This window comes from Camellia sinensis, chromosome 15 (genome assembly GCF_055761805.1).
Source record: "Camellia sinensis isolate YWXY chromosome 15, ASM5576180v1, whole genome shotgun sequence".
NCBI classification, from domain to species: domain Eukaryota; kingdom Viridiplantae; phylum Streptophyta; class Magnoliopsida; order Ericales; family Theaceae; genus Camellia; species Camellia sinensis.
In genome coordinates, this window is record NC_138975.1 from 7,464,573 (window position 1) to 7,525,520 (window position 60,948).

At 39.1% G+C, this 60,948-nt stretch overlaps 1 protein-coding gene and 1 pseudogene across 4 annotated transcripts; one reads left to right on the forward strand and one right to left on the reverse strand.

Moving 5' to 3' along the window:
* Positions 1-32,698: 32,698 nt before the first annotated feature.
* ACA9 (autoinhibited Ca(2+)-ATPase 9) lies at positions 32,699-56,394 on the forward strand. 3 transcript variants are annotated; one of them, XM_028249525.2, is made up of 34 exons: positions 32,699-32,897; positions 33,188-33,408; positions 36,384-36,500; positions 36,588-36,627; positions 37,770-37,885; positions 37,973-38,104; positions 38,211-38,300; positions 39,028-39,097; positions 39,793-39,863; positions 39,955-40,038; positions 40,175-40,252; positions 40,332-40,403; positions 40,999-41,082; positions 41,172-41,254; positions 41,337-41,445; positions 41,526-41,581; positions 41,701-41,743; positions 41,845-41,928; positions 42,085-42,222; positions 47,665-47,730; positions 47,813-47,911; positions 49,137-49,247; positions 49,472-49,639; positions 50,211-50,270; positions 51,160-51,324; positions 51,415-51,531; positions 52,847-52,945; positions 53,993-54,130; positions 54,271-54,371; positions 54,760-54,805; positions 54,920-55,054; positions 55,254-55,361; positions 55,445-55,536; positions 56,012-56,394. In XM_028249525.2, exons 2-34 carry the CDS (start codon positions 33,214-33,216, stop codon positions 56,142-56,144), a joined length of 3,300 nt encoding a protein of 1,099 aa, XP_028105326.2. In that variant the 5' UTR covers positions 32,699-32,897; positions 33,188-33,213; the 3' UTR covers positions 56,145-56,394. The 3 variants fall into 3 exon arrangements, with proteins under 3 accessions (XP_028105326.2, XP_082766449.1, XP_082766450.1); XM_082910323.1 differs by having other exon boundaries at positions 32,706-32,897; positions 33,214-33,408; XM_082910324.1 differs by lacking the exons at positions 32,699-32,897; positions 33,188-33,408 and adding an exon at positions 34,047-34,156.
* Positions 56,395-59,350: 2,956 nt separating this feature from the next.
* Positions 59,351-60,034, reverse strand: LOC145813918 (vesicle-associated membrane protein 721 pseudogene; annotated as a pseudogene). The gene has a single exon (XR_014357345.1). The product of XR_014357345.1 is annotated as a vesicle-associated membrane protein 721 pseudogene (transcript).
* Between the last annotated feature and the right edge of the window lie 914 nt (positions 60,035-60,948).

Sequence of the window (60,948 nt, forward strand, 5' to 3'; positions counted from 1 at the left end):
ACGGTGGATATTTCAAGTGTGCTCTCTGGTTCCTATTTGATGTCAGCAATAATGAGGCTGAATATGAGGCATTGATTGTAGGTCTTCGCCTCGCCAAAGACATTGGTGTCAGCCATATCCAAGTGTTCAGCGATTCTCGGCTCATCGTCGGACAAATCACGGGGGAATTCGATGCCAAGGAAGATTCCATCCGGGCTTATAGGGATATTGCACTCCCCCTCGCTCGCCTCTTCAATAATTTTCACATCAAGCACATCCCTTGAGCGGAAAACTCCAAGGCAGATGAAATGGCTCAGTTGGCTTCGGCAAACTAGTCAGACCTCAGCCACGGTGTCCGCCTTGAGTACCTGGCCCACCCTGCCATTTCCCCAAACCAGCAGCAAGTCTACTTCCTCCAAAATGAACCTATCCACTGGGCGTCCGACATCTTTCTATTTTTGACAATAGGGGAACTGCCATATGACAAACAGCAGGCCGCCAAAGTCAGGGCCCAGTCGTCCAATTACATTCTTGTCGATGGTCTTTTGTACAAAAGGGGCTTTTCACGCCCATACCTAAGATGCCTTAATCCTGCTCAAGCGACCTACGTGATGAGAGAAGTTTATGAGGATATATGTGGCAATCATTCGGGTGGCAGGTCCCTAGCCCACAAAATACTTCGCACTGGTTATTTCTGGCCTACTCTTAATCAAGATGCGACAGACTTCGTGCTCAAATGTGATAAGTGCCAACGTTTTGCCAACATCCCCCATGCTCCTCCCACAGAATTGATCACACTCTGCAGCCCTTACCCATTCGCCAAATGAGGGATCGACTTGATTGGCCCGTTGCTCACTGGCCGGGGGCAAACCAAATTCGCCATTGTCGCCATCGATTACTTCACTAAATGGGTGGAAGCAAAACCCCTTGCCATAATTACCGAGCAGAACACAACCAGATTCATTTGGCAGTCGATCGTTTGCAGATTTGGCATCCCTCAAGCCATCGTCTCCGACAACGGTAAACAATTTAACAATGCCAAGTTCGGGAAATTTTGTGCCGAGCTTCAAATCTAGCCATGTTTCTCCTCCCCAGGCCATCCCCAAGCCAATGGCCAAGTTGAGGTCACCAACCGTTCTCTTCTGAAGATCATCAAAACTAAGCTGGAAGCTGCTAAGGGACTTTGGGCTGAGGAATTACCAAATGTACTTTGGGCCTACTGCACTACTGCCTAAACTCCCACTAGGGAGACCCCCTTTCGCTTAACATACGGCGCTGAGGCAGTCATCCCAGTAGAAATCGGTCTGCCCACCCTAAGGGTTCTACATCCCAATCCAGAACTAATTGAAGACCTGCATCGGGCAGACCTTGACCTAATTGAAGAGCTCCGAGAAACCACTGCAGTCAGACGCGCCTCATACCGACAGAAAATGAGAGCTCACTACAACCGCAGAGTCCGACTAAGGGAGTTCACCGTGGGGGACCTTGTTTTGCGCGAAGTAACCCTCGCCATCAAGAATCTGGCTGAGGATAAGCTGGCACCCAAATGGGAATGACCTTACGTTGCTAAAGCCAGACCTCGTCCGGGCACTTACTGACTTCAGGGCATGGAGGGCCGAGATCTCCTCCACCCATAGAACGCCGAGCACTTGAAGCGTTACTTTCAATAATTTTCCATTCTTGTACTGATCAGATATTGTATTTTCTTCTTGGCTATTTACACACTTGAATGTACTTGTTCTTCTCTCACATAATGTAAATTTATGATCACATGGGCTACACTTTAATGACAACAAACTTATATCTCAGTTATCTGTGTGGTATTCCAATAACGCTTTGATCGCAACCTCAACCAGACTGAGCATGCAAAGCCTCAGCTAGACTGAGTGACTCAAAGCCTCAGCCAGACTGAGCATGAAGAGCTCGGCCAGACCAAGTTATTTAAAGCCTCAGCCAGACTGAGCATGAAGAGCTCGGCCAGACCGAGTTACTTAAAGCCTCAGCCAGACAGAGCATGAAGAGCTCGGCCAGATCAAGGTATTTAAAGCCTCAGCCAGACTGAGCATGAAGAGCTCGGCCAGACCGAGCTACTTAAAACCTCAGCCAGACTGAGCATGCACAGCCTCAGCCAGACTGAGCATGCAAAGCTTCAGCCAGACTGAGTGACTTAAAGCCTCAGCCAGACTGAGCATGAAAAGTCCGGCCAGACCGAGTTACTTAAAGCCTCAGCCAGACTGAGCATGAAGAGCTCGGCCAGACCGAGTTATTTAAAGCCTCAACCAGACTGAGTTACTTAAAGCTACTAAATTACTTGAAGAATCAGTTAATCGAGCTTAACCTAAACTGAACACGAATGAAGAGCTCGGTCAAGGCCATTCGTGCCAACTTCATGGTTGCGGCATAGTGGCCATACTTAGTCAAATTCCAGGTCCATGCTTTTACACCTCTCAACACTCTTTACATTTTTGGCTTTCATTTCCCAACTTAATTTTTCATTTATCAACACCCTTACAACATGATTTACAACTTCATTTTTGGGTGTGATTTGAAACTTCACATTTTTGACATTCTTACATGCTTCATTTACAAGATAAATTGTCTTCTTACTTATCAACTTTTACAAGTCAGCCTCTTTCCTTACAAGTCAAGCCTAATTTGAATAAACCATTCTCGTTCATTTCAGACTCACAAACATAAAGACAACAGTGTGACAAACACAACCTCATAATTTTATTCATTCACAAACTTATACACAAGTTTATTACAGCAATTCAAAAAAAAAAAAAAAAAAAACAACAACAACAACAACAACAAAAAGAAAAACAACCAAAACTCTAAGTACAAATTTTCTCCATACCACTCACTCCTCTTCACTTAAGGTGATATCTTCTTCTTCAACGCCCTCGTCCAGGGGGGTCTGGGCCACATCGTCTTCATCAATCTTTACACTGCTGAGGTCCAAGTCTGGGAATAGCCCTTCTGCTTTCCGCTTAAACAACTTTCAGCCACAGTCCCAGTACTCAGCCATCTCGTGTTTGTAGAAGTCTGACCGTTAGAAGCTCTGGATTACTTCTTCTTCACTTCTACTCCCAGCGGTCGCCCCCGATGGACCAGCCCCCCCAGACACCTCCCTTGCCAAGCTACTGGCGACCGCAGCATCGATCGCCATCTGGAAGTCAGCAGATAGCTTGAACTGCTCTACTGCAGCGACGCACAAGTCGGGGTATGCTGCCCTCTTAGAGGTTGCCTTGGTCTTATCTTTCCCTAACTCCTTCTCAAGTGTTGCATTTTCTGCCGCAGCCTTAGCGCGTTCGTTCGCAAGATCTCGCTCTAACCCAGCGATCTTCAGGTCTGCTTCTTCATTCTCTTTGATCCACTGGGCGTGCAGATCTTCATTGTTGATCATGGCCTCTTTAAAATGCTCGTTGGCGACCATGTAGGCATTTTGAGCATCTTCCAGCTTCTTCTGCTCACCAGCCAGCTGGAACTCGAGCAACACCACCTTGCAACGTTCGTTCTCCAGCTCCACCTGGGCCTCGCACAGCTCAACATGGGCACGATCGACAACATTGCCTTGTACGATCGCCAAATCCTTCATCTTCTGAGCCTCCTCCAACCCCCTGGCATACGCACTTCGCGCAGCCTTCCTCCAACCTGCGCACTCTTTCTTAAAACTTTCAAGTTGAGCCTTCGCCTCCTCCAACTTTGCCTTCACAGGTTTCACTTCACCCTTTGTAGCCGCCGCCTTTCTCAGCAGAGCCCCTGCCAAGGTGGTCGCCTCCATTTGGGCAGAGCACAGCCCCCTTAGCAGCTCAACCTCATTGAACCTGGCCGCAGAGCGTACGACCGCTTCGTCCACTACCCCCAAAAGGCGATCTGCGGCCTCCCTGGCTGGGTCTTCTTCTCCCTCCAGTAGCCCAGACACTGCGCGAGCGTGGTAGATAGCAGTCGTCAGCCTGACCCCCCTTGGCTGCTGCTCTACCCCCCTTCAGGACCAGCTAACCCACTCTCCACTTGCATCTTGGGCGTGGCACTCCTGTGCTCTTCTTCTTCTTGGTCCCCCTGACCTTTCTCCTCCTGCACCTCTGGGGCAACCACCTTTTCTGGGGTAGCCCCCACTCCCTCCTCCCCTGCCTTCTCCGCCACAGGGGTGTCCTCACCACCCACCCTTGCCTTCTTCGATCCAGGCGCATCTGTAGCCCCCTCAGGGGCAACCTTCCTCTTCTTCTTCTTCTTCAAAGCCTCTCTCTCCTTGTTTGCCTTTTCCTTCACCAGACAACTGGGGGCGGTCGTGGCTCAAAACTGCCCAAGTCCTTTTCCTCCAACTGCTTGGGGCGCGGTCGGATTCGCTCCCTTGCGATCGGCTTCAGAGCAGGCCCCAGTTGGGTCTCCTTGTACTTGTCCGCTCGGGCGAACAATCTCTTATCCTCCTCCTCCTGTGCCTTCCTCTGCACCTCTAGCTCCTCACTTGTTGAGTCCTCCCCCAACGGTTGTTGTCCCAATTTCAGGGCGAACAACGTTGAAGGCAGGACCAGCTCATCCCACCTTTGCCCTTTCTCTTCCCTCCATTCCCTCGCTTTCTTCACTCGGTCTTCGGCCTCAACACCCAACTCAAGCTCAACTGATTTGGTAGGGACCTTCCATTTTGTACGCACCACAACTCCACCATTCTCTGATACAAAGAACCATCTCGGTCTCCACCCCTTCACCGACGATGGAAGACCTGCCACCAGACCTCTCCCCATCGCCGCTTGCAACGTCACCCAGGTCTCCTGTTGACCGGAGGCCTTATAACATGAGAAGAACTCCTCCACTGTCATCGCCGCCCCTCCGGTCGCTTACGACCAAGCACTCGCGCACGCCATCACTATCTTCCAGGCGTTCGGCATCAGTTGCCCTGGCGCCGCTTCCAGCTTTTTCAGCACTTCCACCACTACTTGGGGTAGAGGCAGCCTCAACCCTCCTCGCAATGCTTCTTCGTAGAGGCTAAATTCGCCTGGCCGAACATCTGATGCCCTTTCCATGGTTGTGGGCAATCTTAGCCCTATCTCTGAGGGTATTTGGTACTTTTTCCTTATTCCCTCCAACTCCTCTGCTATCAGTACGGATTTATCCGGTTTGGTGTGCCAATGGTTTGGCTCCTCCTGACTGATAGGCCTCGCGGCCGAGATTATTGTCCTGGGGCGAGCCCGCACCGCTTGACTCGCTCCCTCCCCCTCCCTACACTCCGTACGGTATTGTTCTGCTAAGTCAACCACGTCATCGTCGCCTAAGGGATTAACCCTTGCGGTGGTTGCTTCCTCTTGTGCCATCTCTCTTGTATGTCTGCGAATCGCTTCGGATGCGGGCGCAAGAAAATTCAAAAAGTGTTGCAGGGGTGTATCGTCGGCAACGAAGGAGTTTACACTTGGGATATTTTGGTTGTTTGCGAAGAGATACGTGAAATGGATAATCCCAAAAGCCCAAGGTTTGCCCGTATTCCAAGGGTCCCTATTAAATTTCGCCAGTTTGAAAATTTTTCAAAAATCTGCCAAAACTGTCTTTTCAAACACCCTATAATGACCTATCGTTTCACTTATTGCCCAACGCCTAACCTCCCCCACTACGAGATTATGCCACGTGTACGATCACTATCCAACGCCACTTTCACCTCCCCTGTCTATTCCACTTCACTTCCACACGTACCATGCCGCCTCTCGAGCCCCGCACTGTTCAGCCACCTCTCGCGGTCGACCCTCCTCTTGGTCGGTCCCTCCACTCAGCCACCTTTCGCGGTCGGCCCTCCTCTTGGTCGATCCCTCCACTCGGCCACCTCTCGCGGTCGACCCTCCTCTTGGTCGGTCCCTTCACTCGGCCACCCTTCGCGGTCGGCCCTTCTCATGGTCAGCCACCCCTCTCAGTAGGCCTTCACCCTGCCGGTCTCTCACAACCCTCATTTTTTTCATTATTCCCTTCGTTGGACTAAAGCTGCACTTGGGAATGGGGAACTACTGATATGGGTAAGCCCATATAGATTACAGCCCACCATTTAGGGCCCAATACACATCTCAAATACTAGAGCCCAGCACTGTTGAAGCCCCATGCAACAATAAGAACTAATGACATCAAGACACATGGCAAGAAAAGGGCAAGCCACATCAGCAGACAAAGATCTGCAAAGTTATTGCCACGGCACATCGCCATTAATGAGGCTCCCTTACAGCATTTATTGCGATAACCCTTCTCCGTCGGGACGGCATGCTCTTACCTTGAACAAGGGAAGCTATAGCATAGACTTTCGGCCAAGATGACAGGCCGAAAGGGACAACGAAATGATTACCAGAGGATATAAGCAGACGTTGAAGACAAGAAGAAGGTTAAACTTTTCTATCTCTAATCTATCTCTGCAATCCACTTCTTTTTCTAACTTGCTCGTCAGAGGGTTCGCTGGGGGACTCCCCGTTCCCCGTTGAACTCTTGTGCAGGTTCTCTGGTGGGTTTGATCACTTGGATACCGGTTGGAGAAGCGTAAATCAGTCCTACCCGTCCAAATCTCTTGTAGTATCATCAAACTATAAATTTTATTCATATCTAAAACAATAACTTCAATATTTACAATGAATCCTATTATTATATATGAAATTATGTATAAATCTTTTATTTATATATGCTTTTTTAACCACGTGTTTGTTAAAAGATCGGGGTTAGAAGATCTTTCGTCTTATTTATAAATCTATTATTATATAAACGTCCAGGTAGATCGGGCTTGGGTGGGATTGATACTATGCAATAAAAGATGAAAAATGTTTAAGAGTACTAAAAGTAGAATTCTAATGAGAGTGTGGTAGTGGGTTCCACTTATAAATAATTTGATATATGTGTCTTGATTTTTTTTTTTTTTTTTTTTTTTATGCTACATCATTAGAGTTATTGTTAGAGTCCCAAATTTAGAGTTATGAATCATTGCTCATAAAAGATTTTATGTGTGCTCAAGCTTGGCTTGACTCTAACATCGGGCATCTATATCTGTTCAAAATTCAATTTAAAAAACAATTATAAATTTCAAATCCATTTATTGAACTATATGTTAATTATTTTTTAAATATTTCACAATTAAATTCAATCACACATTATATATTTTAAATCAATATATTGATATCATTATAAATTGAATTTGAATGATTTTATAAATAAATTGAAGAATTTTTAAAATAAATTCAATCACATATCATTATAAGTGTGAATTTCAATAAAATCAATAAAGATAAAATTTATATACCAACAAAAATATATATTTTAATATATCGTAAATAAATAAAGGGTAAATTACACTGACACTTCCTGAGATTTCTATTTAATACAGATCCCCCTCATGGTTGAAAAATTATATTTACCTCTGTCAGATTAAAATGACATATTTGTCTCTTAGTCTTTATATATATATATAAAATAATAAAGTAATGCTGATATTTTGTTCATACCATTTTAAGAAAAATAACAATCATCTTCTTTGGTTTAACTCATAAAAAAAATTGATTTTTTTAATTATTTTTTAAAAATATTTTAAGCATTTTTTATTTTTTAGATACACTCAATCTAGATATACTTAAGAAGTATATATTTTATGATTTTTAAATTCACCAAATAGTTTTTTTTTAAAAAAAATCAATAATATTGTAATAAATGTGAATGACAGTGTTTGGTAATACTGTAATAAATATGGGTGAACAGACAAGAAAAAAAATGATGATAAAAATAAAAATGAAAAATTATGTTCATATATAAAAATTTGTACAAAAAATATCATAAAAATGTTGTGATAGTGATATTGTTGTAAATATAAATCATGTTTATGGGTGTTTTGTTTTTAAAGTAAAAAATCACCATTAAATTATATCATTGTGTTTTAAAATTTTATATAAATTTTATGTTTGTATATCATTATTCAATAAGAATATGTTCAAGTATAATTTAATAAAATTTATGTTTGTATATCATCATTTGTACGGGGAGCAAATATTCCGGCAAGCCCGTACTCCTTTCTTCCGAGCTCCATCTTTGCCCGATCACCTGCGAGCCAATAAGGGTGAGCTACCCGGCGGTGTGTGGCCGGAAAAACCCTCCGACGATCAAGTTAGCACACACCTTAGGATAGAGAGAGAGAGAAGAGTGTTTGAATGTAAGAATTCCTTACCCAAGTGTTCGTCTGTCCGCGTATGGGGGGCGCAGACATGCTTATATACCCTCTGCGCCCCATATCCACTCCCAGTCATCTCCTAACACGTGGCTCCGCTATCCCATCTATCAGCATAAACCTTGCTGAACACCACCTAACCCAACTGCCAGCCCACTCTACTGGGAGCTCGGCAGCCGGGCTGCAGCTTCTCGGCTGCTAACAGCTATACTGCACTTCAAGACCAAGTGCTTCCAATAACTGAGCTTCGTTTCAGCCGTGCTCGACCGCATTCCGGCGACGCCGAGCACGGGATTGGTCATTCCGGTCAACCAAAGGCCTACCTGCCGAGCTTCAGGCACGAATCTTCACGCCGAGCTATGGGTGCGCGCCTTCCGACCGAGCAACGCACGAACCATGAAGCCCTTCTAGGTCGCGGACGTCTCAGCCGAGCTCTCACTTGACCGGCCTTCATACCAAAGAGCCCAAGTAGCTCGGCTCCGCAGGCCCTTTGCCATTACTGAGCAAAACCACGGCACAATCCTGAAGCCAAATACCTTGGCCCAATCTTGTTTGGCCGAAACTAGATCATAAATCTCCCTCTCAATTGCCCCTTAATTCCGTCCGTGCTAGCGTGACTGGGATTACATTACAAGGTCCGCTCGGCGACTTCCCTCTTGGCGAGCAAGATCAGCTCGACCATGAAACTCCAAAGAAGGCGAGCAAGGTCCGCTCCACCACATCCTTCTTGGTGGACAAGATCAGCTCGGCCAAGGAACTCCAAAGAAGAGGAGCAACGTCCGCCCCGCGACTTCCTTCTTGGCGGACAAGATCAGCTCGGCCAAGGAACACCAAAGAAGGCGAGCTAGGTCCACTCCGCGACTTCCTTCTTGGCGGACAAGATCAGCTCGGCCAAGGAACTCCAAAGAAGGGGAGCAAGGTCCGCTCCGCGACTTCCTTCTTGGCGGACAAGATTAGCTCGGCCAAGGAACTCCAAAGAAGGCGAGCTAGGTCCGCTCCGCGACTTCCTACTTGGCGGACAAGATCAGCTCGACCAAGGAACTCCAAAGAAGGGGAGCAAGGTCAGCTCCGCCACTTCCTTCTTGGCGGACAAGATCAGCTCGGCTAAGGAACTCCAAAGAAGGGGAGCTAGGTCCGCTCCGCGACTTCCTTCTTGGCGGACAAGATCAGCTCGGCCAAGGAACTCCAAAGAAGGGGAGCTAGGTCCGCTCCGCGACTTCCTTCTTGGCGGACAAGATCAGCTCGGCCAAGGAACTCCAAAGAAGGCGAGCAAGGTCCGCTCCGCGACTTCCATCTTGGCGGACAAGATCAGCTCGGCCAAGGAACTCCTTCTTGGCGGACAAGATCAGCTCGGCCAAGGAACTCCAAAGAAAGGAAGCAAGGTCCGCTCCGCGACTTCCTTCTTGGCAGACAAGATCAGCTCGGCCAAGGAACTCCAAAGAAGGCGAGCTAGGTCCGCTCCGCGACTTCCTTCTTGGCGGACAAGATCAGCTCGGCCAAGGAACTCCAAAGAAGGGGAGCAAGGTCCGCTCCGCGACTTCCTTCTTGGCGAACAAGATCAGCTCGTCCAAGGAACTCCAAAGAAGGGGAGCAAGGTCCGCTCCGCGACTTCCTTCTTGGCGGACAAGATCAGCTCGGGCAAGGAACTCCAAAGAAGGGGAGCTAGGTCCGCTCCGCGACTTCCTTCTTGGCAGACAAGATCAGCTCGGCCAAGGAACTCCAAAGAAGGGGAGCAAGGTCCGCTCCGCGACTTCCTCCTTGGCAGACAAGATCAGCTCGGCCAAGGAACTCCAAAGAAGGCGAGCTAGGTCCGCTCCGCGACTTCCTTCTTGGCGGACAAGATCAGCTCGGCCAAGGAACTCCAAAGAAGGGGAGCAAGGTCCGCTCGTCGAATTCCTTCTTGGCGGACAAGATCAGCTCGGCCAAGGAACTCCAAAGAAGGCGAGCTAGGTCCGCTCCGCGACTTCCTTCTTGGCGGACAAGATCAGCTCGGCCAAGGAACTCCAAAGAAGGGGAGCAAGGTCCGCTCCGAGACTTCCTCCTTGGCGGACAAGATCAGCTCGGCCAAGGAACTCCAAAGAAGGCAAGCTAGGTCCGCTCCGCGACTTCCTTCTTGGCGGACAAGATCAGCTCGGCCAAGGAACTCCAAAGAAGGGGAGCAAGGTCCGCTCTTCGACTTCCTTCTTGGCGGACAAGATTAGCTCGGCCAAGGAACTCCAAAGAAGGCAAGCTAGGTCCGCTCCGCGACTTCCTTCTTGGCGGACAAGATCAGCTCGGCCAAGGAACTCCAAAGAAGGGGAGCAAGGTCCGCTCCGCCACTTCCTTCTTGGCGGACAAAATCAGCTCGGCCAAGAAACTCCAAAGAAGGGGAGCTAAGTCGGCTCCGCGACTTCCTTCTTGGCGGACAAGATCAGCTCGGGCAAGGAACTCCAAAGAAGAGGAGTTAGGTCCGCTCCGCGACTTCCTTCTTAGCGGACAAGATCAGCTCGGCCAAGGAACTCCAAAGAAATGAAGCAAGGTCCGCTCCGCGACTTCCTTCTTGGCGGACAAGATTAGCTCGGCCAAGGAACTCCAAAGAAGGCGAGCTAGGTCCGCTCCGCGACTTCCTTCTTGGCGGACAAGATCAGCTCGGCCAAGGAACTCCAAAGAAGGGGAGCAAGGTCCGCTCCGCGACTTCCTTCTTGGCGAACAAGATCAGCTCGTCCAAGGAACTCCAAAGAAGGGGAGCAAGGTCCGCTCCGCGACTTCCTTCTTGGCGGACAAGATCAGCTCGGGCAAGGAACTCCAAAGAAGGGGAGCTAGGTCCGCTCCGCGACTTCCTTCTTGGCGGACAAGATCAGCTCGGCCAAGGAACTCCAAAGAAGGCGAGCTAGGTCCGCTCCGCGACTTCCTTCTTGGCGGACAAGATCAGCTCGGCCAAGGAACTCCAAAGAAGGGGAGCAAGGTCCGCTCCGCGACTTCCTCCTTGGCAGACAAGATCAGCTCGGCCAAGGAACTCCAAAGAAGGCGAGCTAGGTCCGCTCCGCGACTTCCTTCTTGGCAGACAAGATCAGCTCGGCCAAGGAACTCCAAAGAAGGGGAGCAAGGTCCGCTCTTCGAATTCCTTCTTGGCGGACAAGATCAGCTCGGCCAAGGAACTCCAAAGAAGGCGAGCTAGGTCCGCTCCGCGACTTCCTTCTTGGCGGACAAGATCAGCTCGGCCAAGGAACTCCAAAGAAGGGGAGCAAGGTCCGCTCCGCCACTTCCTTCTTGGTGGACAAGATCAGCTCGGCCAAGAAACTCCAAAGAAGAGGAGCTAGGTCCGCTCCGCGACTTCCTTCTTGGCGGACAAGATCAGCTCGGGCAAGGAACTCCAAAGAAGGGGAGCTAGGTCCGCTCCGCGACTTCCTTCTTGGCGGACAAGATCAGCTTGGCCAAGGAACTCCAAAGAAGGCGAGCAAGGTCCGCTTCGCGACTTCCTTCTTTCTTGGCGAGCAACATTAGCTCGGCTAAAACTTCGGAGTTAAACAAATCATCAACTCGCCAGCCAGAGTAAAACATCTCGGCTGGAACCTCGCAGTTGAGCAAATCATCAACTCTTCAGCCGGAGTAAATCATCTCGGCTGGACCCTCGGAGTTGAGCAAATCATCAACCCGTCAGCCAGAGTAAAACATCTCGGCTGGAACCTCGCAGTTGAACAAATCATCAACTCGCCAGCCGGAGTAAAACATCTCGGCTGGAACCTCGGAGTTGAACAAATCATCAACTCGCCAGCCGGAGTAAATCATCTTGGCTGGAACCTCGGAGTTGAACAAATCATCAACTCTTCAGACGGAGTAAATCATCTCGGCTGGAACCTTGCAGTTGAGCAAATCATCAACTCTTCAGCCGGAGTAAATCTTCTCGGCTGGACCCTCGGAGTTGAGCAAATCATCAACCCGTCAGCTAGAGTAAAACATCTCGGCTGGAACCTCGCAGTTGAACAAATCATCAACTCGCTAGCCGGAGTAAAACATCTCGGCTGGAACCTCGGAGTTGAACAAATCATCAACTCGCCAGCCGGAGTAAATCATCTTGGCTGGAACCTCGGAGTTGAACAAATCATCAACTCTTTAGCCGAAGTAAATCATCTCGGCTGGAACCTTGCAGTTGAGCAAATCATCAACTCTTCAGCCGGAGTAAATCATCTCGGCTGAAACCTTGCAGTTGAGCAAATCATCAACTCTTCAGCCGGAGTAAATCATCTCGGCTGAAACCTCGTAGTTGAACAAATCAACTCGCCAGCCGGAGTAAATCATCTTGGCTGGAACCTCGGAGTTGAACAAATCATCAACTCTTCAGCCGGAGTAAATCATCTCGGCTAGAACCTTGCAGTTGAGCAAATCATCAACTCTTCAGCCGGAGTAAATCATCTCGGCTGGAACAGGAGAGTAGGCCCCTCATCCACTATTATTTCGGACACAACAAAGCTTTTCAGCAAAAGTAATTCACTTCTATTACATTGACAAAAAGAGTATTTGCATTCAGAAGTGTAGGGGAAACAAGTCCCTCAAAAAATTACATAAGGCCGTATTCCATGGCCGGGGTACGCCTTTGCCATCCAAATCTTCTAAGTGGTATGCCCCCTTGCCCGGTTATCTTGTAAGGCTCTTCCTAGTTTGCCCCTAGCTTGCCTTCACCCGGCACTAGTGCGTTGCCCATGACCTTCCTTAAAACCCAGTCGCCCACTTGCCCGTGGCTATCGAGGTTGTCTCCGCGGTGGACGTCGCTGCATCGTCCTCTACTCAGATGTGCTCATTGATGCGCTGCATTAGGTGCCACATGGATGTCTGCTGGCTCATTGTAAGCGAATCCCTCAGCCTATGTCCGAGCGAGAGACCGCGCTTATATTGGGTGATTGCCAGTTTGACTGGGCAATCTAGGATCTCATTGAAGGTATCCCAGTACCTGGAGTTGTACGCCTTGAGAGTGTCGCTCGGTTCCATCCTGATACTAAGTAAATGATCGACTTCCTTTGGTGTTTTTGTGTTGGTTTTGAAGCGCGTCACAAAGGCTTCGGCCAACTGATGCCACTGTTGTATGCTCCCTTCCGGCAACCTCTCGAACCACTTCAAGCCCAGCTCACCTAAACTTGACGGGAAGATCAGGCACATAAGTCCGTCATTTCGCCTATGTCCGGCCATAACCTGTCGGAAGTGGCTCACATGCATGTAAGGATCGGTTTTTCCGTCGTAGAGTGTGAACTTAGGCTGGTGGAAGCCTGCCGGAAGCGGTGTTGTCTCTATTTCCAGGGAAAAATGAGTGGCACTTAACCTGGCCAAATCTGAATCCACTAGGAGTGGCGCTGCCTGGCGGGGTGGAGGCATTCCGACCTCCTCGCTGGCGTGAACCCCGTAGGATAACCGCTGGAACGCTGGTATCCTCTGGGCTTCGCGCCGGCGAGCCCGCTCCTTCAAGACCGCCGGCAAATCCTCCGAATGAGCGGAGTAAGAGTACCTCGAAGTCGTCACCGGACGCGAGGGCCGGTAGGTGCTGTCTTGCGCGCTAGACTTCTCTGCATGCGCATCGGAATCACCAACCTGGTAACTTCTGGTAATAGATATGGACCGAGTACGTCGCTGACTTTGGCCGCCTGAACGACGGGATGGAGTGCGCTCACTCTGGTCTCCCACTCCAGCTACACCCTTCCCTTTCACATGCCGCTTCAGATCCTCCATCTCCGCCGCCATTCGCCGGATGACAGCGTCATGATCCCTCAACTTATTTTCCAGACACCTGGCGTGTGAATCTCTTATCCGCCGGTGACCGTCTGGACTCCGTGAATGTCCATGACTTCTTCCGCGCTTATCCCGCGCGTCTCCTGACTGGCCTCCGGTGGGCGTCCCCAAGTCCGCCATTGGATGGATGGCGGGAGGGCCTTCTCTCCTTCAGGTGAACTCCGGGGTAGCTCCATCTATGGCAGACAACGGAAACTCATCGTTGTTCGCCATGGACGGCGATCAGATGAACCTGGAAGACAAGGTTTTGTCTGTCAAGCTTCCCACAGACGGCGCCAATTGTACGGGGAGCAAATATTCTGGCAAGCCCGTACTCCTTTCTTCCGAGCTCCATCTTTGCCCGATCACCTGCGAGCCAATAAGGGTGAGCTACCTGGCGGTGTGTGGCCGGAAAAACCCTCCGACGATCAAGTTAGCACACACCTTAGGATAGAGAGAGAGAGAGAGAAGAGTGTTTGAATGTAAGAATTCCTTACCCAAGTGTTCGTCTGTCCGCGTATGGGGGGCGCAGACATGCTTATATACCCTCTGCGCCCCATATCCACTCCCAGTCATCTCCTAACACGTGGCTCCGCTATCCCATCTATCAGCATAAACCTTGCTGAACACCACCTAACCCAATTGCCAGCCCACTCTACTGGGAGCTCGGCAGCCGGGCTGCAGCTTCTCGGCTGCTAACAGCTATACTGCACTTCAAGACCAAGTGCTTCCAATAACCGAGCTTCGTTTCAGCCGTGCTCGACCGCATTCCGGCGACGCCGAGCACGGGATTGGTCATTCCGGTCAACCAAAGGCCTACCTGCCGAGCTTCAGGCACGAATCTTCACGCCGAGCTATGGGTGCGCGCCTTCCGACCGAGCAACGCACGAACCATGAAGCCCTTCTAGGCCGCGGACGTCTCAGCCGAGCTCTCACTTGACCGGCCTTCATACCAAAGAGCCCAAGTAGCTCGGCTCCGCAGGCCCTTTGCCATTACTGAGCAAAACGATGGCACAATCCTGAAGCCAAATACCTTGGCCCAATCTTGTTTGGCCGAAACTAGATCATAAATCTCCCTCTCATCATTCAATAAGAATATGTTTAGGTAAATTTAATGATGGAAAGTTATAAAATGTAATCATGATGATAGAAACAAGAAATTCTAGAAAAATGACAAAATGGTTATTTAAAATTTTTTAAGGTATGACATTAGCATTCTATGAGCAATTTATAGTGAGATTAGAAATCTCAGGGAGGGGAATATAAATTTTTAAACGTAAAGGGGATTTGTTTTAAACATAAATTTTAAGGGTGTTAGTGTAATTTACTCATAAATAAATAAATAATTAATTTAATAGTTGGCCGGGCCAAGCTGGGTTGAAAATATAAATTTCAAACTCAGTCTATTAATATTTCAGACTGAAAAATATTAGTCCAACCTAATCCTATAGACTAAAATAACCTTCATAAATCCTAGAAAAATAAAATTGATCCGGACAAACTGACAACTCAGCGAGTCGATGTCCCCCTTATGTGAGCCTTTACAATTCATTTCCATCTCAACTTTTTACTTGGATAATATAACAATTAATGCTAAAAAATTATTTTGATGGTGTAAACATTAATTTATTTTATTATATTTAAAATAAAATTATTTTGATGGGGTGTTTGGTTATGTATTCTAAATACATTTCTACTAATTGATTTGAGTATGGTGTTTGTTTTGAGTTTTCAAATTATAATTCTACATCCGCTTTGAAAACTCCTTTACAGGCGAAAAAATTTGGCTAACTCAAACGTTTGGTCGGCTGACCCGAATAGTGTTCGATTTTTTTTGCACCTGTTATTTTTATATTATAGATAAAAAATATTTTCAAAATATTTTTTATTTTTATATGAGTTTTTAATAGAATTTTGGGTTGTGTGTTTGGTTATGAATTGTAAATTTTTTAATCATATAACTTTTATAATTTCAAAAACTTAAAAATCCCTCAAAAACTCAATTCAAAACTTATAACTAAACAAAATTTTCACACTCAAATCATAATTTCAAACTTACAAACTCAAAATACAATTTTATTCTTAAATCATATTTAGAAAACTCTACTAAACGCTACCTAGATTTCTTTCATGTTCACATCTTAATATGAGAGAATTTAAGGAGCTCGTAGAGCCCACTACATGTTTCGTATTGATGATCCCAATCATTCATATTTTAAAACTCATTTAATAGAATATTTATGCAAAAATATAAAATGATTAGATATCAGTAGTTATATGTTTAAATTAAATTTGTATTGCAACAAATTAATGATTATTCTAAAATTATATTTGCCTTCAATTTTTTAAAACAAATATGATTAAAATATATAGCTACTAATGTCCAATCATCATATTTTATGCATGAATATTTTACTCAACGAATCTAAAAAAATAAATTGTTCGAATAACTGAAATCAATTTCAAAATGATCTTACTAAACCCAAATAGTTTCTCAAGTTGAGATGACAATTTGAGAGAAGTTAAATTTTTTTTTAAAAGAAATAATCATTATGGCCCTTATATAAAACATATGGAAACAAATAAATTCTAAATTACAACAATGTGCCTGTTTGGCACAGCTTATTTTCAGCTTAAGTCAACTTATAGCTTAAAATAAGTTATCTTTGTGTGTTTTTTGTAACTTAATGGTATAGATTATAGCTTTTTTATAAGCTGATTTTCAGTTTTTTTTTTTTTTTTTTTTGTATGTGTGTGTGGGGGAGGAGCTGCTTTTCCATTTCAGCTTAAACGGAAAACTGAAAATCGAGAGGCAAAATTACTTAAATGCCCCTCACCAATTTCAACTATTACCAAAAACCCAAGTATATAAACTCTCTTTCTCAAAACATTGTTCATTTGCTCACTGGAGAGAGAGAGGCAAAATTACTTAAATGCCCCTCACCAATTTCAACTATTACCAAAAACCCAAGTATATAAACTCTCTTTCTCAAAACATTGTTCATTTGCTCACTGAAGAGAGAGAGAGAGAGAGAGAGAGAGGGAGAAATAGGCAATTTCCGGCATTAGGGCGATTTTCGGCGAACAAACCAAAAATTTCTCTCACGAACCGCTATATATTCTCTCTCTATTCACGATCTCTCTTTTCCCTCTCTCTCTTGCTCGCTCTCTCTCTCACAATCTGCTGCGTTGTCACCTCCTGTCACTACCGCCATCGCGATCGCAATCTGAAACATAACCACTGCCATCTCTCTCTCTCTTTCTCTCTCTCCGACTGCGTTGTTCTCCCGTGTTGTTTGCTACCGTCAGGATCGACCCGTGCTCTCTCTCTCTCTCTTTTTTTGAGATCACGATTACGATCTAAAACCCTAACTACCGCCATCCCCTCATCTCTCTCTCTCTTTCTCGATTTGCGATGTTTGTCGTTGTCGTGATCGCAATCTGCGTTGTTCTCCGGCGTTGAAACCCTAGCCACCGGCGGCGGTTAATAAGTTAATAAATAATATGTAATGAATTAATAAATTAAACAAAATTTTCAAAAAGAAAGAAAAGAAGAAAAAAAAATTAAGAAAAATAAAAAAAAACAACAACAATTTTTATATTGGTATCAATATTAATTGGTATTAGTTATTAATAAATTAATATTGTATATTTTTTGAATGAATTAATTATTAATTGATACTAATTAATAACAATGGTTGATTATTAATATTAATTGATACTAATTAATAATTTTAGTATTAATTGAGACTAATTAAGCCATCAATTGATACTAATTAAGTAATTAATTGATACTAATTAATTTATGATGGAAACAAATTGTTATAGTAATACTTCAATTACATTTTTATCAAATGTAACAACTTTTATATTAATTGATACTAATTAATACTAATTATATTAACTTTTATTAATAAAATAATTTTTTAAAATTAAAACTGAAAAAAATGACAAAAATATCATTTTTATATCATATAAGGGTAAAAATGACAATTATACAGTAAAAAACTATTCTACAACTTATCAACCAAACACTACTCTGTTGTTTAAATTCATAATCCCATAACTGCATCAAACAGGTTAACAGCTTATGTTCACAGCTATAAGGTATAATTTGTGATCACTTTTCCAAAGCTTTACCAAACGGGGCCAATGACAGAGAATTTTAATTTTGAAGGTCAAAAGAGAGCTCTAATGATATGATAAGAGAGAGAAAAAAAAAAACACACAAGCACAAACATCATATCGCATATGAGTCCCACTTCTTATCACATCACTAGTTCTGTAATTAGAACTAGTGATTAGAGTTTGGTAAAATTTACGTTTTTGGTTGAAATTTTTTTAAAAACATAAACTAAAAATATGTTTGTTCAAGCTTAAAATATTTATATTTATTTATTTGTTATTATTTATGACAATGGGATCATACACATTATAACTGAAAAAAAAATAATTATAAAAATTAATTGAAAAAATATTAATTGGGGAAAAAATAATTGAAAAACAAATTATTTGGGGGAAAAAAATTATTAGTCAAATTTTTAAATTTCTGTTTAAAAACCAACGTAAACTCATTTTTTGAGTTTACGTTTTTTCCTTAAATTTATAAATTGAGACAACCATTTATAAACAAAAAAAAATTATTAAACAAGTTTTTATGACAATTTTTATAAATATAAACTGAAAATTGAAAATGAAATAATTACCAGATATTTATTCCAATTTAAGGTTGCTTTAAAAAGTTAGTTAAAAATTAATTTTTAAATTTTTTAAACTTTTTTTAAATACATAAAAAAATATGACTCTAAAAAACAAAAAATTTAAAAAATTGACTGTTAACAAACTTGTCAAAAATAGGCCTTACACCCAAAGTCCGCGTCCATCTAAAAATGAACTGGAATCGCGTGGCTACATAGCATAATAACATGCCGTTGTATAATTTATAAATTATACTATGCCCCTTAATTTTTAACATTTTGTATTTTGACCCTTAATTATCTTGTTTAAACATTTTAATTCCTAATGTTTTTCAATTTGCCCAAACAATTCACGCCAATCCAAAAGTGAACAGACAAAATACCATGTTGGCAGCCAACTAGTGTCTATTAGCATAAAACATTATAATTGAAAAAATAATAATTATAAAAATTAATTGGGAAAAAAAATTGAAAAATAAATTATTTGGGGAAAAAAAATTTATTAGTCAAATTTTTAAATTTTTGTTTAAAAACCAACGTCAACTTAATTTTTTGAGTTTACGTCTTTTCTTTAAATTTATAAATTGAGACAACCATTTATAAATTAAAAAAATTATCAAATAAATTTTAATGATAATTTTTAAAATTTTTATAAATATAAACTGAAAACTAAAAATGAAATAATTACCAGACGTTTATCCCAATTTAAGGTTGCTTTAAAAAGTTAATTTTTTAATTTTTTAAACTTTTTTTAAATACATAAAAAAAATATGACTCTAAAAAACAAAAAATTTAAAAAGTTATTTTTAACTAACTTGTCAAAATAGGACTTACACCAAAGTCCACGTCCATCTAAAAATGAGCTGGAATCGCGTGGCTACATATCATAATATAACATGTCGTTGTATAATTTTAGATAAATTATAGTATGCCCCTTAATTTTTAACATTTTGTATTTTGACTCTTAATTATCTTGTTTAAACATTTTAATTCCTAATGTTTCTAATGTTTTTCAATTTGCCCAAACAATTGACGCCAATCCAAAAGTGAACAGACAAAATACCATGTTGGCAGCCAACTAGTGTCTATTGGCATTGTTGAGGCAATCCCACATCGCCTGTGAGAGACACTTTGTCACGATCCCATTCCGCCCCTAATAGAATGATGCCGTGATGGCCAGTAATCCGAGATTACCGAAGGCCAACTTTAAAAAATTCACACACAATCAGAGTATAAATATATGGGGCTCACAAGTGCGGAAGCAATAATTTACAATACAAGTGGTCTATAAGAGCCGTGCATAAGTCAAATGGAATGGCATACATCTTTACATAACTTTAAAACTTGAATACAAATAAAATGAAGTACAAAAATACATATTACATCTTGATAAAAGGCTTCTCAAGCCGACATGAACAAAATACATAAGCTTCAAGATTGCCGACATCCTCACTGCCGACATAACATGCATACAAAACACACATCTCGGCGAAGCCGACTTCTTGCTTGTTACCTACATATGTACATAGGGAGGGTGAGCTTGGATACTCAGTGAATGGTATAAATAATAAAGGGGTTAGATGAATGATTCCCGAGGTCTTTGTCAAAACAATACATATATCATAGCTTGTTCAAAACATGCGATGAATCTAGTTCATTAACTTGATCTTACAAAACTTACTTACTTACTTACTTTGGATGTTAATAGCATTTACATAATGCAAGGGATAACATACCGGACTTACAAGACCCACGCGGTAAACCGTCAGTGGCAAAACAAGACAAAACAAGGGAGATATCTCAAACAAGATGTGCAGTTGCATTATAGTCCCCTGGCGCTAAGGACTTGTGCCACAAGTGCTTATAGTCTCCTGGCACGTACGGACTTTCAAAACAAGATGTGCAGTTGCATTATAGTCCCCTGGCACTAAGGACTTGTGCCACAAGTGCTTGTAGTCCCCTGGCACATACGGACTTTCAAAACAAGATGTGCAGTTGCATTATAGTCCCCTGGCACTAAGGACTTGTGCCACAAGTGCTTATAGTCCCTTGGCACGTACGGACTTTCCGAGAATGTCCTCAAAACAAGATAATACTTGATATACAAAATAGGGATAATCATTCATGCTTGATAAAATACTTTTCAAAACAAGGTAAAGCAAAGCTTAGCAAAACATTAATAACATAGCTTTATTAAAAATACCACTCACTTAGTTCTTCGGACGTCGGGATCAAGGCAAAGGTCCAAGTCCTACAAACACATGGCAAAGTCTACTGAATGCACTTCTCAAAACAAGTCTTACATGCATGCAAATGATCTCGACAAAACATGCTGGAAGGCAAAACACTGTTTTACATGTCAGGAAGACATGCTGGGTACCAACCAGGTCTTTGCCTAGGTCCCACACCTCCTGGCCGAGGTGTGGTTACCTAGGCTTTGGCGTGCGGCTGCATGCCGAGGTACGCACAAGACAAACTAAAGGTGTAAGTGATCATGCAAGGTAGGCCAAGGTGAGATACGATGCTTGGCCTAAGTGTAAGGTCTAGGTAAGAGTGATATCGGCGACTACACTTAGGGAAGTGAGGTCGGGAGATCTGGGTTTCCACCCGTGAAGAACATGAAGAATATGAATGCTAAAATCATAACTTCTTTATTTACAAAATTTGGGATTTCATGCTATGAGTTCAAAAATATGGACCTGGGTACCCATACTTGAAGATCATGTGAAAACAAACACAAAAACATGGATCTTGGCATGAGTTTTCGGATCAAAACGTGACTTTTCTTGAAGAATACATGAATACTATTTTCTCTTTTTAAAACCGAACTTCAAAGCAATGCGTGGCTTACAAATCATATTCAATCATGCAATGCAATAACATAAACATAAAGAACAACATGAGTAGATTAAGAATCTAACCTTAGAACACGGATCTAACGGTTCGGTCTCTAGGGATCAAGCTTGGAAATCCCCTCTGCCTCAAGAACTCCTCTTCCTCTCCTAGAGCTTCTCTCTCCTCTTCAAAACAAGGATATAACAAATGATAGGTTTTCTCCCTCTGCCGGCTGACTTAACACTCAGCTCGGACACGTGGCAACGGCTGGTTGGTTCTCCTCAAAAAGGTGATAGATTGACAAGACAAGACCATGACAAAGTGTATCTAACAAGCTACCCGATAAGGCACTCCGGAAAGTGATGACATCGGCTAAGGACAAAGCTTCGGCAACTAAGGTGACAATGACCTCGGCTAGGAAGGACAACACTTGACTAAGCTGTGCCACACCTTGTCCTAGATGTGCCACACCTCGGTCTAGGTCATACCACTCCAGGACAAGATCACTTAGGTGCAAAGGTAACATCTCGGCCTAGATAATACACATCTCGGCCTTGGTGATGAACACCTCGGCCTAGATAATGACATCTCGGCCAATATGTTAGGGCGAAAGTGAAGGTCAAACAAAGAGGTTCCAAGATAAATTCTAGACTGAAGATGACCTCGGCTTGGAATGATCTAGGCTTAACATGACCTAGGCTTGGCATGGCAGGAAAAGGACAAAGCATGTAAGCAACACTTAAGCAAACAAGACAAGATTCATGAATGCAAACTTAACATAGCAAAACATAAAAATGCATGCAACACATGACTAGGATATGAATGTGGGTTGTTACACACTTGCAACCAATTTATAAGCGTACTGGCCCCTTCACCTTGTAAGAGGCCTTTTAAAGTCGTGTGGCCGACGGACGTCGTTTCGTCACCCTGTCAGAGCGGACAATATCTTACCGGGGCACGAGAAGCCAATCATGTCAATTTGATGGCCCATGCAGGTCGTCCGGCAAACTCTCCTACTGTTCGCGGCCCAATCCGCTTGGGGGTTATGCTGGGGCAATCCCACATCGCTTGGGAGGGACACTTGCAACCAACTTATAAGTGTACTGACCCCCTCCACCTTGTAAGAGGCCTTTTAAAGCCGTGAGGCCAACAGACGTCGTTTCGCCAGCTCGTCAGAGCGAACAATATCTTACCGGGGCGCGAGAAGCCAGTCACGTCAGACATAACACATTATTTCTATAAATTTAAGCCAAATAAAAAATTTAAATTATCACTTGGCATTCTCTCTTCTCTTTATTTCATATTATAAAATACTATTTATCTATTTTCTTCCACTACTATCTATCTTTGTACCATTTACTTCAACGATCACCATCGTTTCATTTATAGTAAAATATAATAAGTATTATTGGGAATGAAACTTTGATGGTTATAACTCAGTACGAATGGTGAAATGATAAAATAAGGGTTTCAATAGATGTACTATGCTTTTGTCTATTTTGAATTTTGTATTCTTGAATCATTTGTTATAGATTTTGGTTTTGAATTAAGTAAATTTGTATAATAATTTGTTATTATATCACGTGCTGTTAATAAGCTGGCAATGTCACGATTTTTATCCAATTTTAAGTGAACCTTGATTAAAAAAGTAAATTGAAAAATACTAGGAATAGCATAGACAAAAAATGAAAAAATTTGTAAGGGATAAAATGAAAAAAATGTTGGAGAAAAATGGTTGAATAAAAAATTGCCTCATAAATGTGTATATAACTCACACATTTAAGGCTCATCAGTTTTACAAAATTAATTGGGCAGTTTTGCTAGCATTAGTTGCCAACCTTGATGGCTAGAGGCTCCTCCCCTTTCCCCCATGGTGTATAAAAGGAGGCCCTATTCCTTGAAAAGATATATAGAATTTTTCCTTGACATCCATACACTGTCAGTCTACTTCTCCTATAATTTTCTTCCTGAGAGAGAGTGCTGCCGTTGTTCGTTCGCTAAGCTAATCAGAAGGTGCTTCTGTTGTAGCTGGTAAAAACCGTCGTATCCTGAGAAGTAGACGCCGGCGTACCTCCAGCACCCAACGATGAGGCAGCGAATCTATTTTAAGGAGACTATGGTATCACACAGGTTTCGGTTTGCTTCCTTTAACCATTTTATATTTTACCTGTATTTTATTCAGCATGTTATTTTTCCTGGGATTGAAGGTTTGTTTTGTTCATCTCATAATTTTGCGATATGCAATGTGAAATTATGTAATGTGAGTAGTTTTTCCCAACAAGCTTAAAATAGATCCGACGTTTATCATAGAATTAGATTAATAGATTCATAGGTGTGTGTAATAATTTTGCATGCAATTGGCCACTGGTAGTACTAGCTAGTTAATTGGTTTATTAGATGCATGTACACAGGGTTAAGCTTTTGATTTTGTCATTTTGTGTATGCTACTGTTTGGTCTTTCCATGGCATGGAATAGGCCACTGTTATCAATAGGGAAGAAGAGTTCCATTGGTGCAACGTTAATTCACTGTATTTTCTAATTAATTTATTAATTTATGGTGTACCGGTTCATGCCTTGTATTTTTAGATTTACATGCTTCTAGTTCACATGCTTCTAGTTTACAATATAAATTACATGTTCATTCGGGTTTAATTTTTAGTGTAATTTACATTTCTAGCATGTTTATTAGGTAGTAAATTTTCATGTAACTTGTACCTATTAATCTTTAATTTAGGTGTGGAGTTGTAAAGTTTATAACTTGCCTATATTTAAATTCATGTTAATTTCTCTAGAATTATTTACATGTTAATCATGTCATTTGTAATTCTTGCCTAGTAATGTGATTTAAGTATTTAAGAGTTATAAAATGTTTGTAACTTGCCTCAATTAATTACATGTTTAGTGTACCATAAGTTCATATGTAACATTTACCAATTTAAAATATGGATTAATTATATTTAATTTAGATCTGTAACTTATATAGTTAATTACAGGTTTATTATGTAATTAATTTTTTACAGTTTTTGTTTAGTTTAAATTCTAGATGTATAACTTAAGGGTTGGTTTAATCTTTACTTACAGTTATTTATTAGTTTGTTTGCTAGTACCCTTCCTTTCAATCACTATTTTGCCAAAAGCAAAGAACAACTGAGAGAGGTTTTGTTGTATTTTGCTGCTAACTCTTTATTGCAGGAATACCTATGGAAATGGGAAAAATGATTAATTTGAACTAAATATTTGAAGCAATTGTTTGCTTGAGTGTTTATTTGTAGTTATTCACCAATATGTAAAGTACGTTTTATTTGCTTGTAATTATTGTAGTAATTTTGTTGTAATTGCTTATACAGTTTTGAACTTGGTGTGTTTAACCTAATTCATCCATTGAAAAATTTAATTTTTAAAGTTGTTTTCCATGGACTAGGAGTCAACATGCTCTTGAAAGTTTTGTCTAAGGTTAATTGGGTTTTAAGTGAGACCTGTGTGACCCCTCCAGTCTTCTTGGAAACTTTCCTGACCATGTTCGATTCTAGGTTGCGTGGTGAGACTAGTTTTGAATTAAATTTCCAATTGTGGGATTTTCTAGTGTTAAGTTTGATTTCTGGAAATACAGAATAGTAAAAATTCTGCTGTAATTTTTCAGAAATGGCAACTGTCTCTGATGCTGCTACTGCTGCTGCTGCTGCTGCTAATGTTGGTGGGGATCCGAACCCCGGGGCGACTGGCTTGCCAACCCCTGTTGTGACCTCTGTGGTCAATCCTCCTGTTGTTACTTCGGCTGTTCCGGGAGGGCCGCTCAATCATCACGAGCGCCCGGAGAAGTTCACGGGAGTGAATTTCAAGAGATGGTAGCAGAAGATGCTGTTTTATTTGACTACTCTAAGCCTTACGAGGTTTCTGAGTGAAGATGTACCAGCCGTAGAGGAGAATGAGCAAGATAAACAAAAGCTCATGGCTCTGGACGCTTGGAAACAAGCAGACTTCTTATGCCGGAATTACATTCTGAACGGCTTGGCGGATCTGCTTTTCAACGTATTCTATGCCAAGAAATCGGCTAAGGAGTTGTGGGATGCCTTGGACAAAAAGTACAAGACCGAGGATGCTGAGATAAAGAAATTTATCGTCGGCCGGTTCCTGGACTTCAAGATGGTGGACTCTAAAACTGTCCTGAGTCAAGTCCAAGAGTTCCAAGTGATTCTGCACAAGATACATGCAGAAGGGATGGTCCTAAGTGAGTCATTCCAGGCAGCTGCTTTGATTGAGAAGCTACCTAACAGCTGGAAAGACTTTAAGAACTACTTGAAGCACAAACGAAAGGAGATGACAGTAGAAGAGCTCGTTGTCAGGCTCCGGATTGAAGAGGACAACAGGAAGAAAGGAGGGAGTACCTCTACTGTCAAAGCCAACATGGTTGAGCATGGCGAATCCTTGGGGGCGAGGAAAAAACCACCGACAGGCAAAAGCTCAAAGTTGGGGGCTAGAGGAGGAATCTCCAAAAGGCCAGCCTACAAGCCAAATGAGCCTACTTTTAGGTTCGATGGCAAATGCTTCAACTGTGGAAGTGACGGGCATCGGGTAGTTGATTGTCTGAAGAAGAAGCCCTACAGGAAAAACCCTCCCCAACACAAAAATCGGGCACATATGGCTGAAATGGAGGAATTGTCACACGATGTGGACGACATGCATCTGTCAGCCGTCGTGTCAGGAGTGAACATAGTAGGTCAAACCCGAGGGAGTGGTGGGTGGACACTGGGGCCACTCGCCATATTTGTGCAGAGAAGAGAATGTTCACAACTTTCGAACCGGTTTCAAAAGGGGAGAAGCTGTTTATGGGAAACTCTGTAACCTCAGCTGTTGAGGGTAAAGGCAAGGTGATCCTGAAGATGTCTTCAGGAAAAGAACTGACTTTGAACGATGTCCTTTTTGTGCCGGACATTCGTAAGAACCTTGTCTCGGGGTCTCTCCTAAGCAAGCATGGCTTCCGCATGGCGTTTGAATCAAACAAGGTTGTGTTGACCAAGGGCGGGGTCTATGTGGGGAAGGGATATATGTCAGGTGGTACGTTTAAATTGAATGTAATGACACTTATCCCTAAGATTAATAAGAAAGCTTATTCTTCTGCTTATATGCTTGAGTTCCCTAATTTATGGCATGGTAGATTGGGTCATGTAAATTTTGACTCTTTACGTAGATTAATCAAGTTAGATCACATACCATCTTTCAAGATTAATCCACAACACAAGTGTGAAACTTGTGTAGAAGCAAAATTGACAAGGTCTTCTTTTCATTCTATTGAAAGAAGTACCCAGCCTTTGGGTTTAGTGCATAGTGATGTGTGTGACTTGTAGGTTGTACAATCACGTGGTGGCAACAAAGTACTTTATCACTTTTATTGATGATTGCACTAAATACTGTTGTGTGTATTTGCTTAAAAGCAAAGACGAGGCTATTGATAAATTTATTCTTTTTAAGAATGAAGTTGATAATCAATTAAGCCGGAAAATCAAGGCATTGAGAAGTGATCGTGGTGGTGAGTATGAATCCCCGTTTGCCGAGACTTGTGCTCAATTTGGGATTATTCACCAAATCACAACGCCTTATTCGCCTCAGTCAAATGGTGTTGCTGAGCGGAAGAACAGGACGCTGAAAGAGATGATGAATGCAATGTTGATAAGTTCTGGGTTGCCACAGAACTTATGGGGGGAAGCAATTCTCTCCGTGAATTATATTCTTAATAGAATACCACAGAATAAAGTGGACAAGACTCCATATGAGTTGTAGAAAGGTCACAAGTCTTCATATAAATACCTACGAATGTGGAGGTGTCTTGTAAAAGTGGCGGTACCTATACCCAAGCGGGTTAGGATAGGTCCGAAAATCGTGGACTGTATTTTCATTGGTTATGCACAAAATAGTAGTGCATATAGATTTCTTGTGCACAAGTCTGATATTTCAGATATATACAATAATAATATCATGGAATCTAGAAGTGCATCTTTTTTTGAAGATGTATTTCCGTGTCGTCCCCAAGATAGGATTCCGAGTTCCATGAAAGAAATAGATGATCACGAAGACGATCACATAGATGATCACATGGATGATCAAACAGTTGATCAAATAACTGATCAAGTAGATGATCAAGCTGATGAAGTAGATGAGCCAAGAAGAAAAAAAAGGGTTAGAACCACAAAGTCTTTTGGTCCAGACTTCTTGACTTATATGTTAGGGGGAGAACCTCAAACGTTCCATGAAGCTGTGACTTCACCTGAAAGTCCTTTATGGAAAGAAGCAATTAAGAGTGAGATTGACTCCATCTTACAGAACCATAATTGGGAGTTGGTTGATCTACCCCCAGACAGTAAGGCCTTGGGGAGTAAGTGGATTTTTCGAAGAAAGATGAACGCGGATGGGTCAATTGACAAATATAAAGCTCGGCTAGTTATCAAAGGATACAGACAACGAGAAGGCCTGGATTACTTTGATACGTATTCACCTGTGACAAGGATTACATCCATTCGCATGGTGATTGCAATAACAGCTTTACGTGGTTTAGAAATACATCAGATGGATGTAAAGACAGCTTTCTTAAATAGAGATTTAGATGAAGAAATCTACATGGAGCAACCCGAGGGGTTTTCAGCTCCAGGAAAAAGTAAGAAGTCTGTAAGCTTGTAAAGTCATTGTATGGTTTGAAACAAGCTCCCAAACAATGGCATGAGAAGTTTGACAATGCTATGTTCTCAAATGGGTTTCGAATAAATGAGTGTGATAAGTGTGTATATGTTAAAGACACTGACAAAGGTTATGTCATTTTGTGTCTATACCTTGATGACATACTTATTGTTGATAACAATAATGAAATGATTAAAGCTACCAAAAGATTGTTAAACTCTAAGTTTGACATAAAGGATATGGGCCTTGCAAATGTCATTGTGGGTGTTAAGATCACCAGAACATCTGGTAGTATTGTACTTTCTCAAGCTCATTATGTTAATAAGATACTTGAGAAATTTAGAAAGTCAGATACAAGTATGTTTAGGACACCAGTAAACTTAAGTTTATATTTGACCAAGAATAATGGTGAGAGTGTCTTTCAACTAGAATATTCTTGGGTCATTAGGAGTTTGATGTATCTGATGAGTTGTACAAGGCCGGATATCGCCTACGCTGTTAGTAGGCTGAGTAGATACACGAGTAATCCTAATGCTACTCATTGGAAGGGAATTATGCGTGTAACGCCCTCAAAAGAATACATAAAACTCATTACTTTAAACATGTATTGATATACCAGGAATCAACCATTTCTATTCATCGGAGTAATTCTTACGCTGTATTATATGTTAACAACAAAAGCAAATGCCCTATGGGCTTACAGCTTTCCAAGTTAACACTTGGTTACAAAAGAAGAGTACTAACTCAATACATATTAAGTCATTGGCTTAAATTTATATGTAATACATCAAAATAAACAAAAAAAAGAGTCTTCAACTCTCATCATCATCCAAGTTATGTCCTTGGAGGTGGCATACTACCTGTACCTGAAAATAATGTCCCATAAAGAGTGAGCCAACGCCCAGTAGAGATATGCTAAACACAGTATGAGCAATGACTAAGATATTAGCAATTGATAAATGTTTAGTTTCTATAAATCAATTCATAACCCATTTCCATTTCACTTCAGTTTCCATTTCATATCAATTTCACAATTTACATCAACGGCTCAGAACCTAGCCAATCACTTATATGAGACAATGACTCATAATAAACTTTTCCCATTTTTACAATAGATAAACACACTAGTTGTATCAACATCTCAACAGATAAGCACACAAGCTATATCCACATTTCAACAGATATGCATATAAGCTATATCAACACTTCCAATGACAAGCATATGAGCTGTATCAATACTTCCAAAGATAAACATATGAGCTATATCAACACATTATCTGACAAGCATATGAGCTGTATCAGTGGAGTCCATCCCCTATCTCCTCCCAAACAACATCCGGTTTAGAGGTCCATCCCCTATCTTCCCCTAAACCGTAGAGTACATCCCCTATCTCCTCCCACACACACACCATGTATATACACACAGGTCATATACACAATCAGTCAATACATAACGTTAATGTATTCAATCAACCGCCATACTCTATGACATATCCAATTGATTAGTTTTAGTTTGCCTAATCATCATGCATTGTCTACAACAATCAAAACTACCCTCCACCGGTAGCCCAAGCAATTATTTCTAAACAGATAATAAAAACTCCAACAGATAAAATATCAATGTTTTCAAAAGTGAGCGATTAATAAATCTAACTTCACTATTCAACGATATAACGAGTCAATTTCATTATTTCCAACTCAATTCCGTACAACTACCATTTTCTCAAATTAATCATACCAATTAATTTATACAACCAACTAGGGTTTTCTATCCCATTTCCCAATATTGACCCAATGGTCTATATTTCAACAACAAACGACAATAACACCATTTTGAAACCCAAAATACATATTATGAGCCAAAAATCACAAAACCCTCTTTAACACATTTTGAAACCCTAAGTCCCAAAATCAACCATTTAAATAATAAGCTCAAAATTTAGGTTAAAATTCATAAGAGTGAGTAGGAATCCCTACCTCAAAAGTTGACACCCAACGAAGAAGATGATAAAAATGAAATTGCTCCAAATCGCAAGTTTTTCGGATCAAAAGATAGCCCTCGACGATCAACAACTTTTTTGTAAAGGCCCAAGGTGAGGAAACAACTCCAACTAGATCAATACCCAGAGAGAAGGCAAGGTTCTAGAGAGAGAAGCTCTCAAATGGCGTTTTGGAAAAGTAAGAGAGAGAGTGTGAATGTAAAAAGTGATTTTAAAATGCCCAACTGCCAACTGATATATGACATTCCCGCTCGAGCGGAGAATACAACGCTCGAGCGTCAAGAACAAAAATCTGGACACGCTCGAGTGCAAGAAGGCCTGCTCGAGCGCCAAGACACAAGAATAAAGCACATCCGCTCGAGCGTGAAAACCAGTCCGCTCGAGCGTAGATTTCCTCCTCCCAGAACTTAAACCAAAAAGGTACTACCCGCTCGAGCGCCACAGCTCGAGCGCAAATAAACCCGCTTGAGCGTGAAAAACATGCCTGCAGAAGTTCTGCAGAGCACCAAAATACTGGGTGTGTGCAATCTCCGCTCGAGCGCAAGAAGACCCGCTCGAGCGGACCTCCTAAAAAATGGGCAACAAAGAATTGAAACCAAAGCCTAACCAACCTGTAACAACTCTGCCTAATCTAAAACTCAATCAAGTGGAATTAAAGGATGACAACAAGGTATACCACCACCAACATCACGGAACCGAGTTTGGAATACAATAGAACAGTAAAGGGACAACTGGGATCGCTATAATGCGGGTGTTGGGGTATATCCGTTACACCCTGGATTATGGGCTGCATTATACCAGATACCCAGCGGTACTAGAAGGGTATAGTGACGCAAATTGGATATCTGATATAAAAGATTTCAAATTCACTAGTGGTTATGTATTTACCCTCGGAAGGACAACCGTGTCTTGGAAATCTGCCAAGCAAACGTGTATCTCGAGATCAACGATGGAATTTGAGTTTATTGCTTTAGATAAAACAACTAAAGAAGCTAAATGGCTTCGCCAGTTTGTTGAGGATATTCCACGTTGGCCAAAACCTGTGCCAGCTATTAGTATTCATTGCGATAGCCAATCAGTGATTGGTCGGGCACAGAGTAATATGTATAATGGAAAGTCTAGACACATCCGTCGTAGACATAATTCCATACAACAACTACTCTCAAATGGAGTTGTCTCTCTAGACTATGTCAAGTCTAAGGACAACATTGCGGATCCGCTAACCAAAGGGTTAATTCGAGACTCCTAAATACTTAAATCACATTACTAGGCAAGAATTGCAAATGACATGATTAACATGCAAATAATTCTAGAAAAATTAACATGAATTTAAATATAGGCAAGTTATAAACTTTACAACTCCACACCTAAATTAAAGATTAATATGTACAAGTTACATGAAAATTTACTACCAAATAAACATGCTAGAAATGTAAATTACACTAAAAATTAAACCCGAATGAACATGTAATTTATATTGTAAACTAGAAACATGTGAACTAGAAGTATGTAAATCTAGAAATACAAGGCATGAACCGGTACACCATAAATTAATAAATTAATTAAAAAATACAGTGAATTAACGTTGCACCAATGGAACTCTTATTCCCTATTGATAACAGTGGCCTATTCCATGCCATGGGAAGACCAAACAGTAGCACACACAAAATGGCAAAATCAAAAGCTTAACCCTGTATACATGCATCTAATAAACTAATTAACTCGCTAGTACTATCAGTGGCCAATTATATGTAAAATTATTATACACACCTATTAATCTATTAATCTATTAATCTAATTCTATAATAAACGTCAAATTTATTATAAGCAACAAAAAAAATACTTAAACGTAATATTTCAATTGAAATTTACTCAAATTTACGACACATGGCACCATGTGAATTCTTGCGTGACAATCAACGTGATATGTTTTTTGGGTCTACTTTTAGAGGCTTTGTTTGGTTTGCATTTTCATACATTATTTTTTTAAACATATCTTCGTTTGTCTTAACTTTTTTTTTCCATCATATTTTAGTCATTTTTTTTACTTATTAGATAAATCAACATTACATGCACCTAAAATAAAATAAAAAAAACTAAAGTACGAAAAGATTTCACTAAAAATAAACAAAAATATACACATATTTTTATTTCAATTTTTATTTGTTTTTAGTGATTTTCTAAAATATCTTAGTCGATTTATTTTACTTTTCAGATCCATATTGATTAAGTACATCTAAAAAATACAAAAAAAAATTATTAAAAATAAATGTGAAAGTAAATTAATGTTAGGAATCAAAATGTAAAATAAATAAATAAAAGATGCTAAAATAACAAAACATTAGATAGTTAGGGCCGAAGCAAAACAATAGAGACAAATTAAAAAATACTATGAACTCAAATAAATTATTAATTTTTTTATCAAATCTCGCACATTCACATAAATACGAAACTCATACGAATTACATATGCATAAACTCCACACTTATATAAAAAATTTAATAATATATTTGGTCCCTAGCATAACTCGGATAAATTACCCATTATTATCATCATAGTTTTTTTGAACAATGTTATTATGTACATTAATTAGGCGGGAAGTTTCCTCGAAGCTTCATTCATTTTAATTTGGTTGGCGAATAATTCTCTCTCTCTCATCGCATCGCGAACAGACTCTCTCTCTCTCTTTCTCTTTCTGAGGAGAGGAGAGGAGAGGAGAGGAGAGTCAATCCAGCGTCGTTGATGGGCAAAAGAGGCTAACGATCCACCATATCTCTCGGAGTCCACCTATTCATCACCATCCAACGGTACACCTTTTTTCAATGTCTTAGAAATATTTAACAATAAGCTGTAAATACAGATCATAGATAAGCACGCGTTTTCTACATATAGAAAAGCTCGCATTTGTCGCTAATCCAAACACGTCAACAACAATGTCTAACAATAGAATGACCACAAACTGTTCATGTTCGTTTTTATGGCTCTTATTCTTATTTTTCTATGTTGAATCCCTTGATTTGGGAGGAGACTACTGGTTTTTGATAAATTTTTAAAATAAAATTTTGTTCTTCTTCTTCCCGGCGTGGCTCCGTTAAAGCGGCGGAGTGAGTTCTGTGCCTACAGATGACGAGTGATGATGCGTTGGTGAATTCATTGCCCACTGCTGCTGCGGCGGTTAGCCACGACCCCGTCCACGTCATGGAGGTCGGCAGCGTCGAGGGGTGGGCACGGCCCGAAGAGGAGGAGGAGGAGTTTGAAGATCCTTTCGACATTGCCAACACCAAAAAGGCGTCCGTCGAGATGCTTAGAAGATGGAGGGTATGCTTTCCCCTTACAATGCTGCCTCTTAATTTCTATCCCTCATTCATTAATTGTGTGTAAATACATATACTAGCGGATTGCGCATGCCATGGATGTGAAACTCAAAAAAAATATAATAGTATTTACACATATACATATACTAGCAGATTGCACACATGATTTGCACACATGATGGATGTGAAACTCAAAAAAAAATATAGCATAAGAATAATGATAAAGAGAAATGTAGAATAATGATAAAGAGAAATGTACACATACTATGTGTTGCTCAGGTGGTAAGAACCTTCTTTACTAACGTTATGATCATGGTTTTGAGTCCTATCCTATCCTCCTCTTTATATAATAGTATAGATATATGTTATGTAAATATTTTGCATGTGTTGTGTTTTGGTTACAATTTTTGAATGAATTCAACCAATGTGCATTATTGGATTCCGTTTGATTTTTTGTCGTAAAATTCATAGGCATTTCTTAGTCAATTCACAATGAATTAGCAATGCATGGAAAGCACTTGACAAGTAAAGCATTTTTTAACTTATTTGGTGGGAAACTAGCAATGAGAACATATCATTTGATGTAATACAATAGTTTGGGAAAGCAATGATTTATTTTATTTTATTTTTTTTGGCCTGAAAGGTGTAATGGCTGAAAAAGCCATCTGGCCCTACCAGATTTGGAATGCTTGTCTTTCTTTTTCCTTTGGTATTTGAAAAGGAAAAAAGAAGAAGAAGAACATGCCCGTAAAGTAAGTATCTGGAAAATTTGTTGGTTAATTTCAGCAAGCCTTAATTCCCACACATGGGGTTGGCTAAATGAATCATATAAATGATTAATTTATAGTTTATTTTATGCGAGTAAATTGTCTCTACTAGGGCCTTTTTCTATCCTATCCCTTTAAGTGTTTGTCATGTGTCAAGTTTGGAAGGTTACACATGAAATGCAGTTCAGTATTTTTTTTGGGTGATTCCAATTTAAATGTGTGATCTACCTAATGGACTATCCATGGAACATAAATATTTACTATAGCCTAAAAACATATAATAATTTAAATAAAATAAAATCCTAATTAGGTTAGTTTCACAATGGCTGGCTTTGAGGGGGCTCGAGATTTCACAATCATGGATGAGTTGGACTTTGGCTAAGTAGTGTTTGCTCAACCCTTGATGAGGCCTAAGGCAAAAAATCTATTAGAGACTTTTTGTTTTTTTATAAATATATTTAAATAACATTTATTAATTTTTGTTTATATTGTTAATTGTTTTATGTAAAATTTACTTTTCTTTTTAATTTTTGTAGCTAAAATTCTAGGGGGTGTATTTATAGGTTTAACTATTAAGAGACATTAGATAATGGGATTTTAAGATATATATATATATATATATATTTTTATAAATATTTTGGATAAAAAGAGTTTTTTTTTTTTTTTTTTTTTCTTTTTTTACAGCCTTTTCGACTAAGAGTCTATAGAGAGGAATTTTTTATGAGCCAATAGATAAAGGGGTTTTTTTTTTGGCTGGGTCTTGGCATAAGATAATTTTTATAGGCCTTTGGACAAACAAAGTATTTTTTTATTGGGTCTATTAAAAAGGAGTTTTTTTAAAAAAAAAAATTATATATATAGAATATTATTGGGCTTTTAGATGAAGGAAAGTTTGGAGCCTCTTCCAAATTAGGGCCTAAATCCACTAATTCAATGGCTTAGGCCTTAAGTCAACCCTATCGCTAAGGAGTTACCTTTACCAAACTTTCCATTATGTATTAGATGGTTAAGCTAGTCTCAGTCATAATTTGCTAACTTTAAGTAGTATGTTCACTGCAATTTTATTTTGGTGGAGTGGAGGGCTCAGGGCTTTATATCATGTCTTGATTGTACATGTTACTTGGATTGGGGCTCATACAAAAGATATGGTCAGGCAGGGCAAGGTCTACTTCTAGTGCAAGCTTTCTTATTTGAGTTGCTCTAGTTTTTCTTTTCATGTTGTCCTCAAGTTCATGAAATGATAGCAAGTTGATGTAATGAGGAGGAAATAGAGCCACCTAAAAGGTGGAATCAGAGAGTAGTACGGGACGATATTATTACTCTTGATTCCATATTTTTTTTGGGAGGGAGGGTTGTAATGAACTTAAGGACCCTATGTAGTCATTTTAATATATTCAAGTGCTAGGTAAGTAACTAAATGATGGATAAGAATGGTTCATGCCAATCAAGTGATGTTGGTGATTTGTATAGATTGTAGTGTAGATTATGTGTTACATGATAAATTCTTTGAGATTACTTGTGAACCATGCCCTTTTCTCCAATTATGTTATTTGGTTGCTTCATGATCCTTGAAGTATGTAGGTTGGTCTAGATACGTTATGGGTATGGTTGTCAAATTTGTTGCTGCCTATTTACTATTGAACAACTGCCTTTAAACTGTTGAACAATGAAACAAAAGTAGGTATTATTGATTGCAAAGAATTTTCCTACATATATCCAGAAGGCTAGTATCAAAATTTTAAAATGAGATAACCCACATGTGACACAATATAAAATGTATGCTTAAGAAGCCATGCATGATTGAATAATTGCAATCTTAAATAGCTGTTAGCTAAGTTGTTGTGGAAATTTCTGTTTACTTATTTGTAATTGTGATAGTATACCCAGGGTTTGGAATCACACACTCTTTATTCCTTCCATTTAGATATATTGAGTTTGTTGTTGCTCACCAGTAGCGGGGAGGGGAGCAGACCTAGTTGGAGACCTTGAGCTTTTGATGCGGTTCTTGTAGCTCACCATTAATGACAACCAAACCTAGTTGCTTCTGTGCTTGATACCTGTTCCAGTTGGTTAAACATTATGCTGCTTATTTCGGTTTTTTTCTTCTAAGCAGTTGCTCTTTGGTTTATTGTTATTATATCTATTGTGCTTGGGTAATGAATGGTAGTTCTTTAGTTAGCATCTGAACTAAAGATCTTTTGGTCTTTTACAGCAAGCGGCACTTGTGCTTAATGCTTCTCGTCGTTTTCGGTACACTTTAGACTTGAGAAAGGAAGAAGAGAAAGAACAACGAAGACGGATGATCAGAGCACATGCACAAGTCATAAGGGTAATTTTAAATATGCTGGAGGGCATTTTTTCCTTTGTGTTTTAGATTGGTTATCACTTTCTAATTCTTAATTAATTGGTTTACTAGGCAGCATTGCTTTTCAAATTGGCTGGGCAACGAGCAATTGGTATTTACTCTCTGGAATTTGCTTTTGACAATTTCTGTGTTAGTTTAAGCAAAATGTTATTTGTTTGGAATATATACAGGGAAGTGATTTTTCTTATGTCATATGAAGTGCAATTGCAGCCTTTCAAGTGTTTAGAATTATAATTACCAATTCAGGAGTTACTAAAACGAGAATGGCACGTTCCAAAAAAACAAAAAAGTAGAGGATAAAAACTTACAAGATTTAGCAATGGTCCCTTGAAATTTTGGTACCGTTTGGTTGCATTTTTTAATCCATTTTTCAAAACCCAAAACCCAAAACTTGTTTGGTTTTGGGTTTTCACACGATATAATTCAAATGTAGTTTTCAAAATCCAAAACTCTTCTTTTTGAAACCCAAAACCCAAGCCCACGAACAGTCTTCTCATAGCCCCAAATTGAACCTCTTCCCCCTCTCTCTTTAATAAATACATGACACATTAAACTTGTATTAGTTTTTAAAATGGGTGAATTTTATTTGATTTATTTTTGTATATTTGTCATTATTCAGTAATTCTATACAAGTTTTTCATAAATGTGAAACGATTTAAATGTATGTAGCTTGAGTATATATAAAACTAGAAAGCATGTGTTCAAATTTCTAAATGTTCATACAAAATAGGAAATTCAGAGTGAAACTCTGCAGTATAGATTAGATTAGATGTATTTAAAAAGTACAGTTAGATTATGTATATGAAAGAAATAAACAAATTTGACATTGGGTTCTGTAACAAATTTTTTTACTATAAGACAAAAAAACAGAAGACCCAAAAAAAATGCATAACCAAACTAGTTTTGAATTAAATTTTCTAAAAACTCTTTTGCAAACTATTTTGAAAACTCATAATCAGATAGGTTTTGAATTTTCAAAACCCTTTTGAAAACTATTTCAAAACTAAACCAAACGCTCATTTTTTGGTGCACTACTGTTTAGGTGCATTAGTCACTCTCTGATATAAAGTTCTATATATTTTTCCTCATGATCAAAGTACTTTCACATAATGCATCCCAGTATTGAGTACTTTGGAATGTCCTAATCAAATATATACCAGTGGATCTTGTATGAATAGTTGCTACACTAATTGCTCACTCTTGTGTTGATTTATCTTTTTGTTCATTATTTAGTGTTAGGTACCACCGTAACACCTCCAACTCCATGTGGTGATTATGCAATTGGACTAGAACAACTTGCTTCAATGACCAGGGATCATAATAATTCGGCGCTACAACAATATGGAGGGGCAAGTGAATTATGATTTTCTTTTTTCTTATTTTATGTTTTTTGGTCATTTATGTAGTTTTCACAGTGCAATCATCATATGCATCAGGTAAAAGGGGTAGCAGGTATGTTAAAATCAAATGTGGAGACAGGAATTATTGGTGATGATGGTGATTTAGGAAGCCGGAGAAATGCTTTTGGAACAAATACATATCCCATGAAAAAAGGGCGGCCTTTCTTGGTATAATTTTTATTTTTATTTTTAAGGCAGTGTTTTCTTTGTAATTATTATCTGCACTTTGGGGAATCTTTTGCATTGTTATTCATTTTTTTGCTTTTTCCTACAGAGGTTTCTTTGGGAAGCTTGGCAAGATTTAACCTTAATTATCTTGATGGTAGCTGCAGCAGCATCGTTAGTACTTGGAATAAAGACAGAGGTGGGAGCTGTTATACGATGATTTATTGGTGATGTTTAAACTGAGCCATGTGTAGCTGATTTTTCAATGTTGTCTGCTATATGTTTAACATAGTTACATAAACATTCCTTTTTGATTTTTTCTTTTTCCTTCCCCCCCCCCCCCCCCCCCCCTCAAGACACTCAAGTTGTAAAACCATTTGGGCTCTGAAATACCTTTTCAAAATTCATATGATTTGATCTGTGATATGTTATTTTTAAAACCCAAAAGGAGCAGTAATTCTTGTATCTGCTTTATTTCCCCATTACTATTTTTCATTGACAGAATTTTTTCTTTTTTTTATCGGCATGATTCATTGACAGTTCAAAATAAGGGATTTATATATGTTGCATGTTGAACCCCTTGTAACTTTCTGAGTTACCATGGAGTTTTTATGAGGCACCTAAGTGGCAGTATGTGCTGATATGTATTGTTGTTTCCAACATCAAGAGCCCTACAACTTGGCATGACCTGGTGACCTGTGCCCCAGGGCATTGTTACAATGCCTAGAAACTTTTGCATTGTAGTTTGGTAGGACTTTTCCATTATTTGGCGGAATTTTTACTTCATTGATGCTGGAATTCAGAGTGAAATTGAAGTCCAATACTTATAGCAGGCTAATTTGGTTAGAAGAGGTGTCCGGAGAACTGTGATGCTTTTGTATGCCTGCTGAAATGATTTTGTGCCTTTCCTTTTCACATTCTCACAGGGCCTTGAAGAAGGTTGGTATGATGGGGGAAGCATTGCCTTTGCTGTTCTTCTTGTAATATTTGTTACAGGTATGATCTACTGTTCATTATTTCCGTTTTTAAAATCCATTTGATTGCTAAGAGAACAGAGGATAGACAATTTTTTTTTGGATATTCTTACTTTTGCAACAGAGAACAGAGGATTTTGTTTATTTGCATCAGTTTAATTTCTCAGTTTTTTCTTACTTTTCGTGGTAGGATCTTAGCTTCAAAGCTTGCAAATATGTTATTACTTTAGAATTGAGGAACTTTAGAGCATTAGATGATTATAAAACTGTTAGTTTTATTATATGATGATGTGATTGTGTTTAGGATAGATCCTTTGATATCCCTAGGACCAGTTTGATCTCTCAATCAACTATTTTTCTTTTCCTTTTGGTACTTGTTGTCTAGGAAATATTTATAGAGGTAGCCTTTTTCTTCTTCTTTTTCTTTCTGTAAAATTATCAGATATTAACTGCACAAGGATAACAGTCTGAATTACTGTTGTGTTCAATTCTAGAAAAGTGCTTTTTAGTAAGTGTAATACTTCTACTTTGCTAATCCTGAAATCATACCTACATCTGTTCCAGCTCACCTTCATATTTGTAAGTGAGGCACGCATCTTGTTTGACTATGCCATATGATTTTAGATATGTGGTGACTTGTCAATTATAGCATCGAATGAGATCAATGTTGGAATTTTCTGTACTAATCTCTCTCTCTCTCTCTCATAATTGTGATAGCAACTAGTGATTATCGACAGTCCCTCCAGTTTCAAAATTTAAATGAAGAAAAGAGAAATATACATTTGGAGGTGTGTGCAATTACAACATGAAGCATTTACTTTATTTTTAATCTATTAACCTTAGGATGCTAAATTGTTATTTTTATGAATTATTATGCAGGTTGTAAGAGGTGGTAGGAGAGAAAATATTTCAATATATGACATTGTTGTTGGTGATGTTATACCTCTTAAGATTGGTGATCAGGTGAGTGTAGCCTATTTAAGTGGGTTTGATTTGTTGGACATACAAATTTGTTTTTATGAATCCACTATTGCAACTGTAGATATTACTGCTTATGAACACGAGAAAAAATAGGTTTTTACCTTTCCATTTTTCCCAGGTCCCAGCAGATGGAATCATAATTTCTGGTCATTCTCTTGCCATTGATGAATCTAGCATGACTGGGGAAAGCAAGATTGTAAGTTATTTAGATCTTGTTGTGAAATATATGTAAGACTATTGATCTTATTTTTCTCACGAGCTGTGTCATTTTCTAGATTCACAAAGATCAAAAAGCACCATTTTTGCTGTCTGGTTGCAAGGTTGCAGATGGTGCTGGAACTATGCTGGTAAAGTACCTAATATTTTATTTTTCCTGATGTATGCAATATTGGATGTTGTTATAGTAGGATCATTTATGTTCTACTGGTAGTTTGATTATTACATTAGTGGTGAAGATGATCATGGGAAATTGTGATTGCTTCGGATTAACAACCATATCTAGATTCTCTGAGCTTATTATTACAATATATTTTTCCTTCGAAAATTTGAAACCAAGCTGCATTGCATATTTCTGCCATGCAAAATAATTAACTATACTTTTGACAGGTGCTTTTTATTTTTGAATCCATCCTCCTGCCTATGGTTTAGTAGGAATTGATAACTCTTGTCAAATTGGACCTCTGTTATTATTTATTTTGTCTTGTTAATTTCCAGTTGGTCTTGTCTTATTGTTGAATGAACATCCTATTCATGCATTTGCAGAATCTGGAAATTAACGCTCTCTTTCCCTCTCTTGCTCTCTCTATATATACTTTTATTTCAAAAGAATGTATTTTATAACCTAATTTTTGGTCTTGGAATAATTTCCTATGATTTTTATAATATAATCAATTTTGGTTATGCTTTCATCATGAATATAATAAACTCTTTTGCTGTCTCAAGGTAACTGGTGTTGGAATCAACACAGAATGGGGATTGTTGATGGCAAGTATCTCGGAAGATACTGGTGAAGAAACCCCCTTGCAGGTGTCCCTTAACTAATGCTCCTTACCATGATCCTTAATAACAATTTTTTGTATTATGTTTTAAGGCTGCCTTTGGAATACCTATGATAGGTACGGTTGAATGGAGTGGCAACCTTTGTTGGCATAGTTGGGCTTGCAGTGGCTGTTTTTGTGCTCGCAATCCTTCTGGCTAGGTAAATTTAATATTTTGAGTCATGCCTTGTGTGTATTCATAAGCCATATTTAATCTGTTATAACCTGATAAAATTTTTACAGATATTTCACCGGGAACTCGAAAAATCCTGATGGAACAGTTCAGTTTATTCGTGGGACGACCAGTATCAGTGATGCTGTTGATGGAGCAATAAAAATTGTTACTATTGCAGTAAGTGCTGTTTTATGTTGTGTTATTTATTATTATATCTGCTTTACTCTTATTTCATGACTAATTGCAAAACTATTTAGGTCACCATTGTGGTTGTTGCTGTACCTGAAGGGCTTCCTTTGGCTGTTACCTTGACGTAAGTGTGGTTTGGTTCTTTTATTGTGGCAGGCTTTTCTTACTTCTTTTTCTCCTTTTATTTTTCTATATTCTATTGAGTACTCTTTGATTTTTTTCTTTACTTGAAATCTGTGACAGCCTGGCATACTCAATGAGAAAAATGATGGCAGACAAGGCTTTGGCACGTATCTTTATAATTTCTTCCTTTTCATAGCCTCTATATGAAAGCTGTAGCTCTGAAGGATCATATATGAAGTTTGCCTAATGGTTCCCGGTTTGCAGGTTCGTAGGCTTTCAGCTTGTGAAACTATGGGGTCTGCAACAACTATTTGCAGTGATAAAACTGGAACTTTGACCTTGAATCAGGTGGGTTATGCTATGGTCTTCCAAATTCTTTTGTTCCAAAATTTGCCTTTATAATTTTATGCCAATTGGTTGAAATCCTAGGCCATCATGTCTTGAATTGCATTTATAACATATGATCAAAAACTTGATGTAAATTTTGAATCGTGTTTATGACAGATGACTGTAGTTGAGGCTTACATTGGGAGAAATAAGATTAATACATTTGAAGACAGCTCTCAATTTGACATGATGGTTACCTCTCTGCTACATGACGCCATTGCGCAGAATACTGCAGGCAGTGTTTTCCCTGCTAAGGTACTCTCTCTCTCTCTCTCTCTCTCAGTGCATATTTACTCTTTGCAGCGTCCAAGACAACTACACTATTCTTTTTCTAGTTTCTTAAATGCTCAGCCAATGTACAACTCAACTTAGCCTTTTCCCAAATACTTGGGGTTGGCTACAGGGATCCTGTTTCGCCACTCCGCATGATCAGGACCCATAATCTCAGTTAAACCAAAGGCTCAGCCAATGTAATGGGTCAAGGGTGTTGTAGGATTTTAAAAACGGTAGTCCTTGTGCACGTCAACTTGTGTGATTTTATTATCATATAACTTGAGAAAAACACAATGGGTCAAGGGCATTGAGGATTTTAGTAACAGTAGTCCTTGTGCACGTCAACTTGTGTGATTACTCTCATTTAACTTGAGAAAAACACGTAATTATCATTTTTTGAGGTGGCATAAAAATCACTTGATAATCATGTTAGATCACCAATTGTCAGAAAAGCTTGTACTATAAGCTCTCCAAAACCCACCCTCATGTGCAACCTGTCTTGCATGGGGAGATGCAAACATCCAAACATGTAATGTAGAGAAACATAATGCAAATGGGGAAACATATGTGGATGAAGATATTTGAACCCAATACCTCTCCTAACGTGAGCTCTGATATCATGTTAGATTAGCAATTGTTCCAAAAGCTTAAGTTATTAGGAAAGAAGCCCAACAATGCTTATCAAGCCCTTTAACAAATTAGGGTTTGACATTCGATATTGTGAGACCCAGAAAATCTTTTCACATGGATTGTTGATGAGATCCAACTAAGAGATGAGTTTTGCCCCGTGGATCTGCAAAAATAAGCATGGTCGACGACATGCAACCGGGGTTGTCGGCTGGGGACACTCCGATGATAAAGTTAATAACTTGAGTCAAAGAAAGAAGATGAAGAATTGAAGAGTGTGTGTGTACTGTGTTGCAGAGAGTTGAGGCGTACCTTTATTCCATGAGATGCCTTCCTTTTATAGATGAGGGTTGTGATATTTGTTTGATGGGCTTCCTTATTGGGTTGGGCTTATTGTTAGGACTTGTTAGGACTTGTTTGGGTCATCCCCAAGAAGCTGGTATTTTTTGGGCCATCACAATTGCCCCAAAACTTTTATTGTCTCTGGTAGAAAGAATGAGAGTTTTTATTGCCCAGTTATACTGTTCTAATAGATGTTAGGTTTCTTGATAAAGAATACCTCTGATAAATGAATAAAATGAATGAATGAATGACTGCATGGATGCATGTATGTATAAATGTATGTACGTTTAGAAATTAGGGCTTTGCTCCAAATTTAGAGGCTTTTGTTGATGGCACTCCGTTCGGAGGCTTTTGTTGATGGCGCTCCATGCTAAGTACGGAGATTGCTCCGTATTCGGAGGCTTTTGTTGATTTTAAGTGGCGATCAATTTCTGACATTGCAAGGATTGTGAATAATACATCTTGTGTCATTGATTGCCTGTATCAAACGATGTAAACTTGTTAATCACCAAAAAGTGAAAAGTCGAAAAACTTAAATCAATGGGAGAATTTGCGTAGATGTGTAGAGAGTTCAAGGGTCGGGGTAATCTCTTGTTTTGCGATGACAAAGATGAAAAGAGAATTAAAAAATTATCACCCACTAGCAACTCTAGTTGACTATAAAGCATTGAAGAATAGTCCAAGACACTACTCGTCAAATTGCATTATCATGCTTCTATGCACAACATTGATCAATGTTGGCGAAATTGCTAAGGAATCTTTGTTGTTCTAATTGCACATTATATACAACGTGCTTGCCCCATTGCTTTCGAATGATATTTGTTATTCGGAAGGAATAAAATTGCCGAGGAGTAAGCCGATTACAAATTGTTGAAGCGGATTCCTTGCCCTTGTTTTTCGCTGTGGTGATATTGAAATGAAGCCGAGTTAAAGTAGGATGCTTGGTCATGTGAATTGCGCTCAATTTGTACTCAATTTTGATTGTTGGGCTCCAAATAAATTCTGCAATTTTTTTGGAATGGAATTTGCAAATTTTGACACACGGATGTGCCTGGAAAGCGTCAAATTGCTGAGAACAACTCTTGGATCATTGTGATTGGATTCCGGATGGCGTAGATTTAGCCAAAATGGATCTGATGGTTCAGATCAACCAATTGCAACGCAACCACGAAGCACTAGATGATTTCTTCTATAGCTTGCTGGTTCGTCTTCTTCAGTAAACCAGTTGACTTTGTGGGCGAACTTTGACCGGTCTGTATGACTTCGTTTTAGTTTCGATTTCAACTTGGTTTTTTGCGTTGGATTCGTCTTGACGAGTACTTCACATTGGTCTATCAAAATTGGATTGCAATGACTTAGAAAATTTTAGTGTCTGCAACCCAACGTTAAAAGCATAAATGTTTAGATTCAAACCCCTGACTTTGAGCCGTTGTATCTTCTTCGTCGTAAATCCGATTTGACTCATTTTTGTGGCGTTGGATTCATCTCGCGCCCTAGTGTTCATTCCATCATTCATACGGCTATGCCATTGGACCTCCTAAAGTTGACCAAAATAAGATGGTTTTACTTTTTTTTTTTTTTTTGTTCGGCTCGTCCTTAGTTAAAGTGTGGTCGGTGGAAGAATGTGCTTGGTGGGGGAATGTGCTCAGCAAAAGAGCTTGGCGAGGCTGACGATTGTTGAATGTGCACTCGGCGGAGAATAATCGGCGCCGTTCTTGTTGCTAGATCCACTGAGCCGAGCTGAAGTGATACCGAGAAGGGGTTGTAGAGTTGCCGAGTTGCCTCATATGAGGTACGACACTGCCGGGCAACTGTGTAGCTTTGCCGAGCAATCTTCTATGAGTTGCGGTATTGCCAAAAGGCACATGCATGGGCACAAATGCCGAATAACTCTTCAGAGTGGAGAAATTTTTTGGTCTTACAATGTTATACTCAAAGCAATGAGTCGGGTGTGTATAGACAACGTTGCTTTGCTGAAATGGGCCGGTTAGAACCATGATATATTAATTCTGACTGAGATAGGTGGGTTAGCAACTCCTCCCAATTTCTTACCTTGCTGAAATCGCTTGGTCGGCTTGTCCTTTTTGTCTTTATTGAGAGCTTGGTTGGCAATGGTTGGCAACTTGGCTTTTTGTCTTGTTGAGACACCTGGTCGGCATCATCTCTTGTTCTTTGGTCTGCCGAAACCTCTTGGTTGGCAATTCTTCCTCTTTGGCTTTGCCGAGAGATTGGTCGGCAACACCTCTTTGTACATACAGGAGTCATCTTTGGTCTTCGGCTTGCTGAGACACTTGGAAGGCAACTTATCTTGGCTCTTTGATTTGCCAAAAAACTTGGTTGGCGACGACTCCACCTTTGGCTCGGCAAAAATTAAAGATTGCCGATAATAGTGCTAGAGAGAGAAAGCCGTGGTCAGCTTATAGTATCTTGTTTGTGAGCCGAACAAACAAGTCACTAATGCATGAAAGTATAGTATCTACGCATATATATATTTTCATACATATAGAGATAGCTTCCAGAAATGAGATTTAGAATAACAAGAGAGTTGACGGGCAACCCAATAAAGAGGTACTGTTGCTGAGGAGTTTGATGGGCAACCCAAACAAAGTGTCAACTAACAGCTATTGGTACTCGGCATTTAGAGAAAGAGGGCATTCAGCTTGGCTGTCATACTCGGTCATTCCCTAGCTTTAAGATGCTCTTTATATCATGCCCATGATCGTTTTTCTCTGTTCGGCCTCAAAGTAGTTGCCTTATTCTCAAAAAGTAATTTCTTAATTTGTATGCAATTGTTGTTAACAATGTTCAGCTTGCAATTTATTATTATTATTCATTTATATATTATTTTTTAAAGAGAGAGAGAACTAGACGCCCAATCATGGTTGCAATTTTTCTTGTTCTTTACTTTGCCGAGAACCCTTCTAGAGAGAAGAAAGCAAGACCCAGCTGTGGATCTGTCAACTGTGTATTGTTTTTCTTTTTTTGAAACTGTTTTTAGCATGGTTGACAATCAACAAAGGTTTCCATAGAATTTGTAAAAACATATATATGCATAAATCTATCAAGAACCAGCTTTAAAGTAATTACAAGATAACCTTAGTCAAAGAGAAAAATGGTAAAACACCCCGCCGTGGGCCTTACCTTCCATAGAGAAAGAGGTTAACTTTGTCAACCTTGGATGATCTGTGTTGGTGTAAGCTTGTTAACAATTAAAATTTAATTTTTGCAAAAAACAAGATCACTAACCTTGGTGCTCATTGGTCCAAGCACCTTGAGTGTGGTATTCTATGAAGCATGGGTTCTTCGAAAAACATACCGTACCCGTACCGGGTACTATTACCGGCGTATGGTACCTCATATGATATTTCTGCATACGTACCAGGTACATGAAAAACGTACCCAAATTTTTTCTTCTAAATTTTTGACGTACCCAGACGTACCTAGTATATACTCAAGCCGTACCGTACCTCAGTTGAAACAATATTTTTTTCTACTACAGAGATAAAACTTCTTTCCTTAAACTTTATTTTATTTTATTTTTAGTTTTATACTTAGCATGATTTAAAATTAAACTATAGTTTGTAAGTTATTTAATATATTGACATTTAATTTTGATTTATACCTTTATTTTTGGCATTAAATGTTAATTATAGGTTGGATCTTAACAAATTAAACCATTTAATTAATTTTTACTTTATTCTAAATTAAAATAAATATTTCACAAGCGTACCAAACCGTACCCGTACCCGTACCCTATTTTTTTTGAATTTTAGCGTATCGACATACCCGTATCGTACCCGTACCCGTACCCATGCTTCATAGGTGGTATTTGTTCTTCTCTTCGTTGAATTTTTTATCACTTTCCCACAGACGGCACCAATTGTGAGACTCAGAAAATCCTCCCACATAGATTGTTAAAGAGATCCAATGAATAGATAAGCTTGGCCTCTTAGATCTGTAAAGATAACATGGTCGGCACCACTCAACCGGGGTTGTTGGCCAGGGACACTCCGATGATAAAGTCAGAGTTCTTCAAGCAAAGAGAATAGATCAAGAATTCGAAGGTGTTGGTGTGCTGCGTTGCAGAGAGATGAAGCATACCTCTATTTCATGGGATACCTTCCTTTTATAGATAGAGGGTGTGATATTTGTTTGATGGGCTTCCTTGTTTAGGCTGGGCCCATTGTTAGGACTTGTTTGGGTCACCCCCAATAAGTTGATATTTTTTAGGCCATTGCAGATACTATCTTCTCCACATATTGTTTATTCAGCTCTACTTCCATGGGGGGATTTTGAGTTTCATTATTGAGTGTTTTGTTTCTCTTCTCATTTTCTGATGGATTCTTCTCTGGCTACATAAACTTAAAGGGATGTTTATCCATATTAATTATTTGAATTCCATGTAACAACCAATTAAGCGTAAAGATTCATCTTTGATTTTTTGTACAATGATAGAGTGGTGGAGGCATAGAGGTTTCTGGTTCTCCAACAGAAAAGGCTATCCTTCAGTGGGGTGTCAAGGTATCCATTTTTTTTAGTGTTTCAGTTTTTACTTTTAATCCATTTTTTTTCACTAGAGGTTGATTGATATTTTTGGTTGTAGTTGGGGATGAACTTTGATGTTGTCAGGTCAGAATCTACAATTCTACACGTTTCTCCTTTCAATTCGGAGAAAAAGCGAGGAGGTGTTGCGTTAAAAAAGGTAATTATTTGATTCACTATTGCTCCTGATGTTTTTTTTTTGTTTTTAAACTAACCATTTGATGGGCTTCATGTCTCTGTGTCATAAAACTTCATTGTGATTGTGAAGACTCTATTGGGTGAACTATATGGATGTTTAAACAGCAATTACCTTCTAATTTCTAGTCAATAAATACACTGGTTGCGATTATCATCATTGTTGAGTTTTGGCGATAGCACTCTCCTGAGCGGCATTACTGTCTCAGTATACAATATGGTTTGACAAGTTGTTCTTTGCTATCTCTCTCTCTATATATATAATATAATCAATAGTGAAGCACAGTATGTTGAGTACAGGAGATACTTGTGCTTTGGTTCAGTTTGTGATACTAATGGGCCTGGTTTGGCTTAAAATGTTTCTTAACCAACATTTCATGAGACCTGACTGTGTAGTACCAGGTCCTGGTCCTTTATTTTGATCCAACATTGGGGTATGGGTTGTGCCTCTAGAAATGAAATATAACTTCAATATCTGATATATTAGGTAGGTAAATAAGGTAAATGTCATTTGTTTAAAATAGCTTCCCATAATTGAAGCAGCATATTTGGTGCTCTGTAATTTCCTATGATTTCCAGATTCAATTTTTTCCACCAGTCGAGATAGGAATACCCACATGTTTTTTGAGAATCATTTTATCACAAGAAAGTTACTCAAGTTCTCCATAAAAAATAAAAAAATTCCATGAACCACAATTAAAGAGGGCATATGGAGATGTCTTTTGTAGCCATCACATCAGCGTAATAGTCATTTTTTTTTTTGGTTTTGTTTTGTTTTGCTCACAGGTAAATTTGAAAACCTTTTCTTTTTTTTGACCAAGTCTGACTAATCTCATTGAAATAAATCATATAAGTAAATCTTGGAAGAGTGAGTAAAAGGTCAATTATAGGCACTTTTTATTACTCAAGTGTATATTAGTTATGATTGATGAAGTTTTGTGATCATGTTATCAAGAAACACAATTGATTGTGAGTGATACTTCTTTATGCATCGTGTGCCATGATGTGCTTCTTGCTTGGAAGCATGGCATACACTCTTTAGACTCTAAAGTTCAATATCTATCCCTTTTTGACTTGGGGCACTGCTGACGTTCATTCTTTGATTTGCTGTGAGTATTGCCTTGACTCTGATACCCAAAATTTGTATTGGTTAATCTAATGGGATAATATTTTTCTTGCTTTAATTGCAGACCGACTCTGAATTTCTTGTGCATTGGAAGGGAGCAGCTGAAATTATTCTGGCCTCATGCACAGAATATCTTGACTCTAATGGTCACCTGCAATCCATTGACAATGATAAGGTCATTGATAAGCTTATATTCTTTAGCTGAAAAAGTAATGTTGCTTATGAGTTCTGCTTATAGATCAGAAATAAGTTTAATATTATTGAACTTGACGAGAATATGAATTGAGAGTACAAAAAAATTATATGTATTTGAAGAACAACCTGTGTGCTTAAAAGAATAATTCAAAATTGCTTCAAATTTTTCAAATCAGGGTAATGATATTTCAACTCTTTCTGCAGGTCTTTTTTAGGGAAGCTATTGATGATATGGCTGCAAGAAGCTTGCGCTGTGTTGCTATTGCATACAAACCATACAGTATGGAGAAATTTCCTTCTGATGAAGAACAACTAGCACAATGGAATTTACCTGAAGATGACCTTGTTTTGCTGGCTATTGTTGGCATAAAGGTATGGAAAATGCTAATGACTGTGAATGTGTAAGAAGTGTATTAAAATACGTTAGAAGTGCATAGAAATATGTAAAATGCTTTGAGATGTGTAAAAAATACATTGGGAGTCTAATCTTTTTGGCCCTTTCTTCCCCTTATTGACTGCCCAATGTCATTAGTATGACCCTAAAGGTATACATCTGAGAAACAGCATAAGGTCATCTATTTTTCAGGCTTCTCCATTTTTATGAATGGCCATTATATAGGGTTTTACTGATTGTTGAGTGCATGTAGTTTTGAAATTGGTTAAAGGATTCATCTGAAGATGAACCATAATTGAGACACTGCTAAAGCTTGAGAGCATAGCCCCTCATTCTTGAAGAGGGCCAAAAACAAAAAAATTAGACCTAATTTTATGCAGCCTTTCTTTCATAGAATGGTTTCCCCCCCTCCCCCCCCTCCTCCTTCCCATAAGGAGCACGCATTAACGATGAAGTCTTAACTCCAGTATTATTTTCTTCATTGTAGAATAAGTTTCTCCAAATGGAGTTATGAAGTTCTAATGTCAGCTAATATGTATCTCTGTCTAGGATCCTTGCCGCCCAGGTGTCAAAGATGCAGTTAAAGTCTGTGCAGACGCTGGTGTTAAGGTAATAATTCTTAACTTCTTTAGTTGGTGGCTAGATATGCATGTAATGTGATGGAAACTACTGAATAATTTGCCTGCTTATGACAAAGCAGAACAGTGGTAAAAATTGGCAAATTAGTTTGGAAATGTGGTATGGGGAAATTTCTTTTCATAATTTAGTTCAGCGAAAGAGGACATTTTGGAATTGAAGCAACATCTAGGCCACAGTTTATCATCTGTTTGAATGTTAGTGAACCATTTTGAGGCATTGGGCTTTGGCTTTTTGCCTCAGAAGCTAGGATTTTTGTGATTTCTGGATCAAAATGCTTAGGTCTTTGGCATGGTCTTGAAAGCTATGTTTTGGTGGAATAAAGTTCAGTGCATTTTCTCTTTGGTATTATTAGAAAATAAATGATGGGCTTTATAGGCAGCAGCCTCTAGCTTCCATCTTCATATTGATCAATAAAATGTTCCTAGATGATGAGGTCAAAAGTCACTTTGTTGAATTAAGTTCAATACATTTTCATGTCCCATATTTTTAGGAAAGAATTGCTGGGGTTAAAAGATAGCATTTTGTTGCTTTCAACCTTGTCTTAATCAATAAAATGTACTTAGAAAACCTTTTGTTAGAGACTTATAGTAAGTTCGGTTCTTTTTCTTCCTGTTTTCTTGGTGAGTAACTGGTGGAGTTTAAAAGTAACAATTTGTTTCTTCCATCCTCTTCATGTTGATCAGTTCAATGTTTCAACATTTTATACAGTGATGTTTTATTAGGATACAGTTGATTTGTTGGGTAGACATCTTACTTAAATGTAACTGTTAAATTGTTCATGATATCAATTTCCTTAGTTATGTGCGTTTTTCCTGATTTGGAAAATGGTGATGGGAATCAAATGTCTGTTAACCATTAGGTACGCATGGTCACTGGAGATAATATTCAAACAGCGAAAGCAATTGCTATGGAGTGTGGAATACTTGCTCCAGATGCAGATGTCACTGAGCCTACTGTTATTGAAGGAAAGACATTCCGTCAATTATCTGAGAAAGAAAGGGAACTAGTTGCAGTGAAAATATTGGTAATTTGGATACTCTAAAATCTGTATGATCATAGATGAAGTTACTTGTTGGTGGGCCCATATATGATTTTGTTGTATCATGGTATATAGGTGATGGGAAGGTCTTCTCCTAATGACAAGCTTTTACTTGTGCAAGCATTACGTAAAGTAGGGGAAGTCGTTGCTGTAACTGGGGATGGAACTAATGATGCTCCTGCACTCCATGAGGTTTGTGCGTGTGTGTGCGCGTGTGTTGAAGATGTTATGATGCATCTGGTAGTTTATCCGAGGTTGCAGATGTGCTTGATAAGCATATTGTTGTTTGCCTTGTTTTGCACAATATATTTTGAACATTCAGCCCAAATATTTCCTCCATATAGTGACTGGTCGAACTGGACAAGGGGTGTTGAACAGGTCAACTTCCCAAGTCCTAGCCGTAGAATTCAGCTGTCTATGTTTTTATAAATTATATGTCATTGGGCAGCAATACCAAGTGACTAAATAATGGAGAAGGTTTTAATTTTATTTGATTGATGATGTTTTTTTTTTTTTTTTTTTTTCCTTTATGAATTTTAATAGTTGGACACATTTATTGCTGTATAAACTAGGGGTGCAACTTGGGTGGGTTCGGACCGGTTGAGAGGTTGTTCAAATCTGGCCCAAGTTGTACTGAGACTTACCCAAGTCCAAATTGTAACTTGATGTTGTATGTCCAAGCCTGATCCGAGTTAAACCCAAATTGCACAAAAATTCCGCCTAGCTAAATTATTAATTTGTTAAAATTAGATTCTATTTACATTTTTTTAAAGAAAATCATCAGTAACATGAAGATAAATAATTTATATAATGTAAAATGGACGCTGTTATGGTTGTCTTTACAATTTATGTGTGAAAATAAAAAAGGAAAGATTTTGTGATGTGTTAATTATGTATATAATAGATATTCAATATGATTTAATGATATAAATTATTTTAATATCATTTAATGGCTAATAATTTATATGTATATTAAATATTTATATATATAATTTGGGCATCGGGTTGTTTGATGCCTTTATCCATAGCTGTCCAAATTTAATTCGAGCTTTTGAATTTTTGCCTAAAACCCGTACCAAATTCAAAAATATATTGCCCAAACCCTAAAACCTAAAAAAAATAGGGCTGGACTCTGGTTGCTCAGGTTGAGCCCACCTAAGTTGCACTCCTAGCATAAACATGCTTTAGTAAATGGGATTGTCTAGGCACTTGTCGTGTCAACATCTCTACCCGCACTGACTATTGCTCAAGATTAGTTCCACACATATCATTGCCAATACCACAGTGAAGGAAATGTACATCCTAGTTTTGTTTGGTATGGGGACCTCTAAGCGAGATGCAACTCTGCTGCCTATTATGCAACTTGGATTTGATTTGTGTTATGCAATTTAAATTGCCTGTGTTTATTAATATTCAACAAATTTGATGTTTCGTGTATATGGAATATTATTTTTGGTGGTAATGTTTTCTAGATGTAGCTGATCTAATTTTACCTTTTGTGTTTTAGGCAGATATAGGTCTTTCCATGGGCATCTCAGGAACAGAAGTTGCAAAAGAAAGCTCGGATATCATTATCTTGGATGATAATTTTGCCTCAGTTGTAAAGGTTAGTGTGATCTCATACTCTTTTATGCGAGGAATCTGGAAATTGAGGAAGTCCTTTTTTCTCCTTCCCCCATCACCCTTGCTGCACTCCTGGCCTAAAATAAGCATCTTTGTGATCACAATTGTTCTTGTGATGTAATTCGTGAAGATAGATTGTTCTTCCAGCATTCCAGCCTCCCAGGAATAATTTTAATCCAGACTTTTTCCATATACTATTATGACATATTGACATGTAAATCCATTTTATTTTCTATTGTTTTATTTAAGTTATTTAGATTCTGTTTGGTTTCAACAAAAAAAACCACATTTTGGGTATTTAAGCCAAAAACATTTTGGCCATTTGATTTCAGCTTATTTGGATGACAATTAAGAACACAAAAATTAACAGGATCCACCCTGTTTGACAAGTGCTAAAAAAGCCACACTTCTTCTGTACTTTTTATTTTTTATATCTTTAGTGAATTATTTTTAATTTTTTTATGAAAATATTTTACTTTTCGGGTCTTTCTAGTCTAGAAGGATTTAAGTTTTTTTTATAAATTTTTTGTTGAAAAAATTCAAAAAACGTGTATTGAAAACAAACAAAAAAAGTCCAAACCCCACCTAACTTTCCCAATAACAAAAAGCAACTTTTACTTCACCATTTGCCAAACACGTCAATATTTTTAGCAACAACTTTATCTTTAAAAGTAAAAAAAACAAAAGAACTACTAAAAATGTATTTGCCAAACCAATCATTCTTGAGTTAGTTGGAAAGTTCATGAGTTTACACTGTACACCTTAAGGGCTTCCTTACCTCATTGAAAAATTTATAGGGGTAGAAAGTGTGAAAAAGGGCATCTGAAACTTGATGTTGGGAGTAATTAACTGACTATTTGTCCTTTTATATAGCTCAGGGTGGGGTGAGGTACGGGGTAACTAACACCAACTATTTCTCCGAAGAGGAGAATGGTAATCAAAGTTGGTTATATTCCACACATTTGCTTTTTCCTTATTTTTTGGTTGTATTTGGTTTTAATGCATCGTCATTCAATTTGTCTTCTTGTAGGTCGTCCGCTGGGGTCGTTCTGTATATGCAAATATTCAGAAATTTATCCAGTTCCAGCTTACTGTCAATGTCGCAGCCCTTATAATTAATGTTGTGGCTGCAATTACCGCTGGTGATGTTCCTTTGACTGCAGTGCAGGTTGAAGCTCTCTCTCTCTCTCTCTCTAAGTTCATATAAAAAAAGAAGTGAAACAAACATATGATATCTTGATTTGAATTTCAATAATTGGTGGATTAATCTTCCTGTTCTTGTTTGTAAGACATATCTTCTTGTTGCAGCTTCTGTGGGTTAATCTAATCATGGATACTCTTGGAGCATTGGCACTGGCAACTGAACCACCCACAGATCATCTTATGCATAGATCTCCTGTTGGTCGAAGGTTAGAATTTGTGGCCTTATGGCTTATTTTGTGATTATATGAGATGCATAATGATATTGCGCATCCTTGTTTTGTGATGTTAAATATAGTGCAAAGCCGGCCAAACCCTTCATGAGGCCTAAGGCGAAATTTCAATGGGAGACTCTTTATATTTAAATAATAATTGTTACATTGTAATTTATTATGTAAAATTCATTTTTCTCTTCAGAACTTGTGACTCAAAAATTTTGGGAGTTCAGCACTATCTGTATGATAATTAAATGGATTTTTTCTTTGTTTGTATGTTTGTTTTGTGAAAGAAATTAATTGGTATGATGATTGGTTGAAAATTTCTGATAATTTAATTTTCCATATAGCATAATTTTTTCCACCCCCCTTTTGTCTTCAGGGAACCTCTTATAACAAATATCATGTGGAGGAACTTAATTGTCCAGGTTTTTGTAATTCTAGTTACTGTTTTTTTGGGGAGACCTCTCTTTTGTGGTCTTTGAGAAAGCTGGGAATATTCGAGAAACTTTGCTGTTACTGATTGTTTTGGACTTCTGCAGGCTTTGTATCAAGTTACCGTCCTCCTCATTCTGAATTTTTGTGGAATGAGTATTCTAAACTTAGATCATGGCAATACAGAACATGCTACAAAATTGAAGAATACCTTGATATTCAATGCATTCGTCTTCTGTCAAGTAAGTCCATCACCCAACTCTAAAAAAATAAAAAATAAATAAAAAGAAAAGGATGTATTGAAGTTCTTTACTTCGGCTGGGATTCCTAGGTTGTTGGATTTGTATTAGATTAATCAATGCCATCAACGGAACAAAATTTTGGAGTACATTTTTATTTTAGAGTTTCTTCTTCAGCTTTCACTAACTAGTTGAATTACAGATATTCAATGAGTTCAATGCTCGAAAGCCAGATCAAAAAAATGTCTTTAGTGGAATTACAAAAAATCGCCTTTTTATTGGGATTGTGGGATCAACATTTGTACTTCAGGTGAGAGGTCATTATGTCTTTACATGGTGTTATTACCTTGCAATTGCTTAATATTAACAATACCTCTCGTTTTTGTACTACAGATACTTATCATTCAGTTTCTTGGACACTTCGCCTCGACTGTCAGACTCGACTGGAAGCTCTGGCTTGTTTCCTTCCTTCTGGGAATTTTCAGGTGGGTTCATTAACCGGTTACTAGCAATGTCTATGGTTCAAATTATTCTCTTCATCAAAATCACACGAAAGAGATTAAAAGAAAGCCTTCTGTCATGCATGTTGTGCAAAATTGTGGTTGCAATGACACGATAAAGCAGTAAAATAAAAGAACAAGTACACACAGAAAACAAGATATGCATGGTTTGGCCTTGGCCTTCTGCCTCTGTAAAAGGCCTCTTATATTACTATGAGTATACAGTAAATACAAGACATATTTAGAATTAATTTTTAATATCTTTTTGCTATGTTAAAATATTTTATTTATTTATTAAATATAACAATTTGAAATGTTTATACATCGATGTCTTAAGGTTTACGCTTCGCCTTGTGAGGGTTGAAACGGCTCACGTTCCGCATTCTCTTTTAAAAACTTTGCTTTCTAAGCTATCATTTGAGCATTTTGTCTTTTTTCATTAATTATCGTCTTATCACAGCTGGCCGCTTGCTCTGGTCGGGAAGTTGATTCCAGTTCCGAAGACTCCTTTCGCCAAGTCCCTCATGAAGCCATATCAACGGTGCATAGCTGCTCGTAGTGTTCCTCGTAGTGTTTCTTCTCGAAGTGCATAAGGAGAGAGCCTTATTCACCCCGAGACTTTACTATCATCTGCAGCCAACACACTGCTGCTGCACTAACAGCTCGACTCTTCTAAATTAAGTTGTAATCTGTATGAATATACAACTGGGCCACTTATATGGCCCTATGCTCTAAATATCTTATATATTTATTCAACTGTAATTAAAAAAAAAAGAAGGTATAAATAATTGTAAGTTTTTTGTACATTTAATTGTGTATGTAATACAAGAATATATTGGTTTATATAACAATCTAATCCTAGGACGAAAAAGGAAATACGAATTATTTACTCAATCCTTAATATATTCAAAATATATATATTATATATATATATAATCTAACATTCTCACATTCCTGCTCAAATTTAAGGTATTTTAGCAGAAAATACTAAGAGTTTGTTAAGAAAAAATTGAAATCGAGCAGTGGTGTGAGTCTTGGTGAAGAAGTTAGCAAGTTGTAGAGCCAAAAAGACGAAAGAAAGTGAAATAGAGCTAGATTGCAGATGCTGATGGACAAAGTGACAATCAATCTCAATATGTTTCGTTTACTCATGGAAGACAGTGTTATGGGTAATTTGAATAACATTGCAGTTGTCGCAATAGAGTGAGGTCGGAGAAGACTAAGGTACATGCAAATTAGATTTAGTTAAACAATCTCAGTAGTAGCATGTGTCATAGCACAGTATTCAGTTTCAGCAGTAGAGCGAACAATAACAGTTTGTTTCTTGTTTTTTCAAGGGATTAATGAATTGTCAAGAAACATATAGATATTAGACGTGGATTTGTGGTCAGTGATATCACTAGGCCAATCAGAATCAGCATAAGCTACTAAGTCAAAAGAGAAAGTAGAAGACAATAGTAAGCCTTGAAATATAGTATTCCGAAGATAGCGAAGAATCCAAACCAAAGTAGCCCAATGTGTAAAATGAGGAACAAAAACGAACTAGCTAGCCACATGAACAGCATAGGCAAGATCAAAGCGAGTGACAGTTAAATAGGCAAGATCAAAGCGAGTGACAGTTAAATAGACTAAGTAACCCATAAACTCTCTGTTAGAATTAATGTATAGGAAAAGAGAGAGAGAAACAAATATTAGAATTAATGTATAGGAAAAGAGAGAGAGAATAAATTGATTGTATTATTGATTGATTAATGTTGTATATTACAATGATTCATGATTCCTATATATAGAAGAGGGTGAGTGTGTAGTAGGTAAGGAGTAGGTGAAGTGGAGGTGGTAGTGGTGTAGTGGGTTAGGTTTAGTGGAGTAGGTGAGGTGGTAGTGGTGTAGTGGGTTAGGTTTAGTGGAGTAGGTTTAAGTGGGTGAAGTAGGTGGAGAGTAGGTGGATTTTAACAGCCCCCGCAAACTCAAGGGGGATAGGAACTAACTAACTTGAGTTTGGAGAGAGTAACAAAACAAGAAAATACATAAAAATAAAAGAGGATAAGAGACACTGTATGGGGGTGTCATAACCATGTAGAGGACACTGTATGGCGGTGTCAGACCGATGTAGAAGACAGTTTATGGGGTCATGTCGGACCGATGTAGAAGACAGTTTACGGGGTCATGTCGGACCATTGTAACAGACACTGTTGTGACAGTTGTTGTGACAGTTTACGGAGTCTTGCTGGACCCTTGTAGAAACTAACCGGAATCAATGTCGGGACAGTTTACAGAGTCTTGTCGGACCCTTTGAAGGAGCGAACCGGAATCAATGTCGGGACAGTTTACTGAGTCTTGTCGGACCCTTGAAGGAGCTAACCGGAATCAATGTCGGGACAGTTTACAGAGTCTTGTCGGACCCCTAAAAAGTCGCACCCTCAAAAGGTGTGCCCAATCTTTCAAAAGGCGTGCCATCAAAAGGCGTGCCCAATCAATAAAAAGGCGTGCCATCAAAAGACGTGCCATCAAAAGGCGCGCCCAAGTTGTCGGCGAGCGCCGAGCGGCGCATGATGCGCGTGTCTGCCTCTTCGTCAGGGTCTTTATAAACTGAAGCGGAGGCTGAGGCTTTGAAGCAGAGACAAAAAACCTGCTAGAAAAACTCTGAAAAACTCTTCGTTTTCTGAGAGAGATTTCTGAGAGAGATACTCTGTAACACTCTGTTTTCTGAGAGAGATTCCTGAGAGAGACACTCTGTAACACTCTGTTGTCCAGAAAATGGCTTCGTCTTCCCGTGGTCTGCTCACTCTCTTTCCAGACCTTAACGAGTCAACAAGAGAGATAACGGGTGCGGGGGCCAGTGAACCTCAACCAAGCGCCCCAGGGTTTGCTCCGTTGAACTTTCCTATGCGGTCGGTGGAGCAAAAAATGGCGGTGCAAACTGATATTGAGGCCAATCAGTATACTCTGAAGTCATGTGTAGAAACCATGACTGCGGTCACAAACTTGTCGCACCGGCTGCAGAGCAGGACAAATGAGGTGCAACAGTTAAACTCCCAGCTGGCTCTGCTCCAACGCATGTATAAGGATGCGCGAGCAGAGATAAGTGTGCTAAAAGCAGAAAACAAGGAGCTGAAGCGGAAGGCCACCGTTATGTTCCGATTTGGAGGGCCGCCATATGCTGCAGTGGAGGAGCAGGGAGTAGTGATCGTGCCCAGTGGAGTGGGAAACACGGAGGCAACACCGTCAAGGGCCGCCCAGGACGGAGGCAAGAAGAAGAGACCAGCGGCAGAGTAGAGAAGAAAAATGCCACTGTTCCGATTTGTGTTGGTTTTGTTTTGTTTTGTGTTTTGTGTTTTGTGTTTTTTTTTTTTTGGGTGTAAAATGGTGATCGGGGTGAGCCCCGACATGAATAAAATGAGTTTGGTGTGCAGTTCGTCTTCTTCCCTTTTTTTTTTTTTTTTTTTTGGTGCAAAAAAAATAATAAGGGAAAAAAAGATGAAAAAATAAAGTGAAAGAAAAAGAAAAAAAAAAAGAAATAATAAGAAGATATGTGAAATCAAAACAAGAGAGTGAGGAAAAAAGGTTCACGTGAGTTTCTTGGCCCACGGTTTTGGTGAAAACCTGCAATGGGTTTGGTATTTTTATTTTAATTTTTTTTTTTTTTTTTGAGAATAAAATAAATAAAGGTAAAGTGGGGTAAAGTAGGGGTAGCGTGAATCAGCATGCGTTTTAAAAAGTGAGGAGGCATGAATTAGAGTGGGTATGGATTTGTAAAAAATAATAATAAAATAAATGAGTGGAGAAGGTTGGCCCATGCACAATTAAACTATGATCAAAATTAAGGCAATGAGGATACCAAGAACTATAAGCTTTATCTTCATATTCTGTAACCACATTTTCCTCCTCATTTGGGTACCCTGGGTCCTGAAGTCTTGTGCCTGAGAGCGAAGGTTCTCTGTTTTATCCACTAGAAGCTCAATCTTCTCTCCACGATCCAAAACCTTCTCAATATTTTCCATCATCACTCCTTTGACTTCTGAAACCTGAGCCTTTACTTTGGAAAGCTTGCTGATCTCCTCTGGATGATCCACACAGTACTGCATCTGCTCCTTAAGTTTGGGTCCAAACTCCCTATTCAGGCTATTAGCAGCAGCAGTTGCAGCTTTTCCACCACCATATCTCTTGGTGAAATCCTCCTTAACTCGTTCAAGAAATGCCATTGGAATCTGTCTGCCAGCAGATTCCACAGCGACGACACAATAAGTGAAGCCGTCTTCGACGAGATAGTTGAAGGTGTGGCCATCGCAGTTGTAGGTGAACTTGTTGTTGCAGGAAGGGAGTTTCTGGAGGCACTGAGAAGCGATGCTCGTGAAATTTCCAGTGAATTCGGTGAATTCGGCGAGAACCACTGTTCCTCTAGCCACGAAGCTGTAGATCAAAGACTGTTGCCCCATCTCTCTCACACTCAAAACCCTAAAACTTAGAGAGACAAAGGGGTAGAGAGATAAACGGACGGGGAAATTTGTAGAGAGAGAAAGTGATGTGCCGTGAGGGAGAGGGAGGTTTGAATTGGTTGAGCTCCGGCGGGCAGTCAAGGCAAGGTTGCCGCCCGCCGGAAGGCGAAGAACACCAAGATCTTTAACCTTGCTCTGATACCATGTTAAAATTAATGTATAGGAAAAAAGAGAGAGAAACAAATATTAGAATTAATGTATAGGAAAAGAGAGAGAGAATAAATTGATTGTATTATTGATTGATTAATGTTGTATATTACAATGATTCATGATTCCTATATATAGAAGAGGGTGAGTGTGTAGTAGGTAAGGAGTAGGTGAAGTGGAGGTGGTAGTGGTGTAGTGGGTTAGGTTTAGTGGAGTAGGTGAGGTGGTAGTGGTGTAGTGGGTTAGGTTTAGTGGAGTAGGTTTAAGTGGGTGAAGTAGGTGAAGAGTAGGTGGATTTTAAAGATATAATGTAGGATCATCCAGAGGAATACCATCAGTAGTGTTAAGTTTCACATTAAGCATAATGGGGGTATCAGAAATCTTAGTGTCAGTAAGATCAGCATGGTTAATAACCTCATTTGTATACCTAGCCTGAAACAGAAAGTAGCTTTTAGGAGAAGAAGTTATCTTAATACCAAGAAAACACTGCAAGGAGCCCAGATCCTTTATTTCGAATGTGCAAAAAAGATGCTGCTTGACCTCAGAGATAACAGAAGAATCAGAGCTAGTGATGATCATATTATCCATATATAGGAATAGGGCAACAAAACCAGCAGATGTGTGAAGAAGAGATACAACAGAATCCTAAGTACAAGGATGAAATCCAAGCTGAGTGACGGCGGCCTAAAGGCGATCATACCAAGCACAAGAGGATTGCTTCAAACCATACAGAGCACGCCGAAGATGACAAACC

Coding starts and splice junctions, on each gene's coding strand:
- ACA9 (XM_028249525.2), top strand. CDS start 33,214: ATGACGAGTGATGATGCGTTGGTGAATTCATTGCCCACTGCTGCTGCG. Junction 40,039..40,174: donor CTCTTAAGATTGGTGATCAG/GTGAGTGTAGCC, acceptor CATTTTTCCCAG/GTCCCAGCAGATGGAATCAT. Junction 41,255..41,336: donor CTCGCAATCCTTCTGGCTAG/GTAAATTTAATA, acceptor AAATTTTTACAG/ATATTTCACCGGGAACTCGA.